Raw genomic sequence first — 72089 nt, forward strand, 5'->3', positions numbered from 1 at the left:
AGTTCAGTTTACTGTTCTTAGTGACCTCATTGTATTTTTTCAGTCATAGGAGTAAAAAAAAAAACAAAAAAAAACAAGGAAAATTGAAGGCAAAAAGTTAAGATTCAAATAACTTTATTAGTTCCAGAGGGATTAAGAGGGAACTGCATGAAACCACAATAACAAACAGATCTTTCTGCAGAGTCTGACCTTTACAGAGTGAAAATCCTTCTTTAATATGAATCTGGTGCAGACAGACAAACAGACCTTCTGCACCACCTCTCACATGGATTTGGAGGAATTATATACATATATACATTCTATATATACTAGGCATCTCGTGCGCCCAATTACTAGGCTCGCCCGCTGCGCGGCCTCGCCTGCCCTGCAGCTCGCATACACAGCTCAGCTGCTATGCGGCATCGCCAACAGCTCGGCTGCTGCATGGCATCACCTGCTCTATTGGCATGTGCAGCAAACAATTGCTCAGGGGCCGTTGCCTCTCCCTTTTATAAAGAAAACATCACAATTGCTCGAGTGACTGATGATTTCACAATGCCTATGACATCATCAGTGATGTGATAAGCTGATAATGATATCCACGATGACATCATCGTGATGGGACAAAAATAGAAGCAAACAGACAAAGCCCACTTGCTCCCTTTTATACTGTATGATGATATATAAACTTTTCCCGGCTGGATTCTTTGCATTATATATAAACTTTTCCTGGCTGCGTTGTATAGAAATGCGTATAGTTACGCTGTTTTGAACCAAATCGGAATAGAACATCAGATGAAACTGTAATTATGGTCAATAGTTTCACCTGCTATACAAACACTGAACAATGCAGAACGTAGTTTCAAGAACACAAACAGAATGAACAGCACAGTTAAAAGTTGACTTAATGTATGTTCCACCATGGAACCACATTGTATTCAGACAGATCTCCTCAGAGCCAGAAAAAAAAGAGTCAGACAAAAGTGTCAAGGCAACAGAACAGTTAGCAGTTCAATCTGCTTCCTCTGCTTTACTAACTAAACACATTTGAATATCAATTTCCTGTTGTTATTTTTCCCTTTTCTGCCTGTTTATAGTTTCCCAACTGTACTCAGCTGTTCACTCAGAAACAGGCTGACTGTGAGCCTAGCTACATCTAACTACCGTCATCAACAATCAACCACAGACCACAATTATATTAGTGTATATAAAACAAAAACTGAGTAATTAAGGGCTTTCTCCCTATGTGTCTTTTACCACAGACAGCAAAAATGGTTACTCTCCATTGTGGCTCTTTGTGTGATTCTTCACGTCTTTTACAACCAACACTTTTTTACCACAGACTGAGCAATTAACTGGTTTCTCGCCTGTGTGGACTCTCATGTGTGGCTTCAAATGTGATTTGTGACTAAATCTTTTACCACAGATTGCACAATTAACTGGTTTATCACCTGTGTGGACTGTCATGTGTCTCAGCAGATTGCTCCTGTAGTCAAATCTTTTATGACAAACTGAGCAACTAAAGCCTTTCTTCACCTGTGACTAAACCCGACTGAGGTTCAAGAGTTTCCGTCATAAATCATCAGTGTCTTCAGTCTCAGGTTCAGAAGAGTCTGAAGTCTTGCACTTTTTTCCGGCACTAGTTGGTTGTAAATGGATCTAACTTCATGGCTGGTTCTGATACTCCACAATCCTCTCCATCATCTTCTGTCTTCATCTGGTCAGTTGAGCTGCTACTGGCTAGAGTCTCTGCCTCTCTGTTCTCCTCAATTTGGCTTTGATGAAGCTGTGAGGACTGAGGCTTCTCTTAATCATCTTCAATATTCACAGTCAGTGACAGGAGTGAATGTGAACTGGGAGATATCAGCCTCCTCTGGCCCTTGAAGCTGATCTCTCTCCTGACTGGTCCAGAGGTCCTCCTTTTCCTCTTTAATGTGTGGGAGCTCTGGGTCCTCCCGAAGCTGCTCTCCCTCCTCGGTCCTTATCTTTAATGTGTGGGGGCTCTGGCTCCTCCCGAAGCTGCTCTCCCTCCTCTGTCCTTATCTTTAATGTGTGGGGGCTCTGGCTCCTCCTGAAGCTGCTCTCCCTCCTCGGTCCTTATCTTTAATGTGTGGGGGCTCTGGCTCCTCCTGAAGCTGCTCTCCCTCCTCGGTCCTTATCTTTAATGTGTGGGGGCTCTGGCTCCTCCTGAAGCTGCTCTCCCTCCTCGGTCCTTATCTTTAATGTGTGGGGGCTCTGGCTCCTCCTGAAGCTGCTCTCCCTCCTCGGTCCTTATCTTCAATGTGTGGGGGCTCTGGCTCCTCCTGAAGCTGCTCTCCCTCCTCGTCCTTATCTTTAATGTGTGGGGGCTCTGGCTCCTCCTGAAGCTGCTCTCCCTCCTCGGTCCTTATCTTTAATGTGTGGGGGCTCTGGCTCCTCCTGAAGCTGCTCTCCCTTCTCGGTCCTTATCTTTAATGTGTGGGGGCTCTGGCTCCTCCTGAAGCTGCTCTCCCTCCTCGGTCCTTATCTTTAATGTGTGGGGGCTCTGGCTCCTCCTGAAGCTGCTCTCCCTCCTCAGTCCTTATCTTCAATGTGTGGGGGCTCTGGCTCCTCCTGAAGCTGCTCTCCCTCCTCGGTCCTTATCTTTAATGTGTGGGGGCTCTGGCTCCTCCTGAAGCTGCTCTCCCTCCTCTGTCCTTATGCGAAGAGCTCCCTTTTTGCAACCTGAGAGAACCACAAATAGTGCAATCGTGAGAGGCATTATATGCAGGGCTGTTTTCAAGACAATGTACTGTGTGTGTGTGTGTGTGTGTGTGTGTGTGTGTGTGTGTGTGTGTGTGTGTGCGTACGTGCAAGAGACTCACTCGACTCAAGACGGGGTGAGGTTGAGAGCTGGAAGGTCTTCTTGAAGTGAGGGGGCGGGGGGAACAGCTGGTCTTCACCTTCTTCTGTCAGATTGAGACAGGGAGACAAAATTACCAACATTATAGCAAGCATCTAAAATACAAGAGATAAAACTGCATCTCTGATCAAATTGCTCCTTCTAATTGTGTATATTCTATATTAGGCATGTGTGATTGCATGCATTTAGTGTTCACACAGTGTGTGTGCAAGTCTCTAACTAAGCACAGACTCCACGGGGTAGCTGTCCCTTGTATTTCTATATTAACCCATTGATACCTGATGCAGCATTTGTGTGTGTATCCCTTTAAGACCGCGAATGGCGTGACGCGGTTCGCGGTCTTAAAGGGATACACACACAAATGAGGGATATACACGCAAATGCTGCATCAGGCATCAATGGGTTAAATCTTTTCAATTAATGTTTTTTTATTTCCTGATTTTCCCCGCAATTGTACTTTGCCAATTCCCCCTGCTGCCCTGGTCGCTGCCCCACCCTCTCTGCCGATCTGGGGAGAGCCGTAGACACGCACACGCGCTTCCTCCGATACATGTGTGGTCGCCAGCCGATTCTTTTCACCCGACAGCGGGGAGCTTCACCGGCAGGACCTAGCACGTGGGACGATCGCGCTATTTCCACCAGTTCCCTTCTGCCCCCCGAACAGGCGCCCTGACCGACCAGAGGAGGCGCTAGCGTGTATATCTTGTATTTCTATGATTAAATCTCTCAGTGAGTGTGAAACAATGAATGGTTAATGGCTCAGAGTGTGTCCCTCAAACATGTGCGTGCTGCTGGTCACCTTGTGAGCGCTCCCTGGCAGGCCTGGTGTCTTGGCCGTGCTGCTGGTGACTCTGGCAGACTTCCTGGCTGCTTCAGCTGCCACCTGAGCACTGTGCCTTTTGCTCAGGCCTTTCTTGGGGGTGCTCGAAGAGAAGGGACGAGCAAAACAGCTGAAGACCCTTTTCTGTCAGATTGAGACAGGGAGACAAATTGCCAACATTATAGCAACCAGCACTATTTAGTGCAAAATGTAAGAAATATTCATCATTCCCAACAACAATAATACAAAAAGCAAACCAACCTTGGGTTGAGTCCGACTGTCGTGCAGCTGCTCAGGCATCATGGACGCAGAGAGGACTGCCCCGGACGAGCTGCCAGGAGGGTCGAGCTCGTCTTTGTAGTCAAAGACTTGAGGGAAGAGGCAAGACTGGAGGAAGATACAGACAGGGATTTAGTGAGATTGGTGGGCGAGGAATGAAGGGGACAGAGTGTGTGTCTTGACTAGGGTTGCACGGTATACCGGTACTACAACAGTACCGCGATACCCTGACGTTAAAAAGGATACTATACCACGTTAATTTAGTACCGGTACTTTTAAAAATGACATGAGTTGCGTTGCATCCATGTGCCACCGTCTGTTTCTCCACCGGAGTCTGTGTGCTGCAGCTTTGCTCTGTCTGTTTCAACTCCCTGTGGGCGTGCCAAGTCCGCCCTCCCCTGTCTCACTGACACTCCACTCTCCACTCCTCTGTTCAGCCGATCGGGTGGACATGCAGTGTTGCCAACTTGGCGACTTTGTCGATATATTTAGCTACTTTTCAGACCCACGTGGCGACTTTATTTCTCAAAGGCAACTAGCGACAAATCTGGCGACTTTTTCTGACCATGGGAAGCAACGTTAATGTGTTGAATCTCTACGGATTTTGCCTGCTGGCTTTTCTCCCTCTCTCTCTCTCGTTCGCTCTGCCTGTCTGACACACACAGCGCTTCGCCTTCACTGCAGCCTCTATCCTACCTGAGAGCAGCAGGATAGGGTTTGCTTGTCATTTCTAACAGCGTATGTTGAATCTGGCCCACACGGGCGGAGTCAGCACTTAATATTACAACCATACAGTCAGATTACAACGGCTATGCCGAAGCATGCACGGACATCAAAGCTGTCCGTCTGTAAAACGATGTTTACACAGGCAAAAGGGAGACAACACGTCCACTTGACTTGCCAAAGCATCTCTCCAACAGACGATCCGACTAGTACAAAGTGTCACAGTTTAGCGAATGTGATAACGTCAAGTCAAGCGAGTGTGATTTATTTTGTGACAAGCAAACGTTTTTCAGTTCGTTTGACGAGGCAATTAAAGGCAATGCGCCTAACCTCTGCCAAGGGGGTAGGCTATATGACGGTGTTTAAGAGTGATATGAGGTTGCAAACTGTATAACGTTAACTGTCAAATAACTCACATACACTAAGTATAAGGAACATCAGATTACTGCATATTACCATGTAAAAGCTTTAATAACACTGAGAATTATTTATTTATTTAGAATAATCCATGATTAATGTTATACTAATTGTCAAAAACTCACCTAGCCTACATGTATGAACAAACAAGAAAACACTTGACACCACATAGGCTACCACATACATTTTATTGTGGAAATAAATAAAGATACATGAGATTAACTGTAAATCTGGCACTTAATGATGAAGCTCAAACTCAGATTACACTAAAGTAGACTGAACAGACATTATTCTATTCTGCGCTCTACTGAACACATTTCCTCATTTTCTATTGAGTCAAATGAGATGCCAGCAGAATCAGTTGAGGCAGCCTTCCCCAGCTATCTTTGAACACCACATAAAGTATGATGAAGACTCAAAACATGAATTTTAACTCCCATGTTCTTCTGTCGTCCATTATTACACGACTTTTCCTGTTGTTTTAGCTTTTTGCCGTGGTATCGTTTAAGTATCGAGTATCGCAATATTTAGGCAGGTATCGGTATCGAAGTCATAATTTTGGTATCGTGACAACCCTAGTCTTGACACACAATCTATCTTGTTTTACTTCAAAATCAACTCTTTAAGTTGGAGATATGCACAAGTGTGTGTTGTGTTCAGTGGAGACTGTGTGAGATCTCACTCACCTCTGCCTCGTAGTACTCGTCCATCAACAGGTCCTCTTTAAGCAGGAACGACACCTCCGCCTTCAGATAGTGAGAGATGCCGTCCGTCTGGAGCTCCTTCAGGTCAGTGAGTTCCTGGTGATAGGCCAGCTGTTGATCTTTGGCCTTCAGGGAGCTTACTAGACCTTTCAGCTGCTTCTTCAAATCAAGGACCTGATTTTCCATGACGTTCTGTTTAGACAATTCGTGGAAAGAGGATTGTGCATTCAACATTTAAGTTAACAGATACGCACAAGAGAGAAATGTAAAACTTCAAAGTGTGTTGTGTTCATTGGTGACTGTGTGAGATCACACTCACCTCTGCCTCCTGGTAGCCTTGCTGTGCTTCAATCAGCTCCTGGTCTTTAGCAGAGAGGCTTTCCTTCATGAGCTTCATGGAGCTTGATGCAGTGTTCAGCACCTGCTCTTTAGCAGAGATGCTCTCCTTCATGAGCTTCATGGAGCTTGATGCAGTGTTCAGCTCATTCTTCAGATCTATTGCTTCCTTCTCAATCACTTCCTGTTTTAGACAGTTTGTGGAAAGAGGAATTGTGCAGTGGTTAAAAATTAGATTTGCGTAAAGGGAAAATCCACCTCAAATCATATACTTCTTAAATTATATATATTTAATATGAACATCCAACATTGTAACAGTATATATGTCAAAATAATAAAAAATAATCACAAATGATGCATCAGGTCATAATGGACTAAATGTAGCTGTGAGGCTTTAATCTGACCTTGCTGGCTGTAGCTTCACGGAGTTTACACTCTAGGCTGCTCCACGCTTCCTCAGCAAATTTTTGGATATCTATCAGCATCAGAAGCTTAGATCTGGAGAAGGCCAGCTGTGAAGACACAAGACACACATCAAAAGGAAGCATTAATTACACTGTAATTAATGACTCAGTGGCCATGTAGATTAAAAACAAAGTATTATGTGATTTTAATCAATATAATGTGTCCTTGATTTTGTGGCAATTATGTATTTAATATGTAAATGAAAATGTGTGGACATACAGTCACTTACTTTGTTGTCTAAAACACAAGCATTCAGTTATGCAACTCTAAATCAAGAGAATATTGATTGAATTCATCTGAATGTAAATAGGCAGATTTCAATTGATTGTATGTGTCCTGCGTTGTCTGAATTCCTTTATACTGTAAAATGACTAGTTTTCAATTGATTTCCTATGGCGGTTTTGGGGTAGTGGGCGTTCCACCCCACACACACACACACACACACACACACACACACACACACACACACACACACACAGCAAAGCCGTGCGCCAAGCAAGGCTATTCTTCTCGTCAGTCTCCTCTCCACATCAGCACATCATATATCTCCACTGAGACTCCAGTCTCCAGCTTCAAAACCTTAAGGTAATGTAATCTACTCGATCATTAAGTGAAAATGTACGCTACAGTGAATTATGACCACCAACAAACATTGGAACTTGAATGCTTTGCCTTTCAGGCTATGCTAAGTCATGCAAGGCGACTGCCATTAGCTAACTGTTAGCTTCCCCGAGTTTTGCATGTCGCTAGCTGGCCTTTGTTTGCCTGGATAATATGATAACGCTCAAGATGGCACAGCCGTTTAACGTTAAGCAAGCCACTGATATACTTTATACTCGCGCGCCAGCCTCGATTTGGAGCCTTGCTAGTCCTGTATCGCCTGTTAACGTTAGCATTGGCTAGCCGTACCAACACAGGATACATGATGGTGCTAAAGCTAGCTAGATCGATAGCAAGTGTGTCTAACATTATGGTAAAGTTGACGGGCATGGCATGACATGCCAACATTTAGGGAGATTCGCCTTAAATGTGTGTAGTATAAAGTAATTTTAAGGCGCCCTCCTGTTAGCTTAGTGTCAGCTTAGTCTACAAATGGTGGCTAGTCTGCTGTAAGTTAACTGCCCAGTCAAAATACACATAAGAGCGCGATAATGTGTATATGTCGTGACTCGTGCATTGACCACGTTATGAAATGATAACGTAACGGCTGATAACATTAGCTGTTAGTGGCTTGCTCAGTGCCCTCTTGGGCCAGCGTGACTCATGCGGTGGACTCATCTGCCATTCGCCCGCACGTCAATACTTGTTTTGCAGTGCCCGTTCGCCTTTCACTTAAAAGAAAATAATTTGACAATGTATGGTGTTTTCTTTGGACTACGTGGGTGGCACTTGTTTCTGAACTGTGTTGTATTGATGCTATTGTGTGGATGTGTGGATGTGCAGTGTGCTGTTTGCTGGATAATTGCCATATAAGGGATTATGTGGTTTCTAGGTGCTGGAGAACATGCTCAGCTGATGGCATGATGCTTATCCACTCATCCACTCTTACTGTCAACCTATTTGGAGATACTGCTGAAGTTTGTGTTTGATGTTAACTGATAAATGAACTGCTAAGTCACCTAGGAAGCTTCTGTGATGACGTGGGTTTGATTTCCACAAAATTCTGCACTGCACATCCACATTTGTTTTTGAACTTGCATTGTTGTTTGTTTGCAAATACAGTAAGTGTGGTATATAGTGATTAGCCCATTCTGCTCCTTTATGATGATGTTTCATCAAACCTGGGACCTTCTGGTTATATTCAGGGTTCCAAGGTCATGAAATTCCAGGAAAAGTTATGCAATTTTTATAAACAGCTATCCAGGCCTGGAAAAGGCTTGGAATTTTACTGGTTTTGGCTATTGTTCAAAATATCTTTAACAGTCCTAAAATATGTCTTAACATTACGCAATTATTTTTTTATTACTAATTTAAAATCTAGACCTGGGCTTCACAGGTTGACGCTTACAGTATATTGTATGCAGTATCCTTGATTTTCTGAAAATGACTGCAATGGTTGATTTAGTATGAGCCTGAATGGCTAACTTTGTTAGTATGATTTTTTTGTTTTCCGCTAGTGCATACAATGTCCAGCTGGGTGAAAATAGTATCCGGGCGGGGGCATCTGCATATCGGCCTGAAGGTCCAAACATTGCCATCCACTGTCGTTGGCTTCTTTATAGCACAATATTGAAATACTGGTTATTGTGACAGTAAGAAAGTAGCCGGCTGGAGATGTTTCAATGTCCGGCCATTTAGCTGGCAAGCTGGCGCTTATGGAAAACCGTCATGTCATGGTGTATTTTTGTCATTAATAAACAAGATTAATTCTGTTATTTTCTCTTTTTTTTGTACTGCTATTTTACATTGAAGTCAACGACGAGTGCCTTGTGTTTCCCTAGTCTCTCAAGCCAGACTGTCTCTTCTACATTCTGCAAATGCACCATAAACAGTCTGTAATTCACGCCCACACATGCCCTTCAGACCAGAGAAATTTGAACCGATGCCAGTGATTGGAGAAATGGCGGGACATCCCCCTATCATTGCTCATTATTTTCCCAGAGTTTCCCTTTCCGTTTTCAGGGCTCCAATTACAGATGTTTCGGTGGTAGCATTTGAAAATTGCGAGAGCCAACCATCTGTTTTAAGAGACTAGTGTTTCCCCCTAAACTGTGTGGGGTGAGACCGTGTGCCGCCTACAAAATTGTGTATTGCCGATCTATCATATGTCCCCTGTCATCATCACCTTTGGAGGACTACTGCGCGAGGCAACAGCAGGACGCATAGTAAGGCACTAGCCCTTCCTCTCAGTATTGTCAGTGCTGCCAATACTATTTTACACTGCTTTTTGCCCCTCAGACATGTAATTTCCCTCTGTATCAACCATTCGCTAGTCGACTATCAAAACCACTAGTCGACACTGTGCATCACAGTCTACTTTTAGGAATAAACAATCAGTTATGGGGGACAGCGTTTCCGTTCCGTAAATTCTGGACACATATTAGATCTGTGTTTATTGAGCTTAACACAGTGGTCTTGGCTTTGTTTCCCACCTGGGACGCTGTGGGGGCTGAGGGTGTGTCCCCATTCCCATGTTCTCAGTGCCTATGGCCCAGGTGGGGTTGTCAAAAACGGCCTTTCTGTGTGATTCTGATTCGGTATTTTGTTTTTCTTTATTTTATGTGCCAAAAAATATATAATAAACATTGACCATGGCACGCCATCTGCCTAGCCAATTTTATTATAGGGTTAGGATTTTATTATACGGTTTGGATTAACAACCGAAGCTCAGACATTATCTATGTAATCGATAAACAGTACCGGTACTTGTTTCTTCACACAATTGAAATCCGCTCTCATAGTTTTGACTTGCTGTCTGCCCTCAGTAACAGTTTTGTGACGTCAGTGTCCCCAAGAATACAGCTTTAGCCCTTGTTTCAGCCTTGAAAGTTTATGGTAATAATTTGTTTTTTATTTTATTTTTTTGCAGGCATTTAAAGGCAGGACGTCCCACGTGGGAGGATCTCGCTATTCCTCCCAGTTCCCCTCCCCCCTGAACAGGTCCCCAGTTCAACCAGAGGAGGCACTGGACGTGCAGTGGCCAGGACTCATAACCATAGACCGGCTTTCCACCTGCAGACACGGTATTGATGGAGTAGTGTCTTGAAATGTGTACACAATAAGATAGCCTCAGCCAGGACTGATGACAACACTGATGGCATCATCACTGATGGTTATCCATTCCTGACTGACTGACTGAATGAATGAATGTATGACTCACCCCAAAAAGCCTTCTCTTGACCACGTCACGTGGTAAAAACAGAATTCTCCTTTAAAGGGGAAGTTCACCCAAAAATGAAATTCCAGTCGTCATCTGTCATTATCCTATATACAGTATGTGTGTGTGTCTATTGTATTGTATTGTGTATTGTATCAAGTTTGTTTTTCTTCTGGATTTAAATTTCTCCCCAATTCTACTTGGCCAATTCCCCCTGCTGTCCCGATCATTGCTCCACCCCCTCCCCGATCCATGTGCAGTCGCCAGCCGCTTCATTTCACCTGACGGCGAGGAGCCCCCCCGTTCAACCAGAGGAGGCACTGGACGTGCGTGCAGTGGCCAGGACTCATAACCATAGACCGGCTTTCCACCTGCAGACATGGTACTGACACACTATTGCAGACACAGTATTGATGGAGTAGTGTCTTGAAATGTGTACACAATAAGATAGCCTCAGCCAGGACTGATGACATCACTGATGGCATCATCATTGATGGCTATCCATTCCTGACTGACTGACTGAATGAATGAATGTATGACTCACCCCAAAAAGCCTTCTCTTGACCACGTCACGTGGTAAAAACAGAATTCTCCTTTAAAGGATGGGTTTTCCGTGGGGAATATGAATATATATTAAATCTCACGCCCCTAAGGTTTTCGAATCCGTTGAAATTTTTGAAATTGGATATTCACTGCCAGAGATATCAAGCATCTCTCACATATTTTTTGGGCCAGCCGACGCGTTTCGCGTCATCTGGCCCAAGTCCGCCTTGCGGAAGTCGTGCACCTATGAACTACAACTGTTGTTGGCCATGGTCCCGCCTCTAGAGGTCCTCCACGCCCCTTCAGAGGCCTTGACCAAAACAAAAACGCAGCCATCTTTTCAACCGCCTAGCCTGCTGTAGCTAATATTAGCTTCCCATAGTTCCTTGCAAAGAGACCATTATCTCGGGAACGGAAGCACTAATCGACACGGGACTGGCGGCATTGGAAAGCTCGTCAAATTTTACATCTAGTAGTAGGTGGATTGAAGTAACGAAATCAACGCTGAGCAATGTACCCGTTTTTACAAATTTTTACAGAAAATAGTTACAACATCAGATGCGCGTAGCTCCTACGAAAATGCCTTAAAATGCATGAAATTTTTTTTATGAAGACATCTCCCGACATATATACTACCGTTTACATTTGGTGCAATTTGGAGGCAATTTTATTTTCGATTTATTTCTTGTTCTTTGTATATTTTATTGTCGAAGCCTTCTTCTTCTTCTTCTTTGAGTTTTATGGCGGTTGGCAAACATATATGTGCATTACCGCCACCTACTGGAGTTTGATATCAGCCAAATGCCTGAGGGGTGGGCATAAAAACGAAGGCCACGCGAGCCCAGTGCATTGTGGGAAATGTAGTATTTCGAGTCCCCGCACCCGCACCTCCCCCCCACCACCCCCCCCCACACACAGAGTGGATTTCGGTTGATATCTCTGTGAGTAAACCTCCAATTTCAAAAATTTCAACGGATTCGAAAACCTTAGGGGCGTGAGATTTAATATATATTCATATTCCCCACGGAAAACCCATCCTTTAAAGGGGAAGTTCACCCAAAAATGAAATTCCAGTCGTCATCTGTCATTATCCTATTATACAGTATGTGTGTGTGTCTATTGTATTGTATTGTGTATTGTATCAAGTTTGTTTTTCTTCTGGATTAAAATTTCTCCCCAATTCTACTTGGCCAATTCCCCCTGCTGTCCCGATCATTGCTCCACCCCCTCCCCGATCAGTCGCCAGCCGCTTCATTTCACCTGACGGCGAGGAGCCCCCCCCGTTCAACCAGAGGAGGCACTAGACGTGCGTGCAGTGGCCAAGACTCATAACCATAGACCGGCTTTCCACCTGCAGACATGGTATTGACACACTATTGCAGACACAGTATTGATGGAGTAGTGTCTTGAAATGTGTACACAATAAGATAGCCTCAGCCAGGACTGATGACATCACTGATGGCATCATCACTGATGGTTATCCATTCCTGACTGACTGAGTGAATGAATGAATGTATGACTCACCCCAAAAAGCCTTCTCTTGACCACGTCACGTGGTAAAAACAGAATTCTCCTTTAAAGGGGAAGTTCACCCAAAAATGAAATTCCAGTCGTCATCTGTCATTATCCTATATACAGTATGTGTGTGTGTCTATTGTATTGTATTGTGTATTGTATCAAGTTTGTTTTTCTTCTGGATTAAAATTTCTCCCCAATTCTACTTGGCCAATTCCCCCTGCTGTCCCAATCATTGCTCCACCCCCTCCCCGATCCATGTGCAGTCGCCAGCCGCTTCATTTCACCTGACGGCGAGGGGTTTTAAAGGCAGGACGTCCCACGTGGGAGGATCTCGCTATTCCTCCCAGTTCCCCACCCCCTGAACAGGCCCAGGTTCAACCAGAGGAGGCACTGGACGTGCACTGGCCAGGACTCATACCCATAGTCCGGCTTTCCACCTGCAGACACGGTATTGACACACTATTGCAGACACAGTATTGATGGAGTAGTGTCTTGAAATGTGTACACAATAAGCCTGCTATCTCCAGGAAGTCTTCCCCTAAAGTACGAGTACTTTGACAGAAAGTAGTATTTGGTTGTAAAATATACCTTTTAAAGTACAAGTATGTATAGAGTATAATGACTATAGTATAATCTCCTATCTATCTATACTATAATTCCAGGAGTGACTGTCCGCATAAATAAATATTTATATAATATTTATATAACACAAATATAATATAGAAATAATATTAAAATGTTAATTTAAACCTTAATAAAAAAAGAAAAGGAATAGTAGCCGTATAAAATTAGCCCATTGGACATGTCACTCGTTAATTTGCTCTCGCTGCAAGAGACGCATCTGGCCAATACTCTGTCATTCAAACCTCTACATCTGTAATTCTCTTTTTTCGTATAATTTTCATCCCAGTTGGACTTGGCCCAAGTCCCCCTGCTGCCCCAGTCGTTGCTCCACCCCCTCTGCCGATCGGGGGGGAATTGTAGACTAACACATCTTTACCCCACCCGCACACACGGCCAATTGTCTGTAAGAACATCTGACCAAGCCGGAAGTACAGCTGCAAGGAATTGTACCTGGGTTTCCGCTGTGTTAGGAGAGTGCTTATTTTCAGTTTGTAACTGTTTTATGTGCCGCTGTCATGGCGCTCAGCACTCCGCTTATAATTAAAAATTCTGTTTCTTCTTCTGCCACCTTTGTGTTTCAGATCAATGCAGAATTTCAACGTATAACCACCTCCAATCTCGAGGCTAAATTTATGTCTTCCCTGGACCGTCATACTCCCAGGCTGCTGACATTATTCCATGCCAAAGGTGGAGCAATGGGAGGGAGATTAAAGGCTATAATGGAGCAGGTACAGTATTTCTCATAATGACCCAACCACTTGCCTTGTAAGATTTCCAAATAACATGAATAATGACGGCAAATATCACAAGAACCTACATCGTACAACAACTACAGATTGAGTACAGACCCATGGTGCGTGTGTGCAATTCGATGCATTGAAGCACTAAAACACGGTTGACTTACCTAATTCCATAACATAACTTAATGTTAAAGTTTGTAGTGCAGCAGATGTGTTGCACATGCAAATTTGGAGCAAAAATTGTGTTATGATATTAAGCAGCTACAGGGAACTTTTGACTGCTTATGAAAGTCAAAATCTACTACTGATGCATCACATCTTACCTACGTCAGCAAATGAGAGAGGAGAACATCTATTTCTAAATGCCTCCTAGGAGAGCATAACGTCCGTCATATGTCATGTTTGTGTGAAACGGGTTGTAATTTTTGTTCTGGCCGTCCCATGGTGATGGAAAACCTGGATTTCAAAATCTATTTTTCCATGCCTGGAAACATAATGGAATTTTAAAAATCATTGAAAAGTCATGTAATTTACCTGTTTATATTGGATTCTTAGTGCTTCTTCTTTTTTCACCCCCCCCTCCTCCCAACAGCTTCCATGTAATGTGACTCACTGAAAATCAAACCAAATCAACACCAGCAATTGTTACTAGACTACAAATAGGACACACCACTTTATATTGGATTTGAGTGCTTCTTGTATTTTATATCAATGTGAAAATTTCATGTTTTATTTCAATAGCTTCCAGGTAATGTGATGCAGTGACTCTAAAGCACTAAAATCATAGACCTTAGGCTCCAGACCTTCCAAAGTTGTGAATTTGGCTCTTCCTGGTCTGGAATTGCCATGTGCAAATGCCTTTTCTGCAGTTGAAAATCCAATCACGGGCGCTGATTGGCTAACGCTGTTGTCAGTCATGCACAACAGAAACAGACACAGCTGTGGCCAAAGCTAATATAGCTAGCTAATGCTAGCAGGCTTCTGCACGTTAAGCAGCCAAAGTCGGCCGACTTTGCCTGCCAAACGTGGAGAAGCTGGCTAGCATTAGCTAGCTACGTTAGCTTGTGCTTGTGACTAGTAAGACTGCTGCGGATGCCCTGCCGTGCAAGCAGGTTGCCTCGGGAAGAGCCTGGTGACGCGAGGTTAGGTTGCTGTGGACACCTTGGTCTCTAATGATTGGTTAGGGAAGACTGAAGCCCGCCCACTCATAAAAATGCTGGGAAGTGAGTGCAATCTCAGACGAAGAAGAAATTAGTTCATGTTTCCTATTTTGTCCAGTGTAGTAATAATTCCTGGTATTGAATCAGTCACCACCTCACATTAAATGGAACTTCTATTGTGGATCCTTGAAAAGTCATGGGGTTTCTTTTGAAAGTGTATCCTTGTGTGGGAATGTGGAAGCCTGAGTTTATGCAGTAAATAAAACGACAGGGAGGCTTAAGCTTCTGGCATACTCTTCGCGCACGCGCTGGAGGCGGGGCTCCGAGGAGGGCGCGCGCACTCTGCGCGGGCCAAAACAGAACATACTCAGTGCGCAGCTCGCTCCTCCCAGCCCCCTCCTCCTGTGGAAGCGCCAGGGGAAAATGGCGGCGGTTAGTGCCAGGCAGTCTGAATGAAATTGAATGTAACGTTCCTAATTCTATCTATTAAATTATAAAAAACGACCCTCAACATTTGGGAAGGCTAAGCCACACAACTAGTTCGTTATAATCGAACATCATGCTTCAAAGGCGACTTTACGACAGTGAGGACTCAATCACAGCAGATATCCACTGATCGCCTACCACGGAGATCTCACAGGCACAGGCAGCAAAACCCGACGCGCTGATAGAAAAATCTCCACGGACGCGCCGCGCTGCGCTCACGCCTCGCCCCCCGACACGCCCCATGCGATGACGTCATAATCGCCGCGCGCCCTATGCGCTTGGCTGGGCGCGAAGCGTATGCCAGAAGCTTTATTCACTCAGAGAAGCCCTGCCTGGCCTGACAGATGGGCAGAATGAGTAAATATCGGCATATAGGGGATATTTATATGTATGTACTTTCAAAGTGTTTCTTTGTGATTGACATGTCAGTTAATTAAGTTATATTTCTGTCCAGGAGTGTTCTTCTATTGAGAGGACAAGAGAGGTGGTGATTCGGTGCCTGATGGAATACCTTGCCGAAAAAGGGGAAAATCTGATCAAAGAATTCAGGGTAGGTGAACTTAATTTGCATTAACTAATTTATTAACATAATCATATTTGAATGTAGATTGCCTCCTTACTTTACCAATGCAGCTTTTTTTAAATTATCTATGCATCCGAAGAGTTTTGGTTTTATTTGCCAAGATCTGGACATGTCTGTATAAGGGATGTGGACGTTTAACCGCCGAGAACGTCTTTGATCGGTTAAGCATGTTGGTTAAATGGTCAATTTGCATATTAATTTGCATACAGCATGTTGCCAAACTACCAATCTTTTTCCTCCTTTGTGGGAAACAATGTTAACCTAAGTATAGGAAACATGGCACAAGGAGTAAACTAGCATTATATTATTAATCAAAAGCTCCTGCCACTGCCAATAATAACATTAATTTAGAAAATGCCTTTTCCTCAAGCAGGGATGCAAACGAGTCACCTTTCGGTGATAGTCACCTTATTCATCTCAAAATAGGACACTTAAATGAATGATTTTTAGTGGTTTTGTGTCTGCCCTGGTAGATCTGTCACCTTTTTCACTCCATGAGTTTGCATCTCTGCTCAAGCATGTGAGAGCAGTGCTTCCTGGAGCTGTCTCTCATTCACTAGCCACCACAACACCCCCCGCTCTAAATTTATGAGCGACAGCTCAGATCTTTCAGTATTAATTTAGAAACACACCCAGAGCGAAACAATCAGCTCATTCTATAAATTTGTTAACTCAGTGTGTGCTGTGTGGGGCTGACTGTGGACTGAATACAGTATAAAGTTAACATTATTTGCCAGCAGTGGAAAACTACATTGCATTCTGCATTGCATCCTGATGCCCCGTGCAGACTAGTGACGCATGTTGGGATACCTGCTGTCCTGCACTTTTTTTTAAATTAACCGATTAAGGGTGTCAGTTAATCAAAAGTAAAATTACGGTAACCGAAAATCTACATCCCTAGTCTGTATTTCTACATTCTAATCTACATTATCTCTCCACACTCTCTCCCTTCCCCTCTCTCCCACCCTCCCTCCTCATCTCTTTCCCCCTCTCTCCCCTCTCCATCTCTCTTCCTCCCTCTCCCCATCTTTCTCCACTCTTTCTCTCTCACTCTCTCTTCCTCCCCATGCCCCTCTCTCTCATGCTTGGGCAGCTGGAATTGATTCACAATCATGTCCCTGCTGATAGGACAGGAAATCAACGGCATATTACTCACTACTGTGTGTGTGTGGTGTTCCAATCCCAAACTTGACACTAATTACAATTTCCTGTTATAGGATACTGTGGATTTGGACGTGGTTAGACTGCTCAAAACAGCGATCTGTGTGACCACAACAGAGTCTTCGAGGGACATCGGGATTGTCATTGATGGAGAGACAGTCATCTCAGGACTCCACGGTATCGCCACTGCTTGCGCCCTCCTCCTTGACTTAATCTATGCACTGAATATAGATTATCCCCCCAGCTGAAGCACTCCTTTGAAGCTTTCCAAAAACTTTTCTTGGAGCTCGAGGATGCTTCAAGTCTATCACCCAGAATCCTGACTCTCAAGAAGACGTTGCTGGCTTGAAATGAGACTGTGGCACCAATGGACACTTTGAGGTTGTCAGCCTTTTTTATTTTATTGTTTTCCTTAAGTGAAGTGGTTGTAAGCGTGCTAAATACTTGAAAGAGGACATGAAACATTTGTTCATATGACTAGTTAATTTGCTTATCACCTCTGACAAGACAAGAGGCACTGCTTTGAAGTCTGAAATTTACCCAGATTTGATAGAAAGATGAAAGTTTCAGCTTTTCGCAAACTAGTCTGTTGCTAGATGCATATGCATCGAGGCATAGCGAGACACACAGCCGACATACCGCATTGTAAACACAGACCAGGAAATACACCGTGCCAAACCGTGATAAAACAAACAGAGACTAACCTTATTTACACAGCCATGGCCACTTTATTTTCTCAATCACAGTAACAACTTGATCCAATATATCCTTGCAAGCCTCGCTGCGAGGAAGAGCTAAATCCACAGAAACAATTAAGTAGCACCCACCTGGGTGATTCATGGCAGCCAGTTTGCGCCAGAACGCTCACCACACATCAGCTTCCCAGTGGAGAGTTGAGGACTGAATGTGCCAATTAAGTAACAAAGCAGGAGCCTCGCACCGACGCTCCTGCAGGCTCGAATCAACAAAGCTAGATATATTCTAGATATAGAATACCGGTAGTCTTTTGCAGGCATCTAGATATAGAATAGTCTTTTTCAGGCATCTAGATATAGAATAGTCTTTTTCAGGCATCTAGATATAGAATAGTCTTTTGCAGGCATCTAGTCGTGCTGAATATCTTTAGAGCCTTTAACGAGCGTTAATGAGCTGTAACAGCTGGCGGGGGTGGAGTTTCTGCAGGCAGACTAGCGTAACCCTAACCCAGACTAATGTGGATTTCTCTCGGGAGAAAACATACACAAGGTAAACACTGTCCATCTGCTTATATGACCAAGATTCTAATGATACAAAGCAGGTTGAAAATCAGCAAAGCCTTTCTTTAAATGAATGTTCAGTAATCAAGCCCTGTCTTAGGTTTGACCAGAGACTTTTCAATATAGAGACAACTCAACCTTGAGTCGCTTCCTGTATCTGTGTCACATAGGCTTTATCCAAAGGTTCTAGGATTTTCATTACGGGTTATGTCAAGGTTATCTCAAGGTTATGAATATAACCCTGTTTTTCTATAAAGGTGAGAGGTGACAACTAGGCTGTTGCTAGATGATGTCACTATGTTGACTGTACAGAACAGTACAGTAGTGGAGTGTTTGTAGTAAGGATTTTGAATTCTAACAGGCTCACAGCATATGGTGTTGTGTTGCTGCCCTGGTTTGTGGTTGCTTTGATTCATCAAAACATTCAAAATCCTTACTGCCAACAATCCACTATGGTACTGTACTGTAGAGTCAACCTGCACCTCCTGATATCACCGTGTTTGTGTCGTTCCTGGGTCAACATTTGTTTGTAGTACGGCCTGGGAAAACCCCACCGCCGAACTCATTTGATTGGGATTAGGGTTAGGGTGTCCTATGGATAAGGTGTGCGCCTTCCAGTTTGAGAACTGGTGCTCTAAAAACATGAACAGTGAACAATATTTTTGAAGTCAAACAGGTCATAACAGTAGAGCAAAGATAAGCGTGTGGAAGCCTAGGAGAAACTCCTGAGAAACTTGTAAGAAAGAAAAAAAATCAAACTACTCTGCAAACAGTGCACTTCTTTACAGTGTGAACATCCTGTAGGGGTTGAACCCCTCCATTCCTCCAACTCCAGTTTTATCCGTTTTTGGGAGATTCATGCATTTTGTAATTTTGACAAGATTGTCAATAAAGTTCTGAATTAAGTCTTGAGTTTGTGTTATTCTTAAGTGAAATAAATATTTAGATTTCATTGACTGAATTGAATTAATTCTAATTAATGCAATGATTAATACATTATTTTTTTACTCAATTGTTCACTTACATTTATAAAAATACATTAAATTATTAGTAATATTTACACATTTACCAGCTCTTTTTTCATAGATGCTCAATATTTGTATTTAGGTTTTAATTAATTCCTCATTGGTTTATATTTGGATTTACTCTATATTTTGTTTAGGCTTTAATTGATTCTTAATTCGATTTGGATCTACTCAATATCTTGTTTAGGCTTTAATTAATTCTTCCTTGTTTTCTATTTGGATCTACTCAATAGTTGGTTTAGGTTTTAATTGGTTTGGACTCTTCTATTTGGATCTACTCAATATCTTGTTTAGGCTTTAATTAATTCTTCATGTTCTATTTGGATCTACTCATATTGAATGGCAAACTTTAAAGCATCTAATCTAATTGATATCTACTTGACAATATAGTTACATTTAATTAAAATATTGCTTGTAATGTGTTGCCCTAATTTTATTGAGTAAATGTAGGGTATCTTTTATTACAGTGTACTTCAAAATAAATACTCTGGTGTAATTATGTTAATTCTAAACAAATGTACCCCCAACCACCATTCAACAATTAAGTTAGGCTGGCTTTACACTGTGAAACTTCAAATAAGTTAGGCTGGCTTTACACTGTGAAACTTTTAGGCAACTACGGTAGTTGCAGGTTGCAAATAGCATGAAACATAATTTTCATGCAAATGCGAGCATGCATCAGTGCATTAATAGCATAGCCTACTTATCAGCATTTTGATTGGCTGTTGCATAAAACTAGTTTCACAAACTTGAGAATTTTGCAACTGTTGCAGCAGAGTTTCAGACAAGTTTCAAGTGCGTTGCTGAGGGCTTTAGACCATGCAAATCATTTGCAACTTAGTTTCACCTCAGTTTCAACCAACTAAAGTTGCGTGAAGGTTTCAGCGTGTAAAGCCAGCCTTAGAGATCTGCACAAGAGAGAAATTGAAAAGTATGTTGTGTTCAGTGGGTAGTGTGTGAGATCACACTCACCTGTGACTTGTAGTACTTTTCAGTCTCCTGCTCATTTTGAATCAAGCGGGCTTTGTCGGCTGTTGCTTGGCTGATTTGAGCCTGAAGGCAGCAGATAGTTCTGCTCCACTCCATCTGAGAAGATTCCAGAGTGTATTTCAGCCTGGTAACCTCAGCCTTGGAGATGGCCAGCTGTGAAGACAAGACGCAAATAAAAAGGAAACATTAATAGTGAAAATGTGGGATTGCTCGTCTGGTGTAATCCAAGTCTCCGGAAGCCCCAAGATGCCAAGTTGACTAGAAAGGATTTACATCCTGTTTTTAGATTACCTGGGAAGAGAGATCTCCATTCCATGCTATCAGTTGATCCACTCTAGCCTCATGAAGACTTGCGTCTAACCTGAAAGAGAGAAGACCCAAATGAGAAATAGTTTTTTGTCATACAACCAGCACTCATATGGGGGAGGATGGGGGCAGGAGTTGTGAACCTGTCCAATATCTAAAGGGGGTGGGGCTTCTTTAAGTGTTTTCAGTTCTTAGGTGCTTACCGCTTTTTGGGCGACTCAGGAAGCAGAACCATACGCTTAGAATTAGATCCTGTAAAGAAAGAAAGAAAGAGTCCATTAATATACTGTACAACAACAGTGTTTCTCTCACCGACTATCAAGGAAAGCAGATTGCCCCACAGCTGTCAACCAATCAGGGTGGGAGGCAGCTCAGCCCTGTAGGCACTGCCTCTCCCTCCTGAGCGGCCCACACCAACACTGCCCCGCGAGGAGCCAGGACCTGCTTCACACAGCCTCTCCAGGGTATATGAGGGAATCCTGAAGTTAAATTCAATAGCTTTTGAGACCTTTTTTAATACTTTTTCCAGACCTCAACAACGCCACTGGTCACATCAGCAATAGAGGTGTAAATCACAAGTTTCATCACAATACAATATTATATTGATTATTTGGACAACAATACGAGATTTGCTGATATCACAAAGTCTGCCACGATACGATTTCGATTCAATTCAGGGGTCTGCGATCGATATGGGACAATATATGCTCATTTAACACCATCAGCACAATAGCTACCAAATTGTATACCTCTCCAATGGCAATCAAAACTTGTTCATACTTTTTAAGGGCCTTAATTTCCCCTAAATTGATTGATCAACTTTTAATACTTTTCAAGACCCCGCGGATACCCTGCACGTCTCTAAAAGGTTCTGGCTCTGACTCACCTCTGCTATTCTATCTGTCCAAACTCACTCCCCTCAGCCATTCGAGTCGCACACCTGACGCCCTGGCCAACAGGGAGGCCGCCTCCTGCGTGTTGCTAGCTACTAAGCTCCTTTACGTCATCATACAGCCATGCAAAGAAGATGTATTCCCTGTAGCATCATGCACAATGCTATCTGCTGGGGAGCCCTGTGCATTTACAGCCAATCAAGTCAGCTATGCAAGGCCCAAAGCCTTTGTTTTGGTTTTGGCTACAGACTCATATCTAATGCCATGATCAAGAGTGTCTGTGCCATATCCTAACAAATGACAAGCAATTTAGATCACACCAGCCATTTCAACAAGAATAAAAAATATAAACACTAGCATATTACTATACTAATGAGAATATATAGTAAATACTAAAAAGGGCTATCACCACCCACAACAACAACAACAACAACAGTAGGGACGTCAGGCTCAGCTACACAACAGCACTGCTGTTGAGCTGGCAGGGCTTGGTGTCTTGTTTATAATAATGACACTTTAACAGAATCTGTTGCACTGTCATTCTCCATAACAGCCACAATATGGAGAAATAATCACTTTTTGGCTATCACCTTTAGCTAACGTTAATCACTTGGTTGCAGTTAATTATGACTTTTTGGCAGAACATATGACGTTGTAATCAGTGGATTGACGATACTGTAACAGGCAGCTCATAACTATAGCAGTATGGACCACACCGACCGGACACATTAGTTCTGAGGTGGCTGAAGTTCGGTAAAGTTGTAAATATATTGACAGATTCGCACTTCCTGGATCAATATCTCATAAACGAAGCGTTTGTACCGCACACACGACGCCTCTTTCCCATCTTAGTAAGGTAGACAACGAGCTACAACCTCATTTTCACGTAAACGAGCAATCCTCCAGTCCGAGAAGTGCGAATCTGTATATTTCCAACTTGACCGAACTGCTGCAATAGCTAACGTCAGATCACCCTATCACGGTGTGTCCGTTAAGTTTATTTCTCCTCACAAACAGACAGTGCTCCAGGCAGCTTTTTCCATGCAAAAACGCTTTGTGAACAGCCCCATACACAGCAGATTACCCCTGCTCTTCCATTACCATATTCTCATAGGGATATGGCTAATGCCAAATTAACTGCTTTCACCGAACCTGGGTTCCACTGTTCCACACGGACGTTAATTCTGGTTTCTAACGCTAGTCAACTTGTGAGTAGATAATCACAACAGTCTTAAAGGCACTGCAAACATCCATCTGTTAAGTTAGCTTACCAAAATGCTGTAAATTAAAACAAACTGTTAGCATGATAGGAGAGCCTAACGTTAGCTAATGGGCGTGTACATTGCCCTGCAAAGATAAACCCCGGCGGCCATTAAAACATGTTTAACATTTTTTTTTTTTTTTTTACCAACCCCTATAACCAAGTTGTTTACTTGCCTAACGTTAACCATTACCGTAACCACCGACCTTCAAGATGTAACGTTAATTCATGTTAGTTAGAACCCACTCAACCCAGCAAGCACATTAGCTAATGTGCTAACTGACGTTAGCTTGTTTTTGGCTAGCAGAGACGGTAGCACCAAACTCCATCGATTTTCATCATCAGAATGCCTCACCTGTCTCCAAACCTCGATTAGGAAGAAGCTGGATTCCTGCTAAACGCAGGCGGTAGGCACTCGGGTGCATGTTGGCTGGCTGTTAGCTAGTCTTCTGGCTGTTAGCTAGTCGTCTCTTCAAACGGACGCGTTGACTTCCAATGCTCGGTACGACAGTCAAGAGAGTGTGGCTCTACTGTAACTGGCAAGGACTGGCGAGAGACTGACGTCAGTGTCAGCAAACAGAATATTTAAAGCTCCCCGCTCTAGCCAGGTCGACCAATCAGGTCAATTACATAAACACCGTCGTCAACGCGTCCACACCATTGGTCCCTTCTACTACCGGAAGGTCACTTCTTCTTCTTCTGTTTGTTTTTACGGCGGTTGGCATCCAACATGTTGCATTACCGCCTCCTTCTGGACAAATCCATCCAATGTTCCCCCTAATCCATTAGTCTTGTTATCAGTCCAGCTCCTCTAAAAAAAACGGACAACTAGTTTCTTCCCCTCCACTACTCCCACACATCCCATTATACCCTTCACACCGCGTTATTAAAATCTAGGTTTGGTTTTAACCATGATTCCTGTATGCAAAGCAGGTCTGGTTTCACGTCCCTGCATGCAACGGTCACGGAGCGGGGGGGGGGGGGGGATTCGGATCCTGTCATCCTCATGTCAAATCACTGCTCATGTCTTGCTGGCACTGCAGTGTGTAACCACACAGCTGCTTTGCTGTTTCAAACTGGTGATGTAATTGATTGGCATTTTATGTTTGAAATGTGCTATATAAAGTTTATTATTATTACTACTCAGAGGTGAATGTGCAGGTTGTGCCCCCTGTCTGTCCACACCTGCACTGAGACAGAGCAGGAATGGCACAAGCTCAGAACAGCAGTAGGTGAGACACAATTCATAGGCCTAATATTCCTGATATTCAAGTATAAACAATTGGACAGCTGTATTGGAGGCATGATCAATACCAGAGTCCAACTTTTAAAGTGTCAGGAACCTTATAATAATGTATTATTGAATGCCATTTTGTTCTGCTCTCATTGTTTTGACATAGGATTATAGGCAGTGGTATGCCCAGCCTAGGGGTAACCAGAGACATAACATAAAAAAGGCGACTCCCCCCTTTCCCCTCTCCCAAGGATGACCAGGCCACCATAGGTTGCAGTCCAACAACAGTTGTTTTTAATGTAATGTGATGTGCACAACCCAAAACAATAACCAAAATCTATTTATGAGTTAAGCTTAGGCTACCTGTCAAATAAAAACAACCCCAAAGAAACAACCGGTATCTTACCTAACTTAACTAATACAAAACACAGGAGAAAAATAACTCAGGAAACGAAGGCTTCACACCCCTACATGGCTGTCATGAGGACTGCAATAGTTAATAATAATTAATAATAAAGATAAAGTAGTTACATTTTACAAATACAAGTAGCCTAAATATGAAAGCCCACAGTAAATGTGTAAATAAGCCACACCACATTGTAAACAAAGGCTTTCAAACATTTACACCTTTTTAAATATGACCTGTATCCAAGTTATCTGGATAATGGTCGCATTTAAAAACCAGGTGTAAATGGGGTGAAAGAGATCTCTCAATGTGAGCCAGACTACCTCCAGATGTGGTCAGGCAGATCTGATCACGGTGCGTTTACACCTATGGTTTTACACCTTGCATTAACATGTTTTTCTCCTTAGCTTTCCTGCCTGGTTTTTTGACTCTGGAGGAGTACAGGTCCTGGATGGAGGGCAGTTTGGCACCAATGACTTGTTTTCTGCAGTCCTGAACATCTGTTGCAGTCTGTGCCTGTTGTGTTTGGTGGCAGACCCAAACCACACAGTGATGTGAGTTGCAGAGGACAGACTGGATGATGGAGGTTCTGAGAGATTATGGATCCCAGGAACTGAAGCTATAGGATTCCACCGTAGACACAGAGCTGTTGGATATAGCGAGGTGGCCAGTGCTGGGGGACTCCTCTGTACAGTTTTGAGTTTTGAGTGTTCAGCTCCAGGTTGTTCTGACCACACCAGAGGGCAAACCGTTCAACGTCCTGTCTGTATGCATACTCATCGCAGTCGCAGATGATGACTGTGTGTTGTCTGTAAACTTCAGGAGTTTGACAGATAGGTCCTGGAGCATTGGGCCCCTGGGCCTGGGCCCGGTAGACCCGTTCGGTAATACATCCCTGGCTGTTTGCACACTGTTTTCCCCCCAAAAAATATACAGCTATTACAGCAACACACACAATGGATTTACAGTTCAATTCAAAGTTGTTTTACAAAAACACAAGGAAGTGAAGTTTAAACCTTTTGGGCATGTAGTCTTGCATTTGGGCCTATTGGGTCTTACAGTGCGGCACACTCAATTAAAACCAAAAGTACAATAACCCTCTAATTGTCCATAAACTTGTGGAACATTTTGTCAAAAATAAAGGGTTGGGGCCATAAGGGTTAATTTGATCCCAGGTTTGGGCAAGATCCACGGTGCACCCTGTGAAGACGCTCTGGGTTATGGGCCCCTGGGTACTGGCTCGGCCGGTAGGCCCATTCGGTAGTACATCCCTGGCTGCTTGTGTCACTTGATTGTAATCACCTGTTAATTGATTACAATCACCTGTTACTTTCCTACCATGATGGCCGTGTGGTGATGTAACAGAATCCTATCAATAGGAGGATGTAACCACTACCAGTGGAGCAGTTGAGACCAGACAGCAGGCAGCAGTATGTCGACACCACTAGAGGGCACTGTGCTGCAACATGTAGCTGCAGTGTGGCTGACAGCTGGTGTGGTGTAACCTCACTCCATGCAGACCTAGAGGCTTATACCTTTATGGTGTATGGGATAAAATTAAAGTTGACATCATAAGATGTATGAAACTGGTGTAAGTTATATTTTAAAGGGGAAAATATAATGCTTTGCTGAAAATATAATAGATTTTTACTATATTAATGGTTGTTTGCCTTGGGTTAGGGTTAGTTCCCATCATTTTAATTTACCACACTGATCTGTTAAAATAACCCCCTTTTTCTCCACATGATCTGGGACCTTCTCATGTGGCAGATGGAAAAGACAATCTAGTGCAGGGGTCAGGGCTCACCAACCTTTTTGACCCCAAGAGCTACAGTAGGCTATACGAGGGATCAGTGTTGGTACACAAACGGCAGCTTATAATGGGACCCTATGGAGCCAGCCTTGAGTGTCTCACGCTAGCAGTGCTTTCTACTAAATTCACTTCATTTTAAAAACTGCGACAGTTCACACAACTTTAACACGACATACATATATTATACATCAGACCCTTGAGCTACTTCTGCTCTCACTCAGAATGTCAAAATATAAGCGATGTGATGTATAGTTTTTGAGATATAACGTTTGTTTGGCACAACTCATAGGCTACTAGTAAACTGCTGTGGTTCCGGTGTGATGTCACACTGATTCTATAGATACAGTCAGTCTGTGGGGGAATATTGTGCATTTAAACAGGAGACAATCATCTCTCTACTATATGTTCAGCTAAATGCTCCACAGGTCTGTTACCTTCTTCCAAGCTTCATCATTTAAATGTTAGTGTCTCTTGAGTTGAGGGGAACCTGGAGCGATGAGAGCCACTGGCACCCTAAGGGGTTTCCCTACGCAAAGGGCAGGGGCTTTGAAGATGATTGAAGAGTCTCCTTTTTAAACAGTGTTTTCAATCAGCATCTCAGCCTCTCACTGTGACGAGGAAAGAGTCTCTGAGACACAAACACATTTTAAACATGGTCACAGAGTGTCTTGCTGCTCACATACGTTGTTCACTTTCCAACAACATGCTCTGGATGAAGCTATGTAAGCGTGCACATGATCAAATCAAACAAGCATTAAGGAACTTGTGAAGAAAAGTAAGAGAAGCAAACAGGAATACAATAGCCTACAAGACGAATACAAGTAATGTAAGTCAAAATAACTCTTAAGTAGGCTAGCGGCTAGCCTAGCCTACTTAAATCAATTAAGGGAGACTAGCGCAATACCCGTCCCTCATTTAGTCAGGCCTCGTTCACAGAGTGGGGAATATCCCCGTTGTGGTAAGAAGAAAGATAAGGAGTATCAAAATTACAACATCGTATCAAAATTACAACATACAATCACATTTGTAAGAACAGAGTACAATAAAAAATGCATACATCTCTGACTTACACTAAAATGTCAGGATTTTGATCTGAATCCATACTATTACACCACTATTCTTAATAAATAAACTTGTATCACATACATCCGGTTTCAGCTGAAAAAAAAGGGTTTAGTGCGCAGTTATTCTTTAACTAAAGCAATAAAACTATTGTGCCTATGGCTATTTGAGCAGCCCTGACTCAGAAATGTTTGTGTAACTAGTACAACTGCTGCACCCACCCCCCCCACCCCCCCCCCCCCACGCACCTCTTCCAGTTCTGCTGGTGATGAAGCACTTGACGGAGCCATCCTGGAAGTCAGTTGTACAGACGGGCCTTCTGTCCGTACTCCATGGTGTGTTTGGACATCTCCAGGTTCTTCTCCAGCTGAGGCAAATAATTGATACTCTTTTTACATAGCTAGTTATGTCAATGAAACAGGATAGGTAGGTAGATACTAGGGGTGGGGGAAAAAATCGATTCACCTAAGTATCACGATTTTTAATGTCACGATATTTTGGATCGATCTTTTATTCCAGAATCGATAATCGCAAAAAAAAAAAAAAAAAAAAAAAAAAAAAAATTTGGGTGCTTGCAGTCAGGCCACTCACTGAACAGCAGGCCAGGCGCCGCCTACTGGTTTACTAGTGGTTTTATTACTTTATTAGTTAGTCTGAAGTAATAATTACACTTCAGGGTTAAAGTGGGTGCATCTCATTGTAAAATTGGACTTCAAACGGCCCAAATCTGGCTTCAAACGGCCAAAATTGGGCTTCAAACAGCCCAAATTTCACGCGCGTCGGCCCATATCGGCCTGGCCTGCTTGGTATCTAATGCCGGCCTGAATTATGATCCCAGTCCGCCCCTGTTTTTAACTATATCGCCCAGCCCTACTCATGATATATAATATACAGTCTCTAGTGTATGATTCAACTTTTCCCATGTTCTAATCTAGTGTAAAAAAGCAAACAAACTGAAAAAAGAAAAGAAAAAAATAAACAAAAATCGCAATAAATCGTAATATCGAATCGCAATAATCGTAGAATCGCAATACTTAACACATTGAGTGCCAAGGACGTCTGTGCACGTCCTAAAAAAAAGTAACGTTCAGTGCCAAGGACGTCTGTGCACGTCCTAAAATCATAATTCATATTATTCCATAATTCTGCTGTTTAAGGTCGTACCCAGCCAGTGAGCATGAATCCCTTGAAGGGATCACACGGCGCCACCTTAAACATCGTCACAGGAGCTGCTCCACCCACCTCAGATCCTTTACTTTGTACAGGAGACAGCGGAGAAAGCCGTGATGAAAGTGGAAACCGATGCATGCTTTCTGCCAGAGCCGTATATATTGCTCTGTCTACAGCGAGAGTGGGCTCGGCTGCATCCGCGCTCACAACTGAGCTCTTATGCTTCTATCTATCTCCACACGATTTCCTAGAAAGCCAGCATCCGAAGCCGAACGGGCCAAGCCTTTTCGTTCAGTCGCGTTTGCCAGCGCGCATCATTTCCTTGATGGGCGCTGGGATCTGTCCGGGGCAAAAACGGAGTCGAGAAAGCAAACTCTGTGCGTGTGGGAGGAGCCCGCAGTTCAGAGGTGGAGAGGGGGGGGGGGGGGGGGGGGGGGGGGAGAGGGGTGTGTGGCTGCACAGAAACCACACCACACGCCACCACATCAGAAAACACCAGCCAGAGTCAGTGAATGTGCTCGAAATTAGAGTGCAAAAGGTATTCATAAAAGGGGCTATATCTTGGAAAGTAAAAAAAAACGACAGAAAACCCTTGAAAGTGCACTTTTTTGAGAGGCTGTAATTTCATAATGGAACTGTCTAGAAACAAAATTTCTTCTTTGGAAGAAGCAGGAGTGTTCAATGTTTCATTAAAGTCCAGCCCCGTTAATATAGCCATAATAGAAAAAATTCTATAGCTGTTTTCAACTGAATGGAAGTGAATCTGGCACAGGCTCCAGACAATTTTACTGAAGCGCTGTGGCACTCAATGTGTTAAGAATCGCAATATAAATCGAATCGGCACCCAAGAATCGTGATAGTATCGAATCGGGAGATAAGTGAATCGCCACAGCCCTAGTAGATACAGTAGTTAGTTTGTTTGTAGGGGTGTGACAATACATCGAGCTATTATCGATGTATCGCTACATCATCAATATCGTATCGTGTATTGATGCAAAGTGAGATATCTATCGTCATCTTGAAGATACGCCTTGTAAATCCAAGCATGGCATTGATCATGTTCATAATTGAAAGGTCATCAAGGGCTCTTTGCAGTGGTTCTCAAATGGGGGTCCGGGGACTCCCAGGGAACCTTGAGGGGGGTTCCAGGGGGTCCCCAGCCAAACGGGGGGTAATTTATTTTCGCTATGATTCCATTCATAAGTAACACAATGACTATTTTGGTCATGGGTTTTATACACTCTGTAACAAAACATCTAAAAGCATCAATCTTATTATCATATGGGGGAACATGCGACAAGATCATATCAAATGGGGGTCTGTGGTCTAATTTCTGGCAGTTTAGGGGTCCTTCACATGAAAACATTTGAGAACCACTGCTTTATGTTAACTGATTAAAAAAATCATTTACACTTAAACTTTAGATTGAACAGATTGTTTTTCATATAAATGCCTGGAAGAGCTCAGAAATAAAATACATTTGTCAAATATTTGAGTTGCTTTTTGTGAGTTGATGGAAATGTAACTGATTGTGTTAAATGCGCGATATCATCTCATATCGATCGCAGGCCCCTGAATAGACCCTTTTCACAGCCACCATTTTGTGTCTAAAAGGCAGGAAGTTTCACAGGTGCACCAAAACCTTAATTAGGGTGTCCAACTTCCAGTCCATTTAGGTGTTCCAGTGCTGGGGCCCTAATTAGTGAGTTGGTTGCACCTGCGTTTCCCCTGCCTTTTAGACACAAAATGGCAGCTGTGAAAAGGGCTAATTGAATCGAAATCGTATCGTGGCAGACTGTGATATCAGTGAGACAAAAAGAATAAAAACTACTCGCACACCGCAGAGCTCCTTTTCTCCAGATTTATTGCTGTAGCGCGTTTCGAGCTACATGCTCTTCATCAGACAAGACAGTACAGGACGCCATCATAGATATAGTGGTCAAGTGTCACATGATACAGTCACATGATGAGATCAGGTGGGATGACAGACACCTGTGTAATTGAGAGAAGGAAAATGCATTATGCACACCACATCCCATCTGCCATTAACCATTAACAATGGAAATATAGAAATTAATCACTAAAATTACTTGAGAAAAAGTCTAAACATGTCAAAACATCTAAACATGTCAACCTGACCTGTGTATTTTGGTGCTATTGTGATTTTAATCTACATTCCTACAGGTGAGTTTAATGTGTGTCGTTTTCCTTTAGTCACCTTCTACCTACCTTTGACATATATGCAGTATGTCAAAGGTAGGTAGAAGGTGGATTTTTGTCTACTCAGTATTAGCCTGTGCAATCTTACCAATATCCTGAGGGGTAGCCCTCAGGGATGGGCAGAGCTTACAAATATCCTGAGTAGCCCTCAGGGATGGGCGGAGCTTACCAATATCCTGAGTAGCCCTCAGGGATGGCCGGAGCATACCAATATCCTGAGTAGCCCTCAGGGATGGGCGGAGCTTACCAATATCCTGAGTGGTAGCCCTCAGGGATGGGCGGAGCTTACAAATATCCTGAGTGGTAGCCCTCAGGGATGGGCGGAGCTTACAAATATCCTGAGTGGTAGCCCTCAGGGATGGGCGGAGCTTACAAATATCCTGAGTGGTAGCCCTCAGGGATGGGCGGAGCTTACAAATATCCTGAGTGGTAGCCCTCAGGGATGGGCGGAGCTTACAAATATCCTGAGTGGTAGCCCTCAGGGATGGGCGGAGCTTACAAATATCCTGAGTGGTAGCCCTCAGGGATGGGCGGAGCTTACAGATATCCTGAGTGGTAGCCCTCAGGGATGGGCGGAGCTTACAGATATCCTGAGTGGTAGCCCTCAGGGATGGGCGGGAGCCAGTTGAGGTCTGGCCAGCCCAGGGTCTCGTTCACATTCTGCTTTTCTAGCCATTTAATAATGGCTTCAAAGTATCTCATCAGTGCACCGGTGTCCATCTTGTTGGTGCCCAGGGCTTCCTGGAGCACTTCAGGCCAAGGTTTGGAAGAGCCAGCCCGAAGAATCTTCCTGGAAGAAGATTGAAATGGTTGCATCCATAAACTGCATCCTTAAACATGACTTGCTCGTATCTGTAAATGTGGTCAGCTCTGGAGGCCCTATGAGTACACATACTCTAAGATGGCCCCCGCCTCCTTGGAGCGGTAGATGTCACACGTGTGCAGAGGGCCTGTGTGCTTTGCTGCCTGACACAGTTTCTCGTGGAACTGGAACTGCAGGATGTAGCTGACAAAATACCTGCAATAATAATAATCACCACCATCACGTCATCATCTGTATTTACCATCATCTGACACTCTAGTCTCTTAGGTCTATCCAAATCGAGCCATTGCACACAAGCACACACACATGCAGACAGAGGGAGAGACAGGAAAATCCTGCATTTCTACACCACCTACTGTATCTAACCATCATTTTTCATCTTGGGGCCAAGAAGAAGAAGAAGAAGAAGAAGAAGAAGAAGAAGAAGAAGAAGAAGAAGAAGAAGAAGAAGAAGAAGAAGAAGAAGAAGAAGAAGAAGAAGAAGAAGAAGAAGAAGAAGAAGAAGACCTTTGGTGTGCCTTGTGTTAGTGACTAACACAAGGCACACCAAAGGTCTTCTTCTTCACATCTGACTAACAGTTAGTCAGATGTGGCAGTTGGAGATGTTTGGACAGGATGCTACCTGATGTATGGTGTGTTTCCAGGAACGTGGAATTTTGCCCCCGGATCAAAGTGCTCCTCTGTGCGCTTGGTGGGCGGGCAGACGCCTTGGTATTTTGTCCTTTAAAGCAGTGATTCCCAACCAGGGGTACGTGTACCCCTAGGGGTACTTAAGCAGCTTGCAGGGGGTACTTGGAATGATTGGGGAATACAATTTACCTCCAAAATGATAAATAAATATATATATATTCCAAGTCATTTCATAAGCCCATTGTTAAAATGTGATGTGTGTGCCGCAACTAGTTCTGCTGGCAAGTGTCAACTGCTACACTGTTCTGCTACTGATAATGGCCCACAAAAAACCTATAAAGCCCAAACACCGGCTGTTCAGTGAAACATATATTTTGTATAGATTTACTTGTATGTAATCATCAACATGCATGAGTGAGGGGTACTATTGTCATGGAAAAACAGCTCAAGGGGTACATAAGACAAAAAAGGTTGGGAACCACTGCTTTAAAGAGTAATGGCAGAAGGAATAGATGGATTCAGTTTCCAGTGTGTTTGGGTCATTGAAAGGCACTACACAAATTGAATTATTATTATTACGGTATTATTATTACTAGAAATATTGCACGCTTCGCACGCGCATCTCACATATTTGCATCTCTGGGAGCTGCCCACTAAAACCAGTCATGTACTGCTGGCCACTGAGCAGCTCCACTAGAGCTGTCGGGGGTTGTGCCTTGCTCAAGAGCACCTCGGTAGGTGTTGAGGGACGGTACACACACACACACCCCTTGTTCAATGTGTTATTATTAGTATTGTAATTTGCTACTGTTGTGTCAGCTAGAATTAGCTAGACATATTTTCTGTGAAGCCCTCTGAGACATGCTTGTGAATTATACAAATAAATTGTCTAGAACCTTGGCGTTAGGGGTGTTTGTCTAGAACCTTGGCGTGAGAGGTGTTTGTCTATGGGATTCTTCTATGGCATTACTCCAAAGAACCATTTTCGGCACCAATCATTTTTGCATCAATCATTCACTTTCCCAAACCACGTTTTCTCAGCTGGTCCAAAGATTCATATGAGTAGGGGGCCACAGTGGCGCAGTGGTAGCGTTGTCGCCTCACAGCTAGAAGGTCCTGGGTTCGATTCCCACCCGCGACGCTGCGAGCGCTGAAGGAGTGTGTGCCCGTCCGCATGTCCTCAAATGCCCACTGCCTGGGTCGGGTCGTCAAAAGGGCCTTTCTGTGTGGAGTTTGCATGTTCTCCCCGTGCCCCCTGGGGGTTTCTTTCATATAGGAACCCCTCACCAAAAACATGCAATATCCTGGTCGCTGAAGTGGTGCCTCCTCTGATCGTTCGGGGCGCCTGTTCGGGGGAAGGGGAACTCGTTGGAATAGCGTGAACCTCCCACGTGCTATGTCCTACCGGTGAAGCTTCCCCTGTCAGGTGAAAAGAAGCGGCTGGGCATGTCTCGGAGGAAGCATGGAGCCAGTTTCGGCTCTCCCCAGATCAGCAGAGGGTGGAGCAGCAACCAGGATAAATACATTAGAATTAGCACTAATGGGGGATAAAAATGGGATGGGATGGGAGGGGGAGGGGGGTTTGTAAACAAATTAAAAAATCTAAATCAAATGAGTAATCTTAACTGCCAACCTGAGGTACCACCAGTCAGAGTTTAGGCGCTCTGGGGGCGTGCCTCCGCTGAACACGTCCCATCTCCATTGGTTGATTAGGTAGCCAAAGGGGAGGAACGCGATCTTGCTTAGAGCCGTCTTCAACAGGAAGTTAATGTCAGTCTCTGCAGGAAGTGATTACAAATAAAGCACTTAATAACTCGTGAATTTTATTGATTGTTTTTCGAAAAGGTTGTCACTATATTCTGAAAGGTGCTTTTTAAGTGAAGTTTATTATTATAATTACCATGGTCAGCGGTCAGAGCCTCCAGTAGGCCGATGGTGTACAGATGTTTGGGTGTGGAGGCGGAGAGACCCAGGACATCGCCGATAGCCTCGTGGAAACCGGGGTTGGCTCCTCTCCGGAAGCCTACAGGCTGGTCCTTGTATTGCAGGTAGTACTCCACATGTCCCATCTCATGGTGCACGGTGGAGAGAGCCTCCATAGTCACTGTGGTGCACATCCTAATCCTGAAGAGGAGGAACTATCAATTCATTCCTTATCAGTTAGTATAATCAACGACAGTATTGTAGCCATCTCGATGGATAAAGTGAGCACGTTGGTCCTTGGCCAACCGGATTGTCCCTTTGGTCTGATGGTTAACATGTTGTGCTTGTGAATGACAGACCCGGGTTCGAAATCAGCCCTGCCTGTGTCGTTATATTGGTGTCAGAAGTGGGATCTGTCGGTAGTAGGGGTGCACCGATCACGTTTTTTGCCACGATCACCGATTGCCTATGGCAGTGGTTCCCAACCTACGGTACGCGTACCGTAGGTGGTACTTGCGCCCCCTGCTGGTGGTACTTGGAAGGCTCTGTGAAAAAAAAAAAAAAAAAAAATTTTTTTTTTTTTTTTTTTTTTTGCAAAATCCATGGTGGTCATTAGTAGTAGTTTTCAAACATGTGAAAGTGAAATAATAATAATAATTATTAATATTATTGGCAGTGTTTCTCAAGGTAGGTGGTACATGTACTTGCGCCCCCCCCTGCTGGTGGTACTTGATCCCTGGAATCCCAATGTTTAAATTATGAAATAAACCCAACTTTAAAATCAATTGTAAAACATGTTTATCTATCAAAATAATACTACGAATGAAAATAAACTTGTGATCATTGAAATTGAGGTTTATTTTGTTGTCTTGAGATTTAGAAACAAATATTTGTTTCTGACGGACACTATACCTGTTGCGCATGCACAATTACCTGCCCGCCCCGCATGGTTACACAAGTGGTGAACAAAGACGAGGAGGGATGCTAAAGTGGATCAAAACTGGAGGGAATCGTAAAAGAGCTGTAGTAGAGGAGAGCAGCAATGATGAAGCACAAGGAGGTGAAGACAGCAGTCAACCCAGCACAAGTGCAGCTGCTGCAGGTTGCACATAGGCTGCAGGTTGGAATAAATTTGCCTCCTGCGTGAACTGTGCATAGCTGAACTGTGCATAGCTGAATAGACTGTATTTTAACATCGGTCATATGGTGGTACTTGGAGAGCCAACTACTTTCTCAGGTGGTACTTGGTGTAAAAAGGTTGGGAACCACTGGCCTATGGGAAATATCTGCCCAACCGATCATCGACTGATCACCGATTACCTTGTAGGATTAAAAAAGTTTGGAAACGTTAATTCGGTCGATTATTTCTCCCCTTTAATAATACCAATTGGTATTGTATTTTATATTGTTGGAAAGCCTGATTAGTGATAGGGCTTTTTTTATAAAAAAAATAAAAAAATAAAAGCTACATTCCTTACTTGTTTTATGTGTTTAACTGCTGTAATTGTTTAAATTGTATTAGTTCTGCAGAGAGGTTTTGCAGGGTTTACTCAGCTCAACAACTATCTTCAAACAGCAAAATCCAAGTGACAGAATTTAAATTGGCTGCAACTACTCTAATAACATACTTATTATTTATTTATTTTCAAGTTGAGCTCAGTTTGGTGTGAAAAGTATGTATATTGATATTGTTCTAGCAACTAAACCAGCGTATATGCTTTGATTTTCAATGGGCAGCATTTCAAGCAATTTTATATTGTATATTGTTTTTAAACTATTTTGGAACAGAAAATAACCTTTTTTTTGTAAATTTTTGTATGACAGCAGTTTTAATACAGTAACTTAATATAAAGAAATATCGGCAATCAGCCGATCGCATATGAGGTCAAAATCGGCCGATACAGATTGCGTGCCGATCGATCTGTGCACCCCTAGTCGGTAGGGATCACGGTGCGGTCACCGGAGGCGCAGGGCGCCCCGGTTGCGTGAGGGAGCGGAAGGACGCCATAAACGGGATGATTGGCGGCAGAGTACGCGGAAGCGCAGGGGAGGGGAGGCAGTGTAGCGATCTGGTCTCTATGCATAAAGTGAGCATGTTGGTCCCTTTAATGGTTAATGTGTTGCGCTTACGAATGACAAACCCGGGTTCGATACCAGCCTCGCCTGTGCCGTTACAGTATTATCAACGGTAATGGCAGATCAATACAGTAGTACTAGTCAAAAGTTTTGACACCTGATTGAATGTATACATTTCTCATGAACTTGAAGCCATTCTGATCTAAAGGCTTTTGCTTAAATTTCTTTCCAAAGTTTTTGACTTTCCATCCAGGCAAAATGTTCTAAGCTGACTCCGCAGGACCTTGTCTGTTGTCTACCTGAAGTCTCTGCGGTTTAAGAAGTCCGAGGCACCCCCGTGGCACACCACCTCCCGATCAACAGGCTTCACCAGCATGGATTTGTCCCAGAACTCCTGGGGCATCTCCAACAAGCCCAGAGAGGTGAAGAAGTCCTCAGCAACATGGAACATGCGTGTGGCATTGTAACCCTGGAGAAAGAGAGGTAACAATGAAATGCTTCACCTCAGTGGGTTCTAGCAAAGCAACCTTCAACAGAAAAACAGAAAGGGTTTGATTTCATTGTCTGCAAGACCTAACAACTGAATTTCACTTTTTCCATAGTCATGTCAGCTTTCCCCTGACTTACTTGTTTGACCATTTCATCAGTCACGTCCACGTTGGGTTTGTCAGGGAAGGGGACCATCATGTCATAGATATTGTGCCAGGTCTGAGCCCACATGTTTCCTGAAGGAGAGGGAGAACAGACACTCGAGCATCAGCATCAACTTGCTGATCAAATTCCTTACGATAACCGCACCGTTTCAAATTTTCATTATCATTAAAACCGTGTTACCGTGATTACCGTGTTACCATGGTTACAGTGCTTTGAAAAACATGGTAAATACTGTCGATCATCAACCAAAGTTGGCAACCGTCTCCCAGACGCAGACGCGCAGCCTTGGAGAAATGATTTCAGTGAGTGTATCAATTCTTTTTGGGTCTGAGTTTTCAATATAAAACGTAACATGATTTCAGTGAGTCTCTCACTACTCTTTGAACATTTTCAGCAATTTATTACGAATACCGTGATAATACGATAACCGTGATAATTTTGGTCACGATAATCGTGATGTGAAATTTTCATACCGTTACATCTCTACTCACAAGCACTGTTTCTTTAAAGCAGTGAGACAAAATGACTGGCAGGCAATGGCGTGCCTCCCTCGATACTGTGGACTGTCACCAGGAGTTGGTGTGATTACATTTCACTTCCTCCTATGCATCTATAATAACTGTTGATGTATAGGCTAGTCTAGTGTGTAACACACATTCATGCCTCCAGCCAGGTACTGGCAACATCAAAAGGTGCATCTGCCCTACCTAGCAGGTGAGCTGGGATGGGTCCTTGGAGGTTGATGTACTTGGGGCCGTACTGCTTGTAGAGCTTGCGGCGGACAAAAGCATGCAGTTGCTGGTAGAGGGGCTCGACGGTCTTGTAGATTTTCTCCAAATCCTCCTCAAACGTTGGAGTGTCATACCAGGAGCGCCAGTAATCTCCAGTGTCCTTAAAACCTAGACAGGACATAATGTTCATCTTGTCAGATGTTTGCCTGATGTATATATATTTTGAATGTACTGTGCACACTACCAGTCAAAAGTTTGAACGCCCCTGATTGAATGTTTTTCATGATCTTAAGGTCATGTCAATCTAAAAGCTTATGCTTAAATGCTTGTTTCTTGCACAAGTATAAATAGTGAAGTTGATCCTATGTATGAAGTTCTTTCGATGCGCTACGCTCGCTCGATGCCTAGGCTCGGCCGCTACGCGCCCTCGCCCGTAGCTCGGCTGCTGCGTGGCCTCGCCTGCCCAATTGGCGAGTGCGGGTGTGTGTGTGTGTGTGTGTTGCTCACTAAATGTTATTGCATCAGTGATGTCAACAATGCCTCCGTGTGTGTGTGTGTGTGTGTGTGTGTATGTATGTGTCCCGTTATGATATCACTGATGACATCATCAGTGTGTGTGTTAGGATGACGTCATCATTCCTACTTTGACGTTGTCATTCCTACTATGATGTCATCGATCACTGATGATGTCATGATTCATAAGTGTCTTTCATGCCTTTCGCTGGTGATGTCATAACACAGGTGATGTCATATTCGGGTCTATAAGGGCCTGCTCCTGCACGCCCTCCTGGTAAAACGGCTAGACCTTCTCGACGGTCGCCTGATTGCCCACCAGGAAGAAGCAATCCAGGCTCTGGCTTCCAAGGCCGAGGATCAGTACGCCCTCCTGGTAAAACGGCTAGATCTTCTCGGCGGACTAAACCCTCCTGAGGGTGTCATTCCGCAGCCTTCTGCCCCTCCTGCCCCAGCTTCCGAGCGCACCGTCGTTCCGGAGGTTTCCAGACCTGCTACCCCCCCGGTCACAGCGGCCGTTGCTTCTAGCTCTGCCTCTCGGCCGCCTCCAGCTGCTAAGCGCATATTCTTGGGGGGGAGTTCGCGTCATCCCAGAGCAGGGGCAGCCACATTTGAGTCCCAGCAGCCATCTGTACCGTGATCTGACCGGCAGGGTTCGCATCACACCAGAGGAGAGGCAGCGCCGTTTGGACACCCGGAGCTGCCTGTACTGTGGTCGAGCCGGGCATTACCTCTCCTCCTGCTCCCGGCGTCCAGTAAGTGGTCCCACCGCTCGCCGGCCCGTGGTACTCCCAGTGGATCAAGACTCTACGGGTTCAACCCCGAAACCCATACGGTTGGGCAGCGTTCACGTGACCCAGGAGTGGCAGTGTGTCTCCAAGAAGGTTAAGGAGTTGGAGAAGACTGTAGATCGTCTCATTGAGAAGTTCAATCACTGCCTGCAGATCAGCTCCGTCCCCCCGCAGGGGGACTCCGAGTCTGCTGGCCCTGAGGCACAACCTGTGGACCTTCCCCTCGCCGAGTCTGAACCCGTACCTCAGCAGCAGCCTATTCCAGTTCTTGACCCACACGTAGGTTCCAGCTTGATGCTGGGAGGTCCCCGTAGTGTCGTCAGCCCTCGGTCAAGAGCAAGAAGAAATAAGAGGCGTTTAAAGGAGGAGGCGGTGAGTGACCTCCCCAAACTACAGGTCGGGAGGGCAGGCCTCGCTGAGTCAGATCCCCCTGTGGCTCTGCCTTCGGAGACGGCGGCATTTGACCCTTTTGATGGTCTCCAGCCTCCCATGTTTGGATCGTGCCCCGGGGGATGGCCGGCTCCAGAGGATCCACCGGACCCGGTAGAAGTTCTGTCTACGTATCGGTCTATCTATGGCTTCGATATCCAGTATTAGGGAGGAGCACCTCCACTGTCCTACACCCCCTTTGGGGTCTGACCACCTGCATCTAACCACCTGCTGAAGAGCACCTCACTCTCCTACACCCCCTTTGGGGTCTAACCACCTGCATCTAACCACCTGCTGAAGAGCACCTCACTCTCCTACACCCCCTTTGGGGTCTAACCACCTGCGTCTAACCACCTGCTGAAGAGCACCCCCACCAGAACCTGCGGATTTTCTGTCTCCCAGATGCCATCCTTGATGGCCTCATTGGACGCCAGGTGGCGTCCGTTGAGGGGAGGGTACTGTTAGGATGACGTCATCATTCCTACTTTGACGTCGTCATTCCTACTATGATGTCATCGATCACTGATGATGTCATGATTCATAAGTGTCTTTCATGCCTTTCGCTGGTGATGTCATAACACAGGTGATGTCATATTCGGGTCTATAAGGGCCTGCTCCTGCAGGTCCTGGCCAGTGATTCATAAACTCACATCAAGGATCACACCAAACTCTGCAACCTCGGCAACCTGCAACTTCTGCAACCTGCAACTTCTGCAATCTCTGCAACCGTTCCCAAACCTCGAACAGTGCAGCCCCAGCCATCAAGTTCCACAACACCCCAGCTTCTCAAGACTTACCAAGTTTCCCGTGGCCCTCAACTACCCGCGAATAGATCCACATGTCTGACTCTGATCCTGACAGTGTGTGTGTATACCCCCCTATGACATCACTGATCAGTCTTGTCACAATGCCTCCTTGTGTGTGTGTGTGTGTGTGTGTGTGTGTGTGTGTGTGTGTGTGCGCGCCCTTATGACATCATCACTGATGATATCATTGCTGATGTCATCAAATCATTAGCTAATTAACCTTAATTAAAAAATTTGGCTCAGTCAGGTCACCCGCAGGGGTGCCCTTTACACACCCGAAGGTTTCAGCCCGATCGCACGTAAAACGGCATAGCTGTGGCCGAACACAGAACTTGAAACAGACAAAGCCCGCATACTCAATTTTACACATAGATATATAGAAGATAGATAGAAGATAGTGTTGTAAAAATAAAGAAAAATGTATCCAAACTTTTGACTTGTAATGTTCTTGCAACATGTCAGGTCATGGTGAAGTTCCTACCATCAGCTTGAGAGGCCTTGTTGCTGAGCTCCACGAATTGGGGGTAGTACTTCTGAAGAGGTACACCTGATGCATTGTGCCAGCCCTCCCAGGCGTACAGCAGCTTCTTGTAGCTCTTGGAGTTGGCCATGATAGATGTCAGCTCTGGAGAGAGACAACAAAATCAACACACCCTCAGTCACAGAGATGACAGCAAATAGAGGGACGCTGAGGCCTCGCCTCCAACAGAAAGAGGAGGCTAAAACAATAGATATGTGTCCACTTAGCAGTGATGGGCAAGTTACTCAGGAAATGTAATTAGTTACTTTTTCCAGTTTTTTTTTTATCCCCCGTTAGTGCAATTTTTTTAATTTATTTATCCTGGTTGCTGCTCCACCCTCTGCCGATCTGAGGAGAGCCGAAACTGGCTCCATGCTTCCTCCGAGACATGGGCAGTTAACCAGCCGCTTCTTTTCACCTGACAGGGGAAGCTGCACCGGTAGGACATAGCACGTGGGAGGATCACGCTATTCCAACGAGTTCCCCTCCCTCGGAACAGGCGCCCCGAACGACTAGCGGAGGCACCACATCAGCAACCATGATATTGCATGTTTTGGTGTGGGGTTCCTATATGATGGAAACCCCCAGGGGGCACGGGGAGAACATGCATACTCCACACAGAAAGGCCCTTTTTGACGACCCCACCCGGGCGGCCGGCACTCGAGGACATGCGGACGGGCACGCACTCCTTCAGCGCTCACAGCGTCCCAGGTGGGAATCGAACCCAGTACCTTCTAGCTGTGAGGCGACAGCGCTTACCACTGCACCACCGTGCCCCCAGGAAATATAATTAGTTACTGATTACTCCTTTGAAAAAGTAAAAAGATTACTTTACTTATTACTTGGTATCAAAAGTAATTAGTTATGTTACTCGTTAATTTACTACATCACTTTCGCTGCCCCCCTTCTGAAAAAGTGGCGTACGTTTAGCCAACTCCTTTTAGAACTGAATCCCCTTTATTATTATTATTGATTATTAAAATTTAACCTTAGAGGAGGAGTCAACAACCAGCCAAACCATACTTTTTATTTGTCTTCTCTTTTCAGTTTTAGAGCTACAGGATATCAGACAGATTGGTCATTCCACCTACTGGAATGACCTACCTTTGATGCTCCTGATAGATGGAACAAACTTCAGGACTCATCAAAAAAGGTTCCAAGGCACTCTTCATTAAAAAGCTTTAATATAAGGCTAGTTCTTCATAGAACAGAATAAAACAGCCAACATGTTTCGGCCATAAGGCCTTCTTCAGGGCTAGTTGCAAAACCTCAGGACTCTCTTAAACTGGACAGACTGGTCTCCATAGAGACGTTCAGGTCAGGGTCTCCATAGAGACGTTCAGGTCAGGGTCTCCATAGAGACGTTCAGGTCAGGGTCTCCATAGAGACGTTCAGGGTCTCCATAGAGACGTTCAGGGTCTCCATAGAGACGTTCAGGGTCTCCATAGAGACCTACAGGGTCTCCATAGAGACGTTCATGGTCTCCATAGAGACGTTCATGGTCTCCATAGAGACGTTCATGGTCTCCATAGAGACGTTCAGGGTCTCCATAGAGACATTCATGGTCTCCATAGAGACGTTCAGGGCGCTACTTGAGGATGCATTACATAGGAGATGCACCTGCTTTGGATAGCCCTTTTACTTGTCTGCATCTGTGATTTTTATGATGTACTGCAACTTTTGTCATTGTAATTGTATTATTGTAATCAGGACATCCTTGAGAGAGCTTGCTCTCAATGGTCCTCCCTGGAATGGATAAATAAAGGGTAAAAAATATATATATATATTTGCCTAACTACCTACCTAAAAAAGGAATTGCGTTGTGGCAACGCAGTAGTCTTGCATAGCCAGACCTATCTCCACACTTCGTTTTAGCGCTCATTTCCCATACCAAGCCCTTGTAAACATGCGAGAGCCTGTATCTTCCGGATGTGTAATTACAGGTTTCCACCCGTAGACACAACAGAGATTGTTCTGCAGATATTCGAAGAAATCGGTTTCAAATAATTCATGTGAAAATGTATTTATACCAACTTACCAGGATCCAGGCTCCAGCAAACGTTTGGCTTTGGACACACCTTGGCTGTTGAATAGATTTTGTCCATGGTGCTGAGAATTTCATTATACTGGAGACAAGAAAAGAGTGGAAGTCATGCTTTCATTTTAGAAAGAGTTCAGCATTTCTGCTAATATAGTAGTACATTACATAATATAAATATAACATATATATATAGTAGTACATTACATTATATATATTAGGGCTGTGGCGATTCACTTATCTCCCGATTCGATACTATCACGATTCTTGGGTGCCGATTCGATTTATATTGCGATTCTTAAGTATTGCGATTCTACGATTATTGCGATTCGATATTACGATTTATTGCGATTTTTGTTTATTTTTTTCTTTTATTTTTTCAGTTTGTTTGCTTTTTTACACTAGATTAGAACATGGGAAAAGTTGAATCATACACTAGAGACTGTATATTATATCATGAGTAGGGCTGGGCGATATAGTTAAAAACAGGGGCAGACTGGGATCATAATTCAGGCCGGGCATTAGATACCAAGCAGGCCAGGCCGATATGGGCCGACGCGCGTGAAATTTGGGCCGCTTGAAACCCAATTTGGGCCATTTGAAGCCAGATTTGGGCCGTTTGAAGTCCAATTTTACAATGAGATGCACCCACTTTAACCCTGAAGTGTAATTATTACTTCAGACTAACTAATAAAGTAATAAAACCACATGTAGTGCTCGAGTGACATCACTCAGCGCACAATTGCTCAACTTCATAGACATTGTGACATCATCAGTGAGATCACAATTGTTCTCGAGTGACCATCACTGATGACATCATCCAATGTGGGACAGAAATGGAAACAAACAGAACCCACTTCCTTGTATATGATGATGATGACAAACCTCCTTTCTGTCATTCTCCGGCAGGTTGGCGGCTCCCAGTCTGCTGATCTGGCCTATCAGCTTCTTGACGTCAGTGAATTGCACAGGAAACGTGTCCACCAACTCAGGAGGGAACACCTGCTTGGCCTTCTTCCCCCAGGCCTCGGTGAAGGCCTGCTTTTCTAGGTGTGCATTTACCTATAGAGCCATGGGGGGAATGAGTTTGAGTTTGTCATCTCTGCAAATATTAAGGTGTTGCATAAATTACCTTAAGTTTCAATCTTAAATTTGTCCCTTAGGCAATATCTTTGCCTAAGCTGAGGGATTCACTTAGGAGCGTTGCATAAAGGATCTTAGGTTTTCTCCTTGCTTGTGTTTAGACTGAGGTTTTTACGGTAGTTACTGTCAGAATACAGCACAGAGCACTTCAGTTACCATGGTTACGCACGCTTCACTCTGCTCACTTCACTCACAGCATCCTTCAACATTAACATGACTTGACAGCATGTTATAGCTGGCTTCTTCCAAATGGACAACAATGAGAATATATAGACATAAAAAGCCAAACTGGACCGAAGATGACAATGTTATTCTCCTTGTAGAATGTGGCAAGCGTAAGCAAATTATACAAAGTTATTGTTTCTATGATGCAGCAGCCGTAACAAATATGCACAAACAGAGGATGTGGCCAGAAATAATGGACAAAATCAATGCAAGAAATCTGTCAAAAGAACCGTGGAAGATCTCATGCCTTTTGGTTCTGTCCTTCACTAGCGGGATTCTGGGCCAGGATATTTGACTGGTACTCTTAAGGCCTCCAAAATAAACCTTCAGCCGGAGGCAGAACTTGCCATCTTTGGCTGCTCGGAGACTTCTCTGAACTTCCCTGCAGCTGTGCAACAGTCTCTGACACAGGGGACAACTGTCGCCAAAAGACTAATTCTGAAGGAATGGAAGTCTCCCTCTTCCCCTTCATTTCAGTTGTGGTTAACAACGTCTGGGACCCGTTTCTGGCCTATCTTGACGAGGTCAGGGGTGACGGGTGACTCGCGGACCCTTTGCGTGGGGCCCCACGCACAGCATCTCCTAGAAGCACATAAGCACCGTATGTGGCTGGTAGCACTACGTACGTTGTAACACTGAACGTCCTTATATATGTTTTTTTTTCTTTTCCTTTTTTCTCTCTGTGTCTGAGCCTCTTCAACCACCATAAATTCAGCCATTCTGGTATGTTACTATGTTACACAAATAATTTAGTTACTAAGGACCTTGTTGCAACGCATAATTCATAAGGGAATAGGGATGTCACGATACTAGAATTTCTACTTCGATACCGATACCCAGGAAAATATCGATACTCGATACCATTTTCGATACCACGCGGCGGGATGACAACACATCAAGAGGCATAAAAAAGAAACAAACAGATGGACGGACAGATGCACGCTTCTCCATAATCTAGACCTGATAAAATTCACTAAAAACTTTGACCTTACACAGCAGATTACACCTGCTTCTAGTCATCAGCCTATCACAACACAGCAGATTATACCTGCTCTAGTCATCAGCCTATCAGAATACTTTGAATTTATTGAAGCAAAAGATACCCACCAATGACAGGGAGGGAGAAATCAGTGGTATGTTTGATTTTTCATTAAGAGAAAGCACTGCTGATATTGATACAGTTGCAAATGAGTATTGTATCCGTTTCAATTTTTTAGTATTGATACGTATCGATACTATCGATACCTGTTGCAAATGAGTATTGTATCCGTTTCAAATTTTTAGTATTGACTTTTATCGATACTATCGATACTTTTGACAAGCATATAAGGGAATACTTAAGTTAAGTAGCTAAGAGCAAACACTCTAGATCGAATGGTTTTCCCTTACTACATCCTAAGGTAATCTTTGGGTGATTTTATGCAACAATGTTTTTCCTAAAGGCATCCTTAGATAAAAGTTTAAGGGTAACCTTACAGCACAAACTAAAAATATCAAAAAGTCCGACAGTTGAACAAATAATCAGTTGACATATTAAAGTCCCTGGAAACCAAAATCCACAAAAACGTTCTAACTATGTTATTTAGGGTCTTATGTTAGTAATTTTGTGCCTCCGAAATTATTATACATTACTTTCAACCCAAAGCCTTAAAATCGCCACTTTTCTACAAGATTCTAAAAAGTACTTCCTCATTGAAGACAGCAGTGCGTGAGGTGCTAAAACGCAGGAGCTTATGACGTCATAAGCTCTATATAACCTTTGTACACGCGCGCAATCCGCACCCACCTATGGCAAGTCCGTTCTTTGCCCCCAGTGACAGCGCTCCCTCGCTGTCCGTCTCCTCTGTGTGCCGAGATTAGCAAGGTGTCGGGTTTCAGGCCATTCTCTCTCTCTCTCTCTCTCTCTCTCTCTGAGAGAGAGAGAGAGAGAGAGAGAGAGAGAGAGAGAGACAGAGCCGCGGAGCAATGCGCGAACACACACACTCAGAGAATGGCCTGAAACCCGACACCTCTCTCTCTCTCTCTCTCTCTCTCTCTCAGAGAGAGAGAGAGAGAGAGAGACAGAGCCGCGGAGCAACGCGCGAACACACACACTCACACACACACACACACACACACACGGTGTGTGCACTCATCTCTTTCTTTCTTTCTCCGTTTCCCCCCCCCCCCTCTCTCTCGCGCTCTCCGAGAGACAGAAATTTCCCTGCTGTAGATGGGACACGCCCACACATTCCGCGGGAGATAATACACTCTAAAAAATAATGAAATCTCATGAGTTTTGCCATGGCTGTCAAACCTAAATTTATATACTTTGCGACGTTCATCATCGTTCAAATTTGGCTGGTGGCTTATTAACATAGGGTCCTGTGATGTGATTAACTCAAAATGCTAAATAATAAAGAAATATTTCTGGTTTCCAGGGACTTTAAGCTCGCAAGACCCCCTGCACATTTATTCAGAACACGCGAGCAAAGTTGGCCACTTTGGGAGGAAACTGAGCCTGTCATTCTCCAAATCAACCAGGGCTCGAGTGGATTTTCACTCCTGTCCCTCCCAACCCAGTCCCACAAAGAAAACTCCTGCCCGTCTTAAGAACTGTAGCCGTTTTCCCACATGCGTACCGGAAAATTACCTGTAAGTCAATATCGGACATTTCCCTTCACACCTCTCCTCTGGCATGTGGGAATCTATCAGCGAAATTGCCTGTATGGGGGGGGGGGGGGGAGGGGGGGGGGGGGGGGGGAGGGGGGGGCGGCACTGCAGAGCGGGTGGGGAGTGACGTGTCGGCAAAACTCCGAATGGTGAAATAAGTTTGCTTGTTTATCCGTTCACCTGCGTAGCGTTGAAGCACTTTTTACAGACTGGCTTCATTTGATGTGTCCGGGCTTGCCTTGGCTGTCGGCAACGTTGCTTAGTCCCTGTCGGACTGTGACTGAAGGAGGAGGACGGACTGTGGCCAGAGAGCGAGCAGAGAGGAGAGGGGAAAATCAGCACAGCACACACATGAAGCTGACATAGGCTACTGCTCTTATTATCACAAGATCATTTCGCCAGTTTGCTTTAATGTGCGCTAATGATTAGATTATGCCCGCTGGAACATTAAGCAACGTGTGTACACCTCGCCCATGAGAGTGTCGCGCAGAATATGAAGATAGACTAAACCGGGGACAGATCATGACTGATGATTATGTACCTCTGCGCTGCTGCGTGAGACTAGAGCCGTCTGGAAGCGAGAGAGACCAGGAGGGAATTTATTTTGGGAAGATGCTCTGAACAATTTTGACGACGTGGAATGGAAGCGTCATTTTCGCATGTCCCGGTATTAGGCTACGTGCTGAGTCTGGTCCGACCCGCACGCAAGATCACCCGGTGGCGAAAACCACTGGAAGCGCGTTTGCGACTGGCAATAGTCCTTTGGTGGTACGCAACACCAGGGGAATATCGAACAATCAGCTGTGTATTTGGTGTTGGACTGTCTACTGTGTGCATTGCAACCTGGTCCACGAAGTCACAGCCCACTGATAGCGGAAAATGCCTTCGGAAATCAGCAAGCTGACATACTGCTCTTATTAGGCTATCACAAGATCATTTCGCCAGTTTGCTTTAATGTGCGCGAATGATTAGATTATGCCCGCTGGAACATTAAGCAACGTGTGTAGGCTACTCCTCGCCCATGATTGAAGGACCGCTGTCGCGGAAAATGACCTGAACCGTTTCCACTTGCGTCCCCTTAAGACCATACCGCTCTTGTGACTGGCACGAAACTGGTGAAATGTCAGGGACGACGGGGTCGCGCTTATACCGGCACGGCGCCTTTCTCACATGCAGGCATTAGACCACGTACCGGTCATTTTGCGGTACAAAGCGCATGTGGGAAAAGGGCTAATGACTCCCATTCCGACTGTTTATTTAACTACCGTAAATTCCGGACTATAAGACGCACCGGTCTATAAGCCGCACCTTCAAAGGTGACTATTTTTTTCTTCTATAAGCCGCACCGGTCTATAAGCCGCGGGTGTTTTGATGTTTAATTACCATATGAAAGGGTTCGTGCACAGAGAGGAATGTCGGGAAAGAGATCGCTGTTTGGGGAAGCTCCCATTTATTAACATTTCAACAAAACAAAAGTCAGGTCACTAATCCCCAGACAAAATCACACATTGTGGTATTTTTTGTTTTTTTTACAGTGCACACAGTGTCCGCGGTGTGGTGAAAAGAGGGCAAGAGAGGAAATTAAAACAGAAGTGGATTTATAGTTAGAAAGAGTGCTAAAGAAGAGAGAATTCCGTTTTTTATTTTTTTATTTTAGTTACTCACAGTACTATTGACCAGTCCAACTCAAAAGATATTCGGCAGTTTCACTTTGAGCTCTTGTTCCGCCGCTGGGCACACAGTGTCCGCGGTGTGGTGAAAAGAGGGCAAGAGAGGAAATTAAAACAGAAGTGGATTTATAGTTAGAAAGAGTGCTAAAGATAGTCCGGTCTGGTTATGACGAGTCTCGCTGGGTACAGTACGCCAAAGCGATATCCATTGACTCGATGATGCTGTTGTATGTTGCGCGTTTCTGTTGCACCAACGCGGAGAGGTCCTGCCCGGACGAAAAAGCGCGTACCCTCCCAGGTGAGGGGCTTCTTCCCCGCAGCCTGGAGGATGAGTTGACGGTCGGGCCAGCGGAGTAGGCAGATGAAGATGGCCCTCGGTGGCAGGCCGGGGTCTGGACGTGGCCGAGGCGCCCGGTGTGCCCTGTCCACCTCTGGTGGTTTCTCGCCTTCCTTCAGGTCCAGGATGTAACACAGGATTTTGCCACGAAAGCGTCCATGTCACCGATCTCAGCTCCTCTTTTACATTGATCAGGCGAATGTTATTTCTTTTACTATTATAAACTCTGTTCACGGTTGCCTTAGTTTCTTTAGTGAGTGAGTGGATGGACTTCTGCACGTTTTCAAACTTGTTTTCAAGCTGCTCAAAACCTCTGAGCGATGTCGGACTTAATCGATAGTGTTTCACGGAGTAAAAGTTTAGCCCAAGCGTGTATCTCCAGCCTCCAGCAGGTGAGTCATTTCCTCATTCATGGCGTGATTGCTTCGTCTTTTTCTTTCTGCTTACCTGTGTTGTGTTATGTTATGTTATGTTATGTTGTTAAAAGAGGGCAAGAGAGGAAATTAAAACAGAAGTGGATTTATAGTTAGAAAGAGTGCTAAAAAAAGAGAGATTTTTTTTTTTTTTTGGAAAAAATCCATAGATAAGACGCACCGTTATATAAGCCGCAGGGGGCAAAAAAGGCCAAAAAACGGGAAAAAAGCCGCGGCTTATAGTCCGGAATTTACGGTACATATTTATATCAACCTGATTTATTGTTACCGTAAATTTCGGACTATAATAAACTATATAAACTATATATAACTATATAAACTATATAAACTATATATAACGGCTTTTTCCCCGTTTTTCCCCGTGCGGCTTATCTATGGATTTTTCCGGAAAAAAAAAAAAAAAAAAAAACGGAATTCTCTCTTCTTTAGCACTCTTTCTAACTATAAATCCACTTCTGTTTTAATTTCCTCTCTTGCCCTCTTTTCACCACACCGCGGACACTGTGTGCACTGTAAATAAAAACACAGGTGGTGTTGTGTTATGTTGTTTTGTTGAAATGTTAATAAATGGGAGCTTCCTCAAACAGCCATCTCTTTCCCGACAATCCCCTCTGTGCATGAACCCTTACATGGTAATTAAACATTAAAACACAATAAAAAAAAAAAAAAAAAAAAAAAAAAAAACATTAAAACACCTGCGGCTTATAGTCCGGTGCGGCTTGTAACAAACAGGCAATTTTGCTGCTGCGGCTTATACTCCGGTGCGGCTTATAGTGCGGAAATTACGGTATTATGATTCCTGTCCCGCCGGCTCCCATTTACTTTGTTCCTGTGAAGTTTTCAAGTTTCTTGTCATACCGGCAACAATGCAAACATCTGTCACCTGCAATGAAACTCAGAGCCCACTCAACTTCACTGTAGTAAAAGAAATGTAAAAAGGAATATCAATAAGAAGCAAGTTTCAAGCAGAGTAATTAAAATCAGATATCAAAAACATACTTCGTAAAAACAAGTAGGTAAAAACCAAAACAAACCCCACAGGATTCCCGAAATAATGTCAGCCTCTACCGTGCATCCATTTGTGAGTGGGAGGTGCCAGTCCGGGCAGGGACCTCTCTATGGGAAAGGTTCAACTCACACCAGTTCAACATGCCTAATCTCTGTATAGACTGCCCATTGGTCACATGACACCGGCCTGGGCCCGAGGAGTGGAGGGGAACTCAACTCAAAACGTGAGTTTTTTATTTATTTATTTTTATTTATTTTATTTTAAAATTTTATTTATTTTTTATCTAAACGGGCTTTCTCTCCAATGGGACATTTTTCAGACTTTTGGGGTGTGCGACCAATGACATGGAACCGTCGTCGTACCTACCTGCAGCTTGGAGTTGTGGTCTGTCAAGTTGGTGTTGTAGTTCCAGCTGGCGGTTTGACTCTGGAAGAACACCTCCTCGGCCGTGCTGTTGTAGTCACTGACGAACCTCGCTGCTTCAGCCGCGGTGCTGGAGTACTCCCCCGGCAGCCAGCGGGCAGGTAGAGCCTCACACAGTCCCAAGACCGGCAGCAGCAGCAGCGCTGCTGACACAAAGCTGTCCATCCTGCTCCACTTGGCTCTCAGGTATGAAACACACTACAGTGCAACGTGTCAGAAGAGTTAGAAGAAGAGGCAAAAAAAACCTTTTCGTGAAGTGAGAGTGCGCCTCCTCCACCCTGGGGCTGTTGTCTCATCCACTCCCTCACACGCCTCCACCCTGGGGCTGTTGTATCATCCACTCCCTCACACGCCTCCACCCTGGGGCTGTTGTATCATCCACTCCCTCACACACCTCCACCCTGGGGCTGTTGTATCATCCACTCCCTCACACACCTCCACCCTGGGGCTGTTGTATCATCCACTCCCTCACACTCCTCCACCCTGGGGCTGTTGTATCATCCACTCCCTCACACACCTCCACCCTGGGGCTGTTGTCTCATCCACTCCCTCACACACCTCCTTCCTCACCCTTGTCTGCTGGTTGAAAGGCACAGAAGCCACAGCCAGCTCCTTGTTAAGGAGCCGTTTAAAGCAGCCCACACTTCTCTGCAGCCTTGCCTCTCTCAGCAGTCTAAAGTGGAGGATGACATGGGAGTGGTTTTTCACTCCTGTCCCGTGCCAATCCCAGGCCAGGGTAAAAAAAAAATCCTGTCTCGTCCCACTCCTGGTAGAATGACTCCCGTCCCATCTCACTCCCATTTTTTTTATATATATATTTTAGTCTCTAGGCAATGCAATGATTTTGATTTGATGTTCTATCCTTCTTAGATTACTTTGTGTTCTATTGCACTTTTAATTCGCACCATTTGGCCATATCTAATCTATCTATCTATATATCCCCAACATAAATGGGAGCTCGGGCTCTGTGTGTCTGTCCCACTGTGACATCAAACGTGATGTCATAAATCCCACTGTGACATCATCAGTGATGTCATAAATCCCACTGTGACATCATCCGTGATGTCATAAATCCCACTGTGAAAGCATCAGGGATGTCATAAATCCCACTGATGACATCATCAGTGATGTCATAAATCTGACATCATCAGTGATGCTGGTCTCATTCGGTCTCATTGGCCACACAGCAGCCGAGTTGCGGGTGAAGCTGCATGGCCAGCTTGGTGAGCTGCAGGACGGGTGAGGTTTATGGCAAGAATCACTGCCATAAACCATAATATTATATTATCACCCAGCACTACTTGTACAATAATAACAATAACAATAATAATACTAACAATAATTTGTCTATTTGTCTGGTCTATTTGTGTGCCACAGTGTTTTCGTTCCCCCGACCATAGAAATGCAGCAGTAGCTAGCAGCCAGAACCTCGCCAGAGCTAGAGAAAAAATAAGAAGCATGGACATACCAAACGAAGTATTCAAATAAGTACTTGAAGAAACTTGCCGGATCCATAACATCACATCTTTGAAGCTTTGGTTCCTGTGTTCCGCCCATAGCCGACGCAGGGAGTCATCATGGCGAACCCGAAGAGCACTGATGGCCGTGCCCACGGCTGAAAACAACAAACCCCACGGCTATTCTCGCTAGCTCTCTCCTAGCTTAGCCTAGCTCTCCACCTCTCCACACACAGCCATCTCTCCCAGGCTCTCACGCAGCTCCCCTCCCCCAGCCAATCCCAGGTGAGCCAGCCTCTCTCTCACCCTAACCTCGCGGCACCAGGCTCTTCTCAGCGAGAACTCTCACCCAACCATTGACAGTACAATACATAGATATGGTACAATACACCAACCCACTGGCTGTTGCCTTCACGGTCCCACAGAACCCCGTAAATCCCCACATACATGCCAAATCCCACAGGTAATTAGCCGGTGGTTTTCATGTAGTTATTGTGTAACAATGGTGGTTGCACATCAAAGTGGAGCATGTCAATACAGAGAAGATGTATTATGGGCACCCCTGCGCGGGTATGACGTGCAAAATCGTGAGAAGTGTTCCTAATTTTCAATTTTTTCATATAAAAATGTTTTTTGTTTTTTGTTTTTGTTTGTGTTGAGGAACAGCGGCCACGCTGGCGGCGGCCCCCGCCACTGCACCGTTGCACTGAGGCTGCTGTACACATGAGTGGTGAAGAAGGGCTCGCAACTCGCTACTAGTGGTGATTAATAGCAAACATTCAACAGTTTCTCCTCTAAAGATATTGTAACAACACAGGCGAGGCCGTTCGCGAACCTGGGTCTCCAACTTACAAGCCCAACACGTTAACCATCAAGCTAGCTAAGGCTCACGTGTTGGCTTTTATCCTTACAGACCCAGGATCGCCACACTACCTCCACCTGTGGGAAGCGCAGCCCCTGCGCCTCAGCTTGCCTTACCAGCGCTTTCGGCTCCCTCACGCATCCCATCCGGGGCTGCCTTCCGATGACCGCGCGGCCATCCTATCCCACTTCTGACACCAAATGTAGCGTTCCTGGTATTTAAGAGGCAGAGGCTTCTTGCTGGTACAGGGTTGTTTATTCACAGTTAGTCATATCACAACTCTAGGCGGTTGCTACGCCATAGCTAGCTAGCTGCTTCTCCTTTGGCGGTCACCGGAGACTGACTCCACGCATGCTCTTCCCCCGGAAGCGTTCCCACAAACCTAGTGTTCCCCCTCGGTAACACTCCCACACATCAGTTCCTAGCTGCAATCTAGACATGTAATACCTGGATTACCTGGATCGCTACAATATCTCAGGACGTCTGAAATCAGCCTCTCTAGCTAAGCTAACTGTCTCATATGGTCTCGGTGTGTCACTGTATCTGCTCATATAGCATAACGTTACTGCATGTAACCTGGGTTAGTCTCACTGGCTAGCCAAGGGTTCATCTGAAATCACGTCTCTGTGTGCGGGTGACTTGCCAATGCTATTGCTATGAGAAGCATAGCACTTTTCATGCTCTTCTGAGAAATCTGACGTTTAAGTTTATTTGTCGTTTGAATGTAATTTGATTATTATGCTGCTGACTCAACCCAGTTTCAGTAATGTGAAATACCAATCGTGCATTTGGAAACACTGGTATAGTGCCTTACTTTAGTGTTCTGATTGCTTTATTTTTATTTATTTTTTACTTTTTTTGGTGTGATGCTTTTAAATGTAGTGTTTTTGTTTGTGTGTCTTCTTATTGGACCTTATGTGTCTGTCAATAAAGAGTTGATGATGATGAATAGCATTACAGATGGACTCATATAGTATGAGTCCATATAATCACGGAATCACTGTCTCATAGCATGCTGACTGTTCACGGGATAACGTTACTGCCTGCCCGTCTGTTTAGATGTGTCTGTGTGTACTTTGATTTTGTAATCCAAACGGGTTTTGTGAGATCAGTTATTTTCACATCAATTATTCTGTGTGGACCATTGGTGTGGACCTGTTCCCTCCCGTGTCCTTGATTTTGAGGGAATTGGGCCTTTAAAGTCTTTGAACTTGATATTTAAGAAGGTGTGGGAGGAGATAGATGAAGGAGGAGGGTAGCTACCTATGACAATTAATGGTGTGTGTGTGTGTGTGTGTGTGTGTGTGTGTGTGTGTGTGTGTGTGTGTGTGTGTGTGTGTGTGTGTGTGTGTGTGTGTGTGTGTGTGTGTGTGTGTGTGTGTGTGGGGCTAGTTATTACTACTACCTACTGTATAATTACTTTGACTAGTACATAGCCTACTAGAATGACTACTTTTAGTCCATGGGCCGGAGCTCAAAATTCCACTTGTCGGTACCATTCAAGGTGGCACAACTTGCTTATAAGTTTTGATAAGATACATGTCTGTAGATGATATTTTGGTATGATAGCCATTCCTGAGTGGTAGCTGACACACAGTTATCAGCTCTTGAAATTAACGAAGGAAGTTTATCCAAATATGTGGGTGGCCCTCAGAATCGCCGTCACTTACAGTGACAGTTGCTGCTGCAGAGAGGAGCTTCTCCAGATTGAAGCTGATTAAAACCTACCTGAGGTCTACAATGGGTCAAGAAAGAGCTCTAAATGGATTTGCATTAATGAGCATTAATCAGGTGGTTTCAAGGAAGATACCTTTTGATGACACGATAGATGACTTTGCAGCAAGGAAGTCCAGACGTGTCCACCCCTAAGGACATGCATGATGCACCATATCCTTGGAAGATTACATGCTAGTCTTCTGTTTTCTTTTTCGCACATTTTGCTTTTAACTAAGGACCATAGTTTTACAAAAGACTACTGAACATAGCACATTTTCAATGCATGTTGTTGAAGCAAATGTTTATTGTTTTATTATTTTATCATTATAAGTTTTATTTTATCATCCTTGTTTAAAGGAGTAAACCTGACTTTGATGTGATACAAAGAGTATTGAACAGCACCATTTCTATGCATACAAAAATGTTTACTGTCACTACTAGGACTGGCTGACTTTGTTAATCATTTTGTTAAAACTGCACTATATAACCTTTATAAATGTGAATGACACACATGAAAAACAATGCACAAAGTCGTCTTGTTTGAAGATTGTTTTATCGTTTTATTTTTTTCAAGGAGTAAAACTGATTTTACTACTCTATGTGAACCAAATATTTACAGTATTACCAAAGACTATTGAACTGCACCTTTCAGAATATGTTTACACATACAGGAAAAATAGTTGCTAAAGGTCTCTAGGAATGAGGAAGGACCTCCCTCTAGTGGGAGAAATAAGAACAGCAGCTACTGCATCTACCTCCAATGATGACCTGTTAACAATTGTGTTAAAAGTGCATTTTCTTGCCACTTTCTCATATCCTCTCGGTTTATTTGAGAAGTGATTTGTTTGTTTGAGAAGTGATTTTATTCAACAACAAAAAGAACAAGAAAATAAAAAAAACATGTTTGTATTTTTCTCTTGAATCCATGGTGATGTCTGAGTGATGTTTGTGAGGGGGGGGGGCACTCATGAAAAAGAGAGCATTGCTCTCAGTGAGACTCCCCCTGTATAAATAAAGGTTAAAAAACACACACACAAAAAACTAAAGTAAATTGCATAACCTTGTTTAGGCTCATGGTCAGGACTTTTTTCAGTGTGTTATAATGTGTTTGGTCCTATCTTCTTAAATCTCATTAGATATACCTTAAATTGTAAAAAAATATATATATTTGGAGCAAAAACCAGTTGGCATGGGAAACGATACACAGAAAATCATTGGATGTCCTTCTCTTTTAAAATAATAGCAACGTCAACATCAACATTTTAAATAAAATGAGTGAAATTGCAAAGGTCCAGTGTTTCAGAAAGTGCTTTATTTCTTTAGAGGCCTAATAGGCCTTGGTCCTCTCAACAGCTCACTTTTCTATCTTTCTTCTAACAAAAGTACAAAATTAAATATGAATACACTTAAATATCACTAGAAATACAGTACCTTAAATTGTAAAAAGGAAAAATGTAAAAAAATAAAACGGTTTGCATAGGAAATAGTAAATACACAGACAATCTTCATTGGATGTCATCAACAATTTAAATAAAAAAACACAATTGCAAAGGTCCAGTGTTTCAGAAGTGCTTTGTTTCTTTAGAGAGTCGTAGCAGGTCTTGGTCCTCTCAACAGCTCATTTCTAGCTCTCCCCACTTTTTTTAGTCGTCAAAGGCTTTACCAAACAAATACCCGACACAATCATTCTGTATAGTGTCCAAATTCACATTAAAAAACAAAATCTATACCAAACAAATGCATCATACAATCCTTCTGTAGTGTCAAAATTCATATTATAAAGATACATAAAGTGTCCCACCATTTCATCTTTTTTTTTCTGAACAACATATGAACAAGACAAACAGGCTCAGACACAGGAAAACAAAAGAAAGAAAAACAAACAAAAACACATTATCAACATTCAGTGTGACGTCATGCTACCAGTCTTGTAAGGTGCTTATAAGCACTGCTTATATGCTTGCGTATTGTGCCCAGGATCCCACACAGGGGATCCATGGGGAACCAGTCTGGCGAATCACCCGTCGCCCCCAAACTCAACGAGGTACGTTAGAAACGGGTCCCAGATGGCAGAGAATTTCTTAAGTGAGTCAGTCCTCAGGAACCTAAGTCTCTCCATCCGTATAACAGAGGTCATATCCGTCAGTCACAGTTTAAAAGAGGGTGTGGAGGGGGACTTCCATTCCTTCAGGATTAGTTTATTGGCAACAGTTGTCCCTTGTGTCAAAGACTGTTGCACAGCTGTAGGGAGGTTCAGAGAAGACTCCGAGCAGCCAAAGATGGCGAGTTCTGCCTCCGGCTGAAGTGCGATTTTGTAGGCCTTAAGGTCCTTACACACCGAGCACGTTTTTTTCGTGCGATTAATTCGCACGTCAATAATATTTTCCGAACCTATATCAGTCAATGCAACCGTGCATACCGACGGCGAAGTTTCGCTGAGCGTTATTGCGGTGTTTATTTTTTCGAACCACGTTCGATTTTTCAGAAATTCACTTCCGACGTGTACACATCTGTGGCTGTGATTGACAGGTGGGTCAAAACTCGCATCGCAATTTCGTGCCGTATATTCGCATCGCTCTTGATGTGTAAGGACCTTTAGAGTACCAGTTACATACAGTATTTTGGCCCAGAATCCCGCCAGTGAAGGGCAGAACCAAAAGGCATGAGACAGCGTGCCCTCCGACACCTGACACCTTTCACACAGTGGTGATACAGTAGGATAAATCTTGTGTAATTTCTGCTTGGAGTAGTGGAGACGGTGAGCAACTTTAAATTGGATCAGCTGGTGTCTGCTATTAACTGAGCAGAGTTGCACAACCGACAAACTCCTTTCCCATATAATGTCAGATAAATCAGTACCAAGTTCCTCCTGCCATGCTTCTCTAATCCTCTCAGTAGAGGCCATGGTATGGTGCAGTTGTCAAACAGACATACAAATCTAGAGATGAGGTGCTTGGAGTGAGGAGGGCTCAGCAAACACCAAAAAAAGCATGTTCACTTGGGAGCGCTTCAAAGGCCCGAATCTTGGATCGAACAAAATCTCTGATTTGCAGGAGTCTGAGCCAGTTTGTGCTGCTGGGCAACTCAAACTTCCTTTTCAATAGATCAAAGGATGTAAAATGACCATCTATATATAGGTCTTTGATGGAAGTCAGACCCTTCTCACTCCAGGCATGGTAGTTTCTATCTGACCAAGGAGGCAAAAAAGAATGACTGAAACAAATAGGGGTGTGGATGGAAACATCTGGTAGACTCAAAGCTTTCCTAACTTGGTTTAGAATTCTGAGTGAGTTTCTCACAACAAACCCCAATTTATGAAAAGTCCCTGGCCTCTCCAGCTTGGAAAATAAGATGGCTGGCAGAGAGGAGTTGACAATAGAGCTGGCCTCCATTTTCAGCCACAGGGGGGCACCAAGAGCTAAATTGTCAGGGGTCCACCGTTTCATCTTGGTTGCCAAGGCTGACAGCCTTAACTCCAACAGGCCTGTCCAAGTGGAAATCTTTTTTTAATACCTCCCATCTAGCTAGTGGGGTCTTTTTCCCCTCCAAAGTCATTCATTTATTAGATGTTCATTTTGTTTTCCATCAGCGATGCGATGGGATCTCAGGGAGGTCATGTGTCCATCAGGGTTCATGCCATACCTCCTGTGCAGAGAACAGTCCTTTCTCAGGGCTTTGCTTGCTTCAGGCAAGTTGATGATGATGTCTGGTCCATACAGTGGCTCTCCCTGCAGAAGCAGTCCACTATGGTCAAGGCCGGGTCCTTCTATGGCCCGACTTGCAGAAGGGGCGAGGGCCGTGCGCTCGGCCCAAGGCTGCAGACTGGGAGCGGACGTCCGGGGGGATTTTTTACCGTGCCTGGGATGACGATGATGTCGTTTTGGGGGACAGCAACCTCTTCTCAGAGGCTGCTGATCTCCGCAGACCTCTGCGGAAAGCAACCACAGAGGGCCACCCTCACCCTGGCCACCAAACGCTGCAACTTGCTGTTGCCCGCCACAGTCGGCTCACAGCCACCACACAGCTGGGGAAGGAGGGGGAGAGGCAATCAGACACAATCCAGATACAAGCCAGGTTGCTACAGTAGCAAATGTAAACAGGGGCCATAGCTTTCAGTCCAGACAGAGCCATGCTTACCGGTACATAGGGATATTAATGATTAATCTGCGTCAACCATTTGATCGATCCAAACATATATTAACCGATTAATCGACAATGCTATGTGCCATTTTTTTTTAATTGCTGAAATGATTTAACAAGACAAGGGTGAAATTTAACATTCAGCGGTTATACAGAGGAAGAAGAAAGCCAAGCAGATAGGCAAAAAGTCCAGTGTGGGAGAATTACAGCCAAAAAGACAACAGTATTCATTGTAAACATTGTAATACAATGTTGAAATACAGCACGTCTACAAGCACAATGACAGCTAATGCAGGAAGTTTGGTTGGGTGATTAACTTGTTGAGTGGGCCTAAAGACACGTTTTCTCTTTTCTATGTTGTATGACAAAAAGCTGCTTTTTGATAATGATTGATTAATTGATCGTTAACATGACCAATTAATCAATTAAGGAAATTGATTACAATTTGCATCCCTACCGGTACATATGGCTCAGCCAATTCCACTCCAGTATGAAAATACCGTGTACAGAAGCTGTTTTGGTGAGTGTGTGTGTTGTGTGCGTTCTCACCTTGTCACTGTCCAGGGTGTTCTGTGAGGTGTGTGAGGCCAGAGAGACGGTGTCTGGCTGGCTGCTGCTGCCTTCACCGTGGCTGTCCAGCTCCCCCTGCTGGTGAATGGTGCGCTCCTGGATCAGGTCCCTGATGTGCTTAATCCAGGTCTGTTTGTTCTGGATGCTGGACGCCTGCCATTGGTCAGTGACGAGTGGGGGGAGTGAGGGTCAAAAGGTCAAAGGTTAGGGTCGGCCACAAATTGACTTCCTTATGCATTCTCATTTTATTCTCTGAGTGTTTTCGTGCAAGTCTAAAGCAACCTGTGCTCTTTATCTCTTCTCTCATTGGTTCCCAAACTGGGCTACGCGTACCCCTAGGGTTACGTGGAGGTACTAGAGGGGCTACTTGAGAGAATGGGCAAAATGGACTTAAGAATAAACCATGAAAATAAATGTGCTCAGGAATTGGAATTGCAACTCTTTCACTCTATTTTTTATTTTCTAAAGTTCTATTCTTCAAAAGGGGGGTTATGTAAGGGGTTAATGCACGATGAGGTGTCCATTATCACAAATGATTGGACGACGTGGAGGCGTGAACCGTCCGAGGCGAAGTCCAATAATTTCTGATAATGGACACCTGGAAGTGCATTAATCCGCTTATACCATGGTCACTTGCCAAAGAAACAAACAAGACCATTCATTTATATTTTCATGCATTTTGCAATCAAAATGTAGTTTTCATAACCTTGAATATGAGTTGAGAACCGGCGAGACAAAATAGTCCCCTCGGCTGCTCAAGATTAGGCTAACATTGGATAAAATGGCCGCTTAGTGACTGCACCTGGCACAATTCTAGAGTCAAGCTAACTAATAATTTGGCCAATTGTATGTAACAACATACAAAATAAAACGGCAATGTCTAAGAATGCAACGCCATGTAACTGGCTCGTTTATACTCGCATTCCAGGGAATTACGTTAACGTCTGCGGGTCTTATAAGACGTAAATGAGGCAGGAGTAGACTGAAAACCATCTGCTTTCTGTATGTTGGAGTCCAGGTATGTTTTGTACAAGGACGTCTCTCAGTGTGTTGCTGTTAACTGCCCATTTCGTTGTTTTCTTTTTGTTGATCTCGTCTTTTTCCTCTTCGACTTGATTTGTATCAGTGATAAGAGGCAGCAGCGTGCGTTCTGCGCCTGGCTGCTGGTTGCTGCAAGTTGTAAACAGAGGGTTTGACAGTTGACAGCTGAGAGCCCGGCTTCTGTCAGCTGACCAGAACGAAAATCAGGGCCCGTATTTATCAAGCGTCTCAGAGTGCCATTTTAGTCATAAGTGCTGAGAATTTGTGAAATTTAGTCCTACTCTCACACTTAAGAATAAAAGCTTTTTATCAACCTTCTTAAGACTAGGAAACACTCCTACTCCCCCAGCTATTTAGGAGTCCTCAGGAGGTGTCCTAAGTGGTTAGGAGTTGCCAGCAGGGCAATGTTGACATCATGGCATTCAGGAGACAGAGACGTGCGCAAATCTTCTCCACTAAGCACAGCGTGTCATCCTCCCTCCAATTCGGCTTTCTTTTGGATTCCATGTTTGCTCATCATACAGCCTATAGAACCTGGCTATATAGGGTAGTCAATTGACAGCACACCAGTTTCGAGTCAGTTGTGGAATTAGGTAAATTGGGTGGATTAGGAAACATTTAGCCTATTCTTGAGTCATTTTCAATGTAGGCTATCTTGTATTATTTTGTTGATAATTTCTTCTGAAATTATTGGTGAATATATGCTACACTCCCATTGTGCATTTCACTGTTGAATCATCTCTATTTAGGATATTTCGTGCATAAGGGATTCCATTCAGCGATTGGCCATTCCTGTGTACTTGGAATTGCGTCATCAACATTTCCCTTTACGGCACACACACACACACACACACACCTGTCACACACACCTGTCGTAAATCAGCTCTGAGATTGACACTTAGGATTCAGTCCTACACCTCGCTGAAAGAGGGAGTGAGATGCATAATAACTGACTTTTAAGTGCAGCTTTTAGCTGGGAATTTTTTTGCTCATAAGTGTACTCTTAGCAGTGTTCTTAGGAGTAATTCTAGGAAGCTTGATAAATACGGGCCCAGATTTCTAAATAGCCGCTATTTTAATAAACTGAGAACTCAGGGGTAATCTAAATACCGTAAATTCCGCACTATAAGCCGCACCGGACTATAAGCCGCAGCAGCAAAATTGACTGTTTGTTACATATATAAGCCGCACCGGACTATAAGCCGCGGGTGTTTTAACACATTCACTGCCAACAACGTGTAAACACGTTTTCAGAATCCAGCTGTTGACTGCCAACAACGTGTTAACACGTTTTCAGAATCGATTTTTTTTTTTTGACGGTGGATCGTTGATCTGGCCCTTTTGCATCTTCCATTATACTGTTAGAGCCGCCGGGCGTGTGCAATCCATTCCGCCGACCCACTGAGTGGCGACGGTGCTCAGACTATTGAGTGTTGTTTGGCCAGAAACGCACGCATTCCAGCTGAGCTCAACCGAGGACCCAGAAGCGAACGAGCCTCATTCTCATACTGTAGGCGAAAACCTTTCACACGGGCGCACGGCGGTGGGGGGTTCCAAAGGTGGACTGGGTGGAAAGCACACTTTGAAGCGCGCAGCATAAAGCCTAGAGTCACACAAGGCTTCGTCAAAGCTCTCAACCGAAAATCCAAGAACGGATTAAGCCACATCCACGCTCGCCGACGAGGGGCCGCCAGAGAGGGAGGCTGCTGCTCACTGCTCAGACAGGCAGGAGAGACTGGCTTGTGACTGACAAACGCTGCTGAAATCCACCAGACACGCCCACGGAGGGAGGAGTTGTAAGGAGAGGGGGTGCGGGTGCTGCTATGGAGGAAATTACTGTTCAGAACTATATTGTTTATGTCTGATGTCTCACTGATGCCAAAAATAAATGGTTAAAGTGACTATTTGATTGAATTTCACAAAACTGCGATTATCTCAGCTTTTTGTCTCAGACGCTGAAACCATGCTGTACTCAACGGCTAATATCTACATAACTACTAACTCTACAAACTAACTCTTTTAGACAGAGAAAGCACACATTCTATTAGTACTTTTGTGAACTTTCTGTTCACAAAGTCCAAGCAGAAAATTATCCTTGGCTCTTGTAAAATGAGCCAGAATCCTCAAAAAAACCCTCTGGCAAAAGCTACCTACAGTAAAAAAAAAAGGCTGGCAGTGAATGTGTTAATGTTTTTTTTTGTTTTTTTTTAAATTGTGTTTTAATGTTTAATTACCATATGTAAGGGTTCGTGCACAGAGGGGATTGTCGGGAAAGAGATGGCTGTTTGAGGAAGCTCCCATTTATTAACATTTCAACAAAACAACATAACACAACACCACCTGTGTTTTTTTTTACAGTGCACACAGTGTCCGCGGTGTGGTGAAAAGAGGGCAAGAGAGGAAATTAAAACAGAAGTGGATTTATAGTTAGAAAGAGTGCTAAAGAAGAGAGAATTCAGTTTTTTTTTTTTTTTTTTTTTTTTTTTTAATCCATAGATAAGCCGCACCGTTATATAAGCCGCAGGGGCCAAAAAAGGCCAAAAAACGGGGGAAAAGCCGCGGCTTATAGTCCGGAATTTACGGTACTTACTTTGACCGACAATTTTTTTTTTCTAAACATATAAAAGTGCCATATTAAGCGTTAACGGTGGTATAGAGCTCAAGCGGCTCTGTCGTGATCCTGGCGCATTGATATGAACGGTGAACAGACCATTTAGCTAGGTGTACATTATCACTGTACATTATCACTACGGTAATTAATGGACACCTTGCAGCCAATCAGAATCGAGTATTCACCCAGACCATGGTATAACATTCATTAATGACATATGTTTCACTTGCAGTTTCCTAAGCACAATGTTGTAGTGGGGTAAAGGAGGTACTTGGATTCAGAAATCAGGGAAAAGTTGGCCTATCCCTTTAAAATGTACTAAACATCAGCTACTACTGACGGTTCCAATCAAAACATGGCCTTTAAAAACCCATATCGGTCGAACCCTAAAAGAGAGCACAGAAGAAGAGTTTTACCTTGAGCACAATCTTCTTCTTGTTTTTGGGTGGGGTGCGTCCCACCCAAAGAGCAAACTTGCAGGGGTCTCCGGCGATATGCTCCGTCACACCCAGCTCTGATGTCTGTGCAGGGAGAGGGAGGAAGACGGGAAGGTCATGCGTGATGTCATCAAAAAGGGACAGTGTAAAAAAAGTACTTATTTTCTCATCTACTAGTCAACATTTTCAATATGAACACATCCAACATTCAGAATCAAATAAATGCCAGATTGGCGATGGGTGCTCTCTGTTCAGTCACTGGTGGGCGGAGGAGCATCTTATCATCTACTTACCAAGAGTTTGCTCCTGTAGCTGTATTTGCTGGTGCTCTTGGAGATCTTCACCTCTTTGCTGAAGACCAGCGACTTCGCAAAGAGGAACAGCTGCCGCTCTCGCCCCTTACGGATCACCTTCCTTTGATCCCAGACCTGGAAGGAGCCGCAGTCGATCATCTCCCCCTCTGACTCAACATCAACAGCTGGAGAAAAGTGGGGAAAGGAGCTGTTATTCCCTGGAGTCAAGCATAGATTTGTGCTGTTTTTGTTTTGTTTTGTTGTCAAATTTGACTTCAAGATGTGAGAGGGTTTTACAGAATGTAGGGAAACAGTTGATGGAGAAATCTAGAAGGAGACGGTAATGCAACATAAAGGATGCCAACTGCCATAAAACACCACAGAAGAAGACTTCCAGACATCTCACCTTCCAGGTTAGAGAGGTGCATGGCATTGTTGGCACTCTCTGGAACACGGAGCATCACCTCCAGGCCGTCCTTGACGTTTCCTTTGCCCTGGCTGCACTTCAACAGCTCCTGAACACACACACACAGAAACCATGACAACAGGAACCATGGAGACGGCAAACATTGCAACTGGATGATACTGCGGTAGCCTGGCATGGCAGGTTATTTACCTTTAGCAGGAGCTGATATTTGACAATCCTCTGCACGGGTTTTAATAGGTAAGAGTCGATGGTTTCGGCCTGTGAGTGCCTTTGTTGGATCGCCTGTAACACACACACACACACACACACACACACACACACACACACACACACACGCACACGCACACACAGAGAAACGCAGTGCTGTGATTGGAGCAGAGTGATTTGGACATATTTTATTACCGGCCAATGGGAGAAGGAGATACCGTAAATTCCGGACTATAAGCCGCACCGGTGTATAAGCCGCACATGCAAAGTTGACTATTTTTTTCTTATATAAGCCGCACCGGACTATAAGCCGCGGGTGTTTTAATGGTATTTTTTTTTTATTTTTTTTATTGTGTTTTAATGTTTAATTACCATATGTAAGGGTTCATGCACAGAGGGGATTGTCGGGAAAGAGATGGCTGTTTGAGGAAGCTCCCATTTATTAACATTTCAACAAAACAACATAACACAACACCACCTGTGTTGTTTTTTACAGTGCACACAGTGTCATACAGTGTGGTGAAAAGAGGGCAAGAGAGGAAATTAAAACTTATTATAGTTATATAGGATTTATAGTTAGAAAGAGTGCTAAAAAAGAGAGATTTTTTTTTTTTTTTTTTTTTTAAATCCATAGATAAGCCGCACCGTTATATAAGCCGCAGGGGCCAAAAAAGGCCAAAAAACGGGAAAAAAGGTGCGGCTTATAGTCCGGAATTTACGGTACTCACGTTGAAGTAGGATCCGGCATGCTGCAGGATGAGCTGGTAGGAGTCGGGATTGTTCTTGCAGTAATCCACATACATCTGGAACTTTGTAGCCTACAGGAGAGAAACCAGTCACAATCTCAGCATCACTGCTGCTGCTGAGGGAAAATGCTTCAGATCATTCGATTTTATTGAGAACTGTGTATGAACCTATATATTGTACCTATTGTAATTAGGGATGCACCGATTGCGATTTTGTTGGCCGATTCCGATTTCCGATTTTTGAATAGTCTGACTTGCCGATACCGATTTTTGCCGATTCCGATTTTCTTTCTAAGAACAATAATTGACGGGTTATTTTTTGACATTTTTTTTTTTACTTTGCTTTAATAGAAAATTAACATGCATGTCACATTTCTTATCATTTGCATGAGGTAGGACGATCTCACTCAAAAACATCTAAAAATAAAAGTGTTCCAGGTTACTGGACAGAGCTGTTCTTTTTTGTGTAAATACAATGAATATAAAACAATTAATTCCAGTATATCCCACAGCTATCATGCATTTACTTTTCCAAAAGAAAAAACGTGCAACAGAACAGGGGCTTCAGATGGAAAGTAGCCTATGGCTGAATCTGTTACAAAGCATATCTTCCCCTATGGGGTTTAATGTTTTTTTTGTATATGTCCCTGCCAAATAAACGAATAAAATAAAATAAATAAACGTCAAAATGTTATCGATGGACAAGGAGTTTATAGCCTATAGGTCTGGAGCCCAGAGACCTTCGAAGCCATGCCCACTCTACAGTTGTGGATTTGGCTGTTATTGAGTAGCCTAGATGAGGAAATGAGTTTGAGTTGACTCAGTTTGAATATCGTAGTTTACACACAGTCCGTTTTTTTAAATCCGCCATTCGAAAAAAAATCATCTCGCACAGTAAACCTTGCACACTGGTCCGATGCGTTTTATTATTATGTTCGTCGTTCTATTCGCAATACGAAACAAAAGTCCTCTCCTGTATCCACGTTACAACGTGACTGGCAGATAGCAGCAGCAGCAGCAGGCAGCGGTGATGTGGAGTGCAGCTGGTCGCGGAAGAGGGGTGAGGTGAAGCGAGCTGCTCAGACTGGACTGGAGTGGACTCCAAACAACCTACCCGGCCCCTCCAGTCCGCGGCTCCACACTGACGAAGACATGCTGTGGCATGTGTGTAGTGGCAGCAACTCAGCAACTTTTGGCTGCAACTCATCCGTCGGTCTCGCTGCTTTTGGGTGCGCGCACGTCACTTGAAAATCGGCTCACAGAATCGGCATTTTAGAGTGACCGGCGCAGATCACCGATCGAGGCCGATCACGTGGAAATCGGCCATTTCCGGTCACGTGCCGATCGATCGGTGCATCCCTAATTGTAATCCTTAAGCAATTTCTATGAGCCTTTGTCCACAAATCACATTCAAAGCCAAGTGTAATAAAAAAAAAAGTTGTGAATAGATTGTCTTTATTCCTACAAAATTAAGATTGGGATTTTTGGACAGTATCTATGTTATTTCAGCTAGACTAAAACATTTATGTTCTTATTCCTGAAAAGTTTACCATTTTGGAGGTGGGCTTTTATTGGATGACAGCTTTATGCAAACACAACAAACAGTGGTGAACAGACAGTACATACCCATTTGACGAAACATTGGCCCACTTCGTCGTCGTCCGCTGGCAGCTGCTCAAATTTCTCCAACTCTTTGAGGAAGACGCTGTGAAAGAAAAAAAACAGGGAGAGAGAGACACAGACACAGACACAGACACAGACACAGACACAGACACACACACACACACACACACACACACACACACACACACACACACACACACACACACACACACACACACACACACACACACACACACACACACAAAACATCATCATTCAATATCTCTAAAATAAAGTTATAACAAAGTGATTGCACATTTCATTTGATTTTTATCTGATGAAGCAATCTGGTTAACTTTGTTCTAGCAAATTGATTGCAATTGCAATTTCTGTTTGATTTAAATTTATTATTAAAAAAAAAAGCACAGATGTAGCAGTCGCAAAATTTTGTATAAAGTTGAAATGGAAGTTGTTTTTTATTTGGACAACATTACTGAAAGAAAATGGAAAGGAATGGTCATGCTCTTGATGTTATTTCAATAAAAGTCAATAAAAGTTTGAGACCCACTGTGCTAGGGAAACCTAGTTATGGATTGTGGAAAAAGTTTAGATTTTCAAAATCTACAAATGTTTTTATTTTATATAGTTGGCTAGCGACCATGGTATAAGTGGGATAATCAACTGCTGTTGATGATCTGTGTTCTCTTGGCTTACTTATGGTGAAATTCATAGATGTCCTGCATGTTCCCAAAGATGATGTGCTCCTTGTTGATGAGCCCTGGAGGAATCTCCTCAACTCCACCGGTCATCTCCCACAGGTACGTCTGCATGGAGAACATAAGAGAGATCACCCACCAAACATCTCCAACAGGGTTCTTCCTATACATTTCCAATTGAAAATGATCTACTGCTGCAGATTATTCTTCACAAACACGAAGAAAGATTTGTAGTGATACTGTATGTGTATCAGAGCTTTGGTACAACTGCCACTTTTGAAGGTTTGGAAATTATCAAATTGGTTTTGCATACTTTCCGAGACCCTCTGTTGTGCAGCTGAACTTACATCTAAGCACCGACGCAGGTCTCGTACGTAGGCCTTTTCTGTCTGAATCAGCTCTGCCATGATGAACCTAGGAGCACACACACACACACACACACACACACACACACACACACACACACACACACACACACAATGAGCTATTGTCATAGGTACCCTCCTCATTCATCAATCTCCTCCCACACCTTCTTAAACATCAAGTTCAAAGGCTTTAAAGGCCCAATTCCCTCAAAATCAAGGACACGGGAAAGGGGGACGTACTGCTTCTTCCTCGCCAACTTGAGCTTCTTCTCATTGACCTCTGACCCTGGAGCCGTGGCGGGGATGATGTCCAGCTGCAAAAACATGGCAAAAAGGGATTTGTTATAATGGTTGACAGTTTTTTCTGCTTTATTCACCTTATGTAGCCCCGCCCACTTTACCTTATGTAGCCCCGCCCACTTGACCCAGTTGTGTTATGACTCCCTGTTCAAAACACCGTCTGTTTTACCTGCATCGCCAAATTAACTAATGTGATGTGAGCATATCAGGTGCAGGGTTTAATAAAATCATAACATCCTTTTGCTTCCCCTGTTTGGAATTGAAATTGAATTGGAATTAAAATTGAATTAAATTAAATGAAATAAATAAAAATAAAAAAATAAAGAAAGTTGGTAAATCACCTTGGTGACGAAGGAGGAGGTGGGAGCCGCTTGGCCCAGCTGCTCAAAGTGCTGCAGCTTCTCCTGGAAGGACAACTCAGAGGGATCGTCTGGAACCGCTACTTCTTCTGAACCCGTTCTTCCTTCTGCAGCGATCAGTCTGTCTGTCTCATTGGCCATTTCTGATCTGAACATACAGAGACATACAAGGTTCAAGGTCAACTTGATTACATACAATACAAAGTGAATAATATGCATGTTACAAGTACGGCCTTGCAATATTTTTGATGAGAGATTCTTGTTTCTTTACCTGAAGTGTAATTCATTCATTATTATTATTATTGTTATTGTAACAAGTTTGACGCGGCGCTTTGGCTCTTGGGGGCTGACTGGAGTGGGTAGGGCCGGTGTGGGAGAGTTGCGAGGCGAGGAGCGGTGGGGGGATTTGGGAGGAGAGGGTCGGCTCTGCTCAGCTTGAGGCTCGAGGTGGACCGCAGGAACAGGAGCAGAGTGAAGATTCGACCTGGAAATTAGGAAATCAGAAGGGGATTTAGATTTTTCACTGGTGCTTGAGACAGTCTAACATAACTTTAGAAAAAGTGTGGTTTGTCTTAACCAATGAGATCAGTCATTTGTTCATTTCTACCTCCAAGAAATGTTTGCATTAACTACAAAACTATCTGCAGCAAGGACTTTCAAGTACTTTTTCCAAGCACTTTTGCCCCCTTTCAAATCAAACGGGGCACAAATTTTTTTGCATTATAGTAATAATATAATAATACATTATATATATTGTGCCTTCAACAAGTCAATTTAAAGTCTACTTAAAGGAGGGGGGAAAACAGACAGACCTTGGTGTGAGGAAAGCATCTTCTGAGCGACGAGCGAGAGGCTGACGTTTCAAGGACAAGCCGACAGGAGCCTGCAACACAAAGCCCTGAGGGGCAAAGGAGGCTGCCGATTCAGACGAGTCCACAGGAGGGAGCCAGTCGGCCGGAGCTGGGTCCAGAGACAAGGAGAAAAAGGTATAACAGACAAAAAATTAGACAGCATGGATATGGGTTGTGGTAAGGATGTTGTGGAGACAGTCATGGTGAAAACAGTAGAAAATTGTCCATCCTTAATTGCGACTTCATGCTGCACTATCACATAAATGATAGCGAATGAAACCACCACAGATCGCTGAACAATCAAACATCAAATAAAACTGCCTTCCATTGGTTTAGACCAGGGGTTCCCAAACTTAAGAATACCGGGGCTCACTTTGACATGTGAAAATCTTCCACCGAACCCTTTAATCACAACTCTGATCAGCACACGCAACTAAGATGATGTATTTCCCTATATATTTTTATTTCATTAACAGAGCATGTGAACATGGGCATATGGCAAATTAATAATCCATTAATAAATAAATAAAAGCAAAATACCTAAAAGCCAGATTGCCAACATTTTCTCCCCCTTACTCATCAGAAATATTTGCCTGCACAGGGGTTAAAGTGGGATTTGACAGGTGATTTTGAAAAGAAAATGCACACGCATTTCACCTCCTACTCTCCAACCAATGCACATAAACAACCAAAGATGATCTTAATCCTAAGTTTTTTTTGTCCTAGTAATCCAATTACAATTTACCTTTTTTCACAGTCATGCTTCGGACCTGTAGTTCCTTCTGAACTTTTGATTTCTCCGGTGACTTGCATTCTTCCCAGCGCTCGACCAGTTTGTTTGCGTTTACAGCCACCTCTGTGGAGAAGTGGAAGAGTTGTGGGATATGACAGGGTAGCCTGGTGATATGAAATATGATTTTGATTCCTGCAACAGCCAATGCATCCTGTCAAAACATCCTTGAGAGAGACCCTTATTCGTTCTTTAATTATTATTATCATTTCTGATTCCCTCCCCCCATTTTCTCCCCAATTGTACTTGGCCAATTTCCCCCTTGCTGACTTGAAGGCGGGTTGAAATTGAATGGGTGACAGGTCATAGCACCGATGAGAGAGTGGTTTGAAAAATGGGCTGCGCCTCCCGTGTCGTCTGATCGCAAAGTCGTTACTGACTGGCGAGGACTGAATCCACCGCTGGCCAATCACTGGCCAAGTGAACGGTTCCCTCCCATAACCAGCTGGCTGAGGGAAATTGTCCCAGACCCAGAGAGAGCTCTGCAGCATGCAGTAACGTAGCGTTGAGACTACTTTTCACCTGACAGCGGGGAGCTTCACCGGCAGGACATAGCACGTGGGAGGATCACGCTATTCCCACCAGTTCCTTTCCGCCCCCGAACAGGTGCCCCGACCGACCAGAGGAGGCCCTAGTGCAACGACCAGAACACTTAGCCCTAATCCGGCTTTCCACCCGCAGACACCAGCCAATCGTGCCTGTATGGATGCCCGACCAAGCCGGAGGCAACACGGGGGCGCGAACCTGCAACCCTCGTGTTGGTAGGCAGCTACAGCTTCACTACCCGGTGAAGCTACAGTGGTACTTCCAGCTTGATCAGAGACGTTGTGAATATGACCCTGGTTTGTTGTACTTACTCTTTTGTAACCAAACCACCTGCACACTACTGAAGTTACTCTTCTTTTTGGAATGAACTCCTGATGTGAAACAATAGGTGAGTGTAGCCTATTACCTTGAGCTGTTGCCTTGTCCTGAACGGTCTTGGTGTTGGCTGCCATGATGTCCAGGGTGGAGCTCTCGAGGTCAGGCATGGTACTGTGGAGATGAATGTGACATGAGCTGTGTCACTAACTTAGTTAGATATATTATTTTAGTTAGTTATATATTAAAACTATAACGGCAGTTGCACCCGAATTGGCCAATCTGTGTTTACAAACATGGTGATTGATTCATCCCAATGCAAAACCTCATCTCACGTTGAAGAGAGATGAGGACGTTATAACTACATTAACAGTGTAACGTTAACAGCGTAACGTTCCTACGATGAGGAAGGTTATAACTACGTTAACAGTCTAGCATAACGCTAGACAGCGTTATGCTAGACTGTTAACATAGTTATAACGTCCAGAACGTTATAACTGCACAGCCTAGCATCAGGGGCGGTTTTAGCATCAGAGCTTTGGGTGGGCTCAGCCCACCCAAAGGTCATGGACCACTGAACCCCTAGGGGGGTCCGGGGGCATGCCCCCCCGGAAGAAAATTTTGTACAGTTTCAAGTAAAAATTGATCAAACTGGCGCACTTTGAGATCAAAATGAAGAGACTAGATCTATGAAGAACTACACACATCAATATCTTCTTTACCATTCTGTGGTTTTACAGCAATGAAAAAATAATTGTTTCCCTATATATACTATATATATTCTGCATACAGGTTACTATATGGTAGAATTATGCTTGCATAAATAATACCAAAATCACTTCAGGGGAGTTTCAAGTAAAGTAACATTTTGCTTTGTAGGCAAAACAAAAGTAAAATTAAATCAAAAGGGAACTTCCTAACTGATTGGCTGGAATAATATTCCGACAAGATAATAATATACTGTAAGCACTAAAGCAGGAGTTTGCAGTCAACTAGTTGAAATTAATATGTGGCAGTATTTGTGGGGGTCAAAATCTAT

The 72089-nt window shown here is 43.9% G+C and overlaps 2 protein-coding genes across 2 annotated transcripts; both read right to left on the reverse strand.

The window, feature by feature from the left end:
• Nucleotides 1–2564: 2564 nt before the first annotated feature.
• Nucleotides 2565–23461, reverse strand: LOC310771739 (uncharacterized protein). Its single transcript, XM_083631934.1, has 11 exons — nucleotides 23323–23461; nucleotides 21017–21065; nucleotides 20799–20868; nucleotides 20490–20660; nucleotides 6544–6651; nucleotides 6123–6323; nucleotides 5786–5995; nucleotides 3942–4067; nucleotides 3660–3824; nucleotides 2823–2906; nucleotides 2565–2682 (listed from the first exon to the last, which is right to left on the reverse strand). The coding sequence occupies exons 1-11, from the start codon at nucleotides 23390–23392 to the stop codon at nucleotides 2656–2658; spliced, it is 1281 nt and encodes a 426-aa protein (XP_083488060.1). The 5' UTR covers nucleotides 23393–23461; the 3' UTR covers nucleotides 2565–2655.
• Nucleotides 23462–31451: 7990 nt separating this feature from the next.
• On the reverse strand, nucleotides 31452–50864 carry LOC310771750 (angiotensin-converting enzyme-like; the record flags this gene model as incomplete). Its single annotated transcript, XM_083631935.1, has 12 exons — nucleotides 31452–31662; nucleotides 31768–31890; nucleotides 32318–32416; nucleotides 33959–34103; nucleotides 34226–34449; nucleotides 36624–36793; nucleotides 36952–37049; nucleotides 37686–37877; nucleotides 40730–40873; nucleotides 42807–42894; nucleotides 43692–43868; nucleotides 50643–50864. 12 exons carry the CDS (start codon nucleotides 50862–50864, stop codon nucleotides 31452–31454), a joined length of 1893 nt encoding a protein of 630 aa, XP_083488061.1.
• Between the last annotated feature and the right edge of the window lie 21225 nt (nucleotides 50865–72089).

Source organism: Poromitra crassiceps (genome assembly GCF_964638095.1).
Source record: "Poromitra crassiceps genome assembly, chromosome: 2".
NCBI lineage: Eukaryota > Metazoa > Chordata > Actinopteri > Beryciformes > Melamphaidae > Poromitra > Poromitra crassiceps.

Bases quoted from the DNA above. Each gene is read 5' to 3' on its own strand.
- LOC310771739 (XM_083631934.1), bottom strand. From the start codon at position 23,392: ATGCACCCGAGTGCCTACCGCCTGCGTTTAGCAGGAATCCAGCTTCTT. The intron at 20,661-20,798 runs GTAATCTAAAAA...TTGTCTTCACAG, and splicing joins ATGGAGATCTCTCTTCCCAG to CTGGCCATCTCCAAGGCTGA. The intron at 2,683-2,822 runs GTGAGTCTCTTG...TGGTTCTCTCAG, and splicing joins CTCACCCCGTCTTGAGTCGA to GTTGCAAAAAGGGAGCTCTT.